The sequence below is a fragment of the Glycine soja genome, chromosome 13 (assembly GCF_004193775.1).
Source record: "Glycine soja cultivar W05 chromosome 13, ASM419377v2, whole genome shotgun sequence".
Taxonomy (NCBI): Eukaryota; Viridiplantae; Streptophyta; class Magnoliopsida; order Fabales; family Fabaceae; genus Glycine; species Glycine soja.
The window spans coordinates 26,985,052-27,057,140 of NC_041014.1; the positions used below are offsets into that span (position 1 = coordinate 26,985,052).

Genomic DNA, 72,089 nt, shown 5'->3' on the forward strand with positions numbered 1-72,089 from the left:
ATAATATTCTTCTATAAATAAATTGTTAAAAGCTTTAGTTTTATCATTTTTAATTAAATTTAATGACATAAACAAAGTAATTATATTTAGTAAAATAATTAACTTTAATATTTAAATTTTTTTCTAAAATAAATATATTATTATACAAAATTCAGATTTTGAAACAAATATTCAACCTAAAATATCTTAAATAAATTAAATAATGTAAAAAAATAATTAAATTCTATAATATCATTTTGTTAATAAAAAAATTAATTTAATCAATATTAAAAAAATTAGTAATTAAATAATTTTAAAAGTAATTAAAAATATTTTTATATAATATAATATTTAATTTTTAAAAAAAAAAACACACGTAAGAAAGTCAGGGTGTCCAAACTCGACTCCCCTATAGGAAGCAAAACAGGTGTAGTTTGAGAAATAATTCTCAAAATAGTGTATTTTGAGAATCTTCATGAGAGAGAAAGTGTACATTAGTAAAAAAAAAAAAAAACCTCCACCACCAGTACCTATATCTCTACTTAATTTTAGGTTTTTTTGGTAAATACATATTTTTTCTCCTATTTTTTTCTAATCTACATTACTTTGTAATTTAATTCCCAATATATACTACTTGAGACTTTCTCTCTCTATTTTTGTTTTTTATTAATTTAAAATATTATAAATTACAAATATTATATTATATAAATTTTTAATTGGTTTTAAAATTACTTATTTATTAAATTAAATTTTATAATTTTTTTTATTTTTTTAAAGAAAAAATATACAGATAAAGAAAAATAAAAAATTGGATAACATTAGAGTACAATCTTTTAGCTATACTTTTGTAGTTAAATTCATGTGTTGTTGATATTTTTTTTGTTATGTTCATTAATTAAAAGAATAAGAAAATTAGTTAGTAGTATTAAAATAAACTAAAAAACATAGTAAAATAATAATTGATACATCTATCTTATACAATAGACATAAAATTTTAAAGAGTAGTAACTGCTATATTGAAAATATCTTTAAAAATATTTATTTAGAGTTATTTTTTGTTTTAAGTGATAAGAATTGATATTTTTTATTATTTATGACTTACAGATATGAAAAAAAAAAGATTAAAATATCCAATACTTATAACGGCTAAGTATGAACTATTTTTTATAATAAAAATATATTAAAAATATCTTTAAAGATATTTAATTAACAGTATTTTTTGTTGTCGCCACCTGCCCGAATCCATGTGGCAAGAATATGAACGATCAGGGGGTGGAGAAAGAGGATGACAAAGGATTGTCCCGTATAGACGAAGAAGAAAATGAACGGAAAGTACATGGTAATAACAGAAACAATTGTCCTAACATATTCCATCTTAAATTTTTTCATAGTCAAGTGTAATTGTTTAAGTATTTTATTGATAATGCAATATAATATTTTTCTATAAATAAGTTGTTAAACAAAAAATCTTCTCATTTTTAATTAAATCTAATGACATAAACAAATTAATTATATTTAGTAATATAATTGTATTAAAAATAATTATATTAGAAAATTGAGATTTTAAATAAAAATATTCACCTAAAAAATATGTTAAGTAAATTAAATAATAATAAAAATAATTATATTTAATAATATCATTTTCTTTTAAAAAAATTAAAAAACAAAATTATAAAATTTAATTTAATAAATAACTAATTTTAAAACCAATTAAAAAATTATATAATATAATATTTATATTTTATAATATTTTAAATTAAAAAAATAAAAAGGAGTGAGAAAATCTCAAATAATATATATTAGAAATTAAATTACGTAGATTGAAAAAAAGCAGAAGAAAAAATATATATTTACGGAAAAAAACCTTAATTTCACATTACCCATTAATAACTTTGTTCTTTGATTTCACCCTTGGGTATTCGGTCAATTTTTCATTATCATGAAATTATTTGCTGACTAATATGAGAGGAACCATTCATTGGTATATTTATTTTGCAAGTATGTACGTGTGTCACTTATCCGGATATTCTCCCATTCCTTTGACCTTTGTTAATATAACTTAAGCTATTTGAATTTCTCACCTTTTTCTGCTCACGTTTTCCGAGAAATACACACTTTTCAAACTGAATTTTCAAAAACAATTTAGTTCGATCAAAGACAGCCTATTTATATATTTAACCATACTATATTATAATATTAACTTTAGTAAACACAAATTGCACTTTGTACATTAGTGTTTCTAAAACCAAACTGTTCATATTGAACCTCAAAATGATAGTTTAATTTTTGAACGGTAGCTGAACATGTGTTAGTAAAAAAATAGGAAAAGATAAATAATACAAAAATAATATAATATCATAATTTTACAATAATAAAAATTAAGAAAATAAAACATCATATTTATCGGTTCTTAAAATTAAAATGAATATATTACAATATTCAGGTACAAACTTCAACAATACAGAACATCATCACAAGTTCTTGTACAAAATTAAAAAAAATAACAATAATAAACAACTATTGTTTATTTTTATATTTTTTTAAAAAAATCAAAATAATATTGCATTAAATATTATTTATTGCCATGTTGTGAATAGATTTCTTTTTGTTTTTTTACAAAGAATATATTTCTTGTTAATTTTTATCTTTTGACCAGTTTCCTCTATTTTACTTTTTGATCGATTCTTCTTGTAGCTAGTTAATGTGATTTATTTATAAGTAACTGAAATCAATCTCTTGAAATAAATTAATGTTAACTTAAATATTTTTTTAATTTTAGATAAAATTTTGAGAATTCAAATTGTCGCAAATAAATAACTGAAATCAATCTCTTGAAATAAGTTAATGTCAATTTAAATATTTTTTTTTATTTTAGATGAAATTTTGAGAATTCAAATTGTGGCAACTTGTGACCTGAACTTAGGAATTAAAAGATATTAATTACATCAAATTAACCAATTTTCTATTAATATGGTGTTATGATCGTATCTTAATTGAATTAGAACAATAAATTTTATCTGGCAATTAAAATTAATGGTAATGGGTCAATATCCGCGAAACCCACACTATGTCACAACACAAAGTCATTACTACGGCGTTTGATCCTTCACCAACCATCGCATAAAAGTGGTCAAACGTCACTCTCTCTAACGCGGTAGAAATGGTCAATCACCACATAAAATTAATGGCAATTAAAATTAATATCAAGAAATCAAATACCTGTCAATATGCTTAGTAAATATAATTATTTATCAATTATGTTAAACCATTTGTCTTCAGTCTTGAGCCTGTTCATATTATTTGATATTTTTAACATAAATAGATAAATGAAAACTTCTAATACATAACAACAATAATATTAAAATAATAATAATAATAATAATAATAATAACTAAATAATGCATAATAAAAATATTTAAAAATACAATATTATAACTTTAAAACAATAATGATCTAAAAATAAAATACTATTTTATATTTATAAGTTTTTAATATTTAAATATGCACAAAAATCTTAATCAAATATATTGTACTGTTTAAGTATATGTGTCGGTCATACATTCAAAATAATGACTATTGAAAATAACAAGTGTTCACATTTAAAAACACCCTAGTGAGATGCCCGTGCTGATATTCCTAGTTGATTGAAAAGTTTGAATAATTAATATAGAACTACATGTACATGTAGTTAATAAAGTATGATTTTAAAATAACGTGTTAATATTATATATTATTTGATATTGTTCAAAATAAAAGAAATGATGTACAATGAATCAAACGATTACATGATTGGATAATATGTACCTCACTAAATTAAAGAAAATAATACACACAAAAATTACAAAGCATAAACTATTTGTCCACATTTAATCTACAATAAAAATTCATAAAACATTACATATAGTAACCAAAATAAGGCCACACAAAGAAAAGAATGGAGGTCTCAACAAAAAATACGGGAAAAAAATCAAGAACATTAAGTTATGAGACAATAAGAGACAGAAAAATAACTACATAATTGATCGGTTAACAAACAAATATTAAAAAAAACTATTACTGTTAGCCCGTGCCTTCAAATAACCTAAGTACAAATGGAAAAATATTAGCCAACGAAATAAGTTTATAATTAATCAGAACAAATCATAAATTGTTCAGTCAAAATTAAAAAAAAAATAGAAAAATTATTTAATACCCAAAGATATTCAACTTACAACATGAATTAAGATAGGAGAAGAAGGCACATAAAAAACCTTTGAGATGCACATAAGTAAAATAAAATATTAGTCAGATATAAGATATTAGTTACATATGACGACTTCGTCCTACCATAAAATCTATGATTAATTATATACTTCGTAACGAAATTTGTCAAATACTTCGGCGCCTGCAGTTCTTTTTTATCTTTGCTTGGTTCAATTACTTTGACAACTATTCTTTTGTTATAATATTCTACTTAATTGTTTTCAAAAGATTGACCATGGAAGATGAGTGTTTGAATTTTTGCATATAAATCAAAAAATCATATCGAGTCTAGTGTATAAAATCTCTCTTCCCTGCGTCTCCTAAGCTGCAAGGGTGTGTTTGGTGTTTAATTATTGTATAGAAAGTGCATTGTGCTGTTAGTGAGTTCAGTTTCCATGGGTTCGGTGCCCCTTTTTTCTTCTCCTAATGCTGGTTCAGTTACAACTGGTACCTATTTTTCTCCTTGAGTATTTGGTCAATTATTTGTTATAAAGTTATTTATTGCCTAATATGAGAGAAACCAATGGTAATTAATTGTAGGTGGAAATCTCTGGAGGAGTAAACATTCCACAAAGAATATTTACTATGCAAGTATGTGTCTCTCATCCTCTATTCCTTTATTCTAATTTGTTATCATTACGTTAACTATTTGAGTATGCCGCATTTTATCTGTTCATTTGCTGCGATAAACACAAAATGTTTCAAACTGAATTTTCCATTACAAGATCGCTCGATCAAGATAGCCTGTTTATTATATCTTTAATCATAAAATATTATAATAATAAATTAGAAAAACCATTTGTCATTTGTCAATATAAGAGCACAAGTTGGACTGCGTAAATATATGTTCGTAAATTTAAACTGTTCATTAAACTGCTCAAAGCAGTATAGTTTAAAGTTTAATGATAGAAAGTTGGTTACCAATACCAATAAAGTAAAATAAAAATTAAAGAAAACATAAATATATTAAGAAAACATAATTTCATAATTTTACAATACTATAAATTAAAAACTAAAACAACATATTTACTTGTTCTTAAACTTCAAAGTATACAGAAAAAATAAAATAAAAAATCAAATGAAGTATATTACAATATTTAGGTACTTCACAGATACAGAATAATGTCCATTATCACAACTTCATGTCGAAAATACAAAAAGTAATAAAACACCATTGGTTTACTTTTTTATTTTTTAAAGTGAAAACAATATCATATTAAATACTATGTATGGATACACTGGGAATCCATTTCTTGTTAATTTTTTCCGGATCTTTGACCGGTTCATATATATATATATATATATATATATATATATATATATATATATATATATATATATATATAAAAGAAATCAAATTATACATGTCTTCTTGAAAATTATTATATTATTTTATAATTTTATTTGAATAATATTTTCTTAATATTCAACAACATTTGATTGAAAGTTCTTTTCACATTAATTATATATATATAATTTTATATTAATTCAAAATTATTGTTACCTCGTTCATATAAATTAAAATTAACGTAATATAAATATTTTAAAATATACTAAAACATGAATAATTTAATTGTATTTTTATTGTTCAATTTTGATAAAATTTGGCATAGATGATGAGATATAATTCAACAGTTGAATTAATAAAAATCACAATCATATTATATATCAAGTTATAAAAATGATGTAATAGTGATCAAAGTTACATCGGTTTAGTTTGATTATTTCTCGTGTGTGTCTTTATATATATATATATATATATATATATATATATATATATATATATATATATATATATATATCTTACTTATCACATGAGAATGACCCTTTTAGAAGATGATGATAATAAGTTTCATTTGTTAGATTAAAATGAAAGATTAATATTAAAATATTTTAAATTCAAATTAAAATTTCATTTAACCATAAAATCTCTATTAGACCAAACAGAAAATTAAATATTTTAAAGATTTAATTTATGTAAAGATCGTCATCACAACTATTGTCACCATGATCATCGTCGTCACCATCAACATGACCATCATTGTCACGCTCGCCTTCATTGTCACTAATGGCAGTGCTAACAGTGACGATAATATTGATGACGACAACAATAATTATGATGACAATCAAAACAGTAGTGACAGTGACAATAATAACGATCATGTTGGTAATGATGGCGGTGATAATCATGATAATAGTGGTTGTAGCAATAGTAATGATTATGGTGATAATATTGATGTAAATTAAATATTTAAAATATTTTATTTTTTGTATGGTAATCTATAGAAATTTTATGATTAAATGAAATTTAAATTTAAATTTAAAATATTTAATTTTAATTTTTCATTTTAATCTAACAGATAAAAATAATCGTTCTCATTCTCACATAAAAGAATCATTTTCATATATATATATATATATATATATATATATATATGAATCTCATATTTTTTATCTCTTTACTTTAAATTTAAATATATTTTTTTTTCTTTTTTCTTCTCTCCTTCTCTCCCACCAAACAATTCGTTTGACCCAGCCTAATTAAATATAAGGTGTACATTGAAAATTTCCATACTGCTTGACTTGACCTAATTCCTCTTTCTTCACAATTTCCATGAAATGGAAATTAGCTAATTAGATGGCATTACACTATTTCGGCGGCATAGGTGTTATTTTTTTTTTTTCATGACTTTAGTGACTTTAGAATATTGTTCTTTATATCAATAAAGATTAATTCAATTTACAATAAACAGACACATATCTTAATTTTATTCTTATTTTTTATGTGGAAACTTTATTACATTATTAGTAAAAAAAATATAAATATTTTTATAAGTATTATATATATATATATATATATATAAATATATATATACCAAATATATATATATACACACACACCAAAGACAACTATATTATTGGGTTATGCTGAAATTATTTGTATACGGAAGGTGGACAATAAAAAAAATTTGTCGAGTCTAAGTCTATAATAAATTATAATATTTCATTCCTCTCGTCTCCACTATATATAGGGATTTGTGTTTCTTTATTTGTTCTATATATAGAGAGTGCTTTTTGTTGTTAGTGAGTTAAGTTTCCATGGATCGTGCGCTTGTTATGTCTTCTTCACCTAATGCCTGTTCAGTACGCACAAATGCTACCTATATATATGTCCTAGTTTGGTCCATTTTTCATTAGAAAATTATTTGCTAATATGAGGAACCATGATAGTTGTAGGTGGAAATCTCTGGCGCTGGAAACATTCCACTAACAACATTAACTATCCAAGTATGTCCCACATAGTCCCCATCCCTTCTTCTTCTTTTTTTATCAGTTCCCCCTATCCCTTTAAATAACATTGAGTCCTTGTTCTCATGGTTCACAAATTCTTTTTCTTTGAAGCATTGATTTAGATAGCCTTTCTTTTGGTTGATGATGCACCCTCAAGGGTTGCGATTTAGCTTGGTGTCTTCTGGCAACATTATGTGCTTTGTATTTAAACTTTTTTTAGCAATAATATTTCTGTCTTTCAAAAAAAAGAAAGAAACTTTCTTGAGTATCTCAATATTTAGCATTATTTCATTCATCTGGTATATTAGTAGAAAGAAACCACTTTTTCAAAGTTAAAGTTATAACCAAGTATTTTCAAAACTATGTGACATTAATTCTTCAAGCACCTAACGAAATATGGAAGTATTTTTTTCCAAAGGATAATTCTATTTATGTTAAAAAAAATCAATTTTCTTTTAACTATTCGTATTTTCAAAATTGTTAAGTTTGCATGATCAATTAGCGATATGTTTTTTTATAATAAACATCGCAACTTACTAATATGCTTTCATGTGTGTGAATGACTAATGAATCTGACTTTGTTTCTAAAAACCAAAATTTCCATATTAAGGGACTTTTTAATGTTTTTTTCTATAAAAAAACATCAATTTTGGTGATGACTTCTCTTATTTCAATTTTAAATTTGAATATTCTTTCTCGATTCATCATCTCACCATGATCAATTGGTTAAATCAATTTGAAAATAAGAATGAACTGTTTTGTTGTGTATGGCCACTAATACTACATCCATCATTTGGTGCTGTAGGTTTACAACACAAAAGGAAAACTCGAATAGAATATAATCTTTTGAGGTCCCAACAGTCTAGTTTGAATCATCAATACAAATGCAATGAAGGAGGGCCTACATATAAAGAAAGCAATATAAAATATGTTGTGAAAGCAGCCCCTGCACCTTCTGGTTCCGAATCTCTTGCTTCTAGCCCCAAAAATATTTTTGACTCTGTCAAAAATTTCTTGGTTATTTTGTACTATTTTTGCTATCCTTACTCAATGATTGCCCGAGTAAGTTCAAACTTTTCTAGTGTTATTCTCATAAATAATCCTCAAATATTATGGTTAATATTAACTAAATCTGTTCATTTGGATGATAGTAATATCATTAATGTTTTAAATGTCAATTTAATTTGTCTTTGGCCAGACATTGTGCACAATTTCCGCATCTTTCCTTGCGGTAGAGAAACTATCAGATATATCTCCATTATTCTTTGTTGGTTTGTTACAGGTCAGACTCAAAACATGTTTTTTCTTCTTTAAATAACTAATGGTAAACTATCCTTTAACTATTTTGAGTTTTTAAAATGTTTCAGGTTTTGGTAGCTCACTTTTTTATGGATCTTTATATTAATGGTGTGAATCAAGTGTTTGACCTTGAAATAGACAAGGTACGAAACTTACTACTAGTAATAAATAATTTGGATCAATAATCATTTACTTTTTTTCATGTCTTTTAGGCTTCTATATTGTTGCATAAAAAATAATAATATGATAGCAACAAAATTATTGTCTAGATTATCTAAAGTCAAATATTCTGAAACACATAAAGACTAGGTGTACAGTGGAGCATATTTGCTCATATGCAACAAGTTTAACACTATATATTTTTTATTACTTAAATCCTTTTTATAATTTCGTTTGTCAAGCCTCCCTAATTATTGTATCCTTTGACATAATGATTAGAACATGCAACCTATCATAGCTTACAAACTTTTAATTTGAAGTACGTAATCTATTGTTTGTCTTATTACTATTCTATGTTGTATGTTTTATTGCAGATAAACAAACCATATCTTCCATTGCCATCTGGCAAATTATCATTTACAAATGGTGTCTTTATTGTTGTATCATCTGCAGTTCTGGTACCAATATAGATCCATCCCTTTATACTATAATATTTTTCAAGATGAGCTTCATTGACAAACTAGACGGGGACTGATTATTTTATTCTTTTTTACAGAGTTTTTGGCTTAGCTCGATTATAGGTTCTCGACCATTGATTTGGAGTCTTATATTGTGCTTTTTGCCATGGACTGGCTATTCAGTCAATGTGAGTTCTTTTCAATTGCATATAACTTCTTTTTTCCCTTACAATGTTTTAAGGCATAAGTATCAAACAAATAAAGTATCGAGTCAACATCTACATGTGTCAATCTTTATCCTAAGTCTTAGGGTGTATTTGTTCCACGAATTATTTCTTTAATTTTAAAAAAAAATTTCTTGAAAATATAACATGAGAATGCTATTTTTAGTATTTTAAAGAAATGTGTTGTATATTTAATAATAATTATTTTATTATCTCACAATAAAAATGAAAATAAATATTCTGATCCTTATATTTTCGAGAAAATAAAAAATAATATATAAAATTAACGCTCCCTTAGGTTGCAATCTTTCGGATCTATCCCTCGTGGTCAGCCTAAGTTTATTTATTTTAATTACTTTATTTGTGAAATATTATTTTTTGGATATAAATAAGATAGGATGTGTAATTATCTAGAGCAGACATTTACCATTAAAATATTGGGAAATAAGATAGGTTGGACAATTATCTGGGTTGCAATGTTATGGGTTGTTGGGAAATTGAGAGGGTAAATACTAAAGAGATTTACACCAATGAACTATGAGAAATCATATAACTAAACCTGACACTACACCTTAACCTAAAACCTTAAGGTTCTAATTTATGGGTCATGTCTTCACTTATATGATACTCAACTTTTTCATTCCTATACAATGTGAAATTTTACCTCACACTTATACTTCGATAATCATACCAATTGTTTGTAACTAGAGGGATAAACGTCGAGGAGATTTATACCAATAAGTCATGAACAATCATATAAGTGAACCTAACCCCAAACTTTAACTAAAAACCTTAAGACTCATGTTTATGAGTCTTCCATTTCACTTATATGGTGCTCAACCTTTTTATTCCTACATGGTGTATGACTTCACCTCACACTTGTACTTCAACAATCTCCCCCTCAAGTGTGAGTCTCTTCCACATGGTAGTCTACCCTTCGAGTGAAAGTCATTTTCAATCCACGAGTATCCAATAGTGACCCGTAGAGCTTAACCGTGGCTACCCTAGCTCGTCTAGCCATTGTTGCCAACATGCTCTAGAGAACCTTGCACTGCTACAACACTACTGGGACCCACTACCTGACCTCCATGCATGGACTCACTTGCAAGAAAGACTTTCGATGCAAAGGATCACCATGTCCATGAATCCACCGTCGTCATCTTACTCGTTTGAGTCAGTCACCAAATCAAACATGACTCTGATACCAATTATTGAGAAACCAAGGGGGATAAACACCAGAGAGATTTACACCAATGGGTCATGAGCAACCATATAAGTGAACTTGACAACACCTTAACCCAAAACCTTAAAACTCGGCTTTATGGGTCTTGTCTTCACTTATTTGATGCTCAAACTTCTCATTCTTACACAATGTGATATTTTACTTCATACTTGTACTCCAACAATCTCCCCCTCAAGTGTGAGTCTCTTTAAGATGGTAGTCTCCCCCTCGAGCAAAAGTCATTATCATCCACAAGTATTCCATGGTGGCCATTAGAGCTCACATACTCTAGATACTTGTACCACCGCTCCATCCATGGAAGACGCCTCAAGCCTAGCATATATCATCGTTATCTTACTCGTCTAAGTCGGTCACCAAGTCGAACCATCGATTCTAATACCAATTGTTGTATAATCAAGGGGGTAAACGTCAGGGAGATTTATACCAATAGACCATGATCAACCATATAAGTGAATCTGTCACTATACCTTAATCCAAAACCTTAAGTTTCTTGTTTATGAGTTTTGTCTTCACTTATATGGTACTCAAACTTCTCATTCTTATACGATGTGAGACTTCATTTCACTAATATTCCAACGCGGATTTATCCCTTATTTTCGGCCTAAGTTTATTTATTTTAATTACTTTTATTTGTGAAATATTTTGTTTGGATATTTTTTAGCCAAAACATTTAAAATTCTTTTAAACAAACACATTTACCATTAAAATTCACTATATAAATACATAAACATATATGAATATTTTCTAACAAATAAACCAATCAAGCAAGACTCATTTGAAAAATAATTTGATTGATGATGATAACACTATTTATAAACTTTTCAGGTACCCATGCTGAGATGGAAGAGATATCCACTGATCGCAGCAATGTTGATGTTTTCTAGTTGGGCAATTATATTTCCAATTACGTTTTTCCTCCACATGCAGGTTTTGTCCTATACCTTTATTGTGCTTTTTATCCACCTTTAGTTCTGGATGAGCATGTACTAACTTATATGCACGTAAGAATAATAACAAATCTTTATCCCAAGTTTTTAGGGTTGACTTCATTTGATACAATATCACTTATTTGAATTCAGCCATCATAACTAAATCATGAGATGTTAATGAAAAAGTTCAAAGAAAATTTAATATGCAGATAAAAGAATGAGATTCACTTTCATTGCTCTAGTCTGATATGTATATTAATTGAAATCTAACTATGGTAGCTATAACTGTCTCACCTAAATAATGGGAATAGAGAGTCTATAACCGACTAACTGTCAATAAGTTACGAATAGTTACATTAAGTCGTGACTCGTGAGTTATCATTTGAGACCGCCCTCTTTATGTACTATTTTTTTTTTCAAATAGCCTTATGAATGGCATACTATTTAACAACCCTTTCATGTTATTAATTAAAGGAATCTATATATTTTTTTTATTAATTGCTAATTCATATATAACAATGTCCAGACGTTTGTGTTCAAGAGGCCAGCTATCTTTCCAAGATCGTTGATTGTTACCGTTGTATTCTTGAGTTTATACTCTATAGGTATAGCATTGTCCAAGGTAAAGGCTTCTATTTTCTTAGAACATTATTTTTTTCCAAAATCAAGCTTTTGGTTAATGTATGTTTACCTAATGTAAAACCTTTTATTGGATTTATATAGGATATACCTGATGTCGAAGGAGATAAAAAATTTGGCATCCATTCTTTTTCAGCACGTTTAGGTCAAAAACAGGTATTTTTTCAAATGCAACATCTTAGTAGAATTTGTTATGCCCTCATGTACAACTCTTGGTTGTTCCTAATTAATCTTTGTCAGGTATTTTGGATCTGTGTTTCCCTTTTTGAAATGGCTTTCGGAGTTGCCCTCCTAGCAGGAGTGACATCTTCTGCTTGCCTCTGGATGAAAATTGTCACGGTAATATGCTTATTACATCTATAGGTCCTACTTATAGGTGTGTTGAAATTATTTGTTTTGCACCTCAGAATGGGGGTTTGATGTAATTTGACTAACAAGTGTTACAATATAAAATAAATGTATTATAATATCTTTGTCTAGGGTTTATTAATTAATCTAGGGAGACTTAGGTTATCTTAGGATTGATTTTTTAAAAAAATATCACGAATTATTTCTTTATTATTCTCAATATAATAAAAAATAATTTTTTTTATCTTTTGTGACACAGCTTTCACATCAATATTAATATAACTTTTATTATTATAACTATTCTATTTATTTTTCCTTGCCATTTCTACAAGAAAATCTTTAGACTAGTGAGTTTGATAAGAATAATCACCATCCAACAAGTGAGATTGTATTTTTTGCCAAGAAAATAGGAGAAAATAGAAAGAAAGAAAAAATGACAATGCTCCCAACTAATTAAGGTCCTAGGTTCTAAGCTAGAAAATTGATAGACAGTACATATAATTTCTTTTTCGCTTTGAACCTGCCTATATATACACAAAGTTTACTAGAGTGTAGTAGACTCCATTTTGTTTAATATTACGAGCTTATGATATGCCATATATCTATAGTTAAATGAAGAAATATTTCCCTAGGAAAGTTATCTTTATTGCATAAATTATTTTAATTTTATAATCTTGATAGTAGTGTCAAGGGAAAAAATTGAGTTTTAAATAAGGCATTCTTTTTGGAGAAAGCATATATCAATTTTCTTACAAATCGCTGTAAATAAAAATAAACTTATTAAACTTTCCAACAATGTTTAAAATGTATTTGGTGCCAATGTTTTAGGGTCTAGGAAATGCTGTTCTTGCTTCAATTCTCTGGTACCAAACCCAGTATGTAGATTTAACAAGCCCAGCTTCCACTAGATCCTTCTATATGTTGATCTGGAAGGTAATTCTCTTGAAGTCCATTTACCATTTGAGTTTAATATCAAGACTATTATTTAAAAGAAATGGCTATCTAATAACTTTTTCAATGTTTTGATAAATAAGGTTGATTTTTATTAACTTTCAATTTCCAAATGAAATACAACACATAATCATATTGAATTTATTTTTTGTGAACATGAATTTCTATGGTTAAGATGATGCACTTAATCATATTTCAGTCTTATTTCATCTTCTAGTGAAAAATTCAACATCGTTCAGAGAACGGAACAACTGGCATGTGAATTATTTCCATATTATCTATATATTTATTTTCATTTTTTACTAATTATATTATGTTTTGTTTCATACAAATTAAATGGAACATTGCCAAGTAATGATGCCTTGTTTCTCTTTGCAGTTGTTGTATGCAGCGTACTTTCTCTTGGCTTTCATTAGATAAGGATATCACTGAAGGATAAAACAATGTTCACAACAGATACAGCAAATAAATAACATGGATCATCTAAAAATTATTAAAACAATAAAAACTCCAAAGATATGTGTTCCCTAAATTTAAATTTTTTATATTATTAAGGTCTTTCTTCAATTGTGTGAAGACTTAGTGTATCATGTTGAGGTTGATGATGCGCAAATATGTTCATTTAAGGACAAGGAACAATAGTTACAGTGAACCCAAGTTCGAATATAGTCCGAACATGAATATACTTTGCATCTTAAATTAATTAAATTAAAGATAATGGCCTTGCACTATTTACCCAATTTTCCCTAATTTATTTCCTTGTTGATCATATAGGAATCAAATTGATGAAAATGATAAATTGCACAAAGGCTGATTAAATATAATTAATTGGATTAGAAGATCACAAAACAAGTTTGATCATGCATTTTTTTTATAAACCGTAATATTTCATAGTTCTTCCCAAGCCTGAGTCTCTCTCTCAGTCACTAACTCTATCAGAAAATGCTACTTTCAAAATAGTAATAAGACATCTAACTCTCACTTCAATTCTCCTTTTCTATTTATAGACAACATTCTAATTTAGCGGCATAGAGTTTAGCACGAACGTGGTCCAAATTAGCACGGTTGCGCTAAAAAAAGACATATTTAAATTTAGCATGGTCATGCCAAATTTCATCATGGTCACACGAAATTAGCATCTCCTACTGAAAATTTAGCATGGTTGTGTGTTCAGTCCTAGGGACAATTGCGAAATTTTATCAGCAAGTGTATTGAGTCATACAGGTAGTATAAAACGGTAAAATCGAGTATCGTATCCACATGGAGTTTGTTTCGTTCGGAAAAACGTTCATTCAATAGACATTTGTATAATATCATGAAATGGAATTACAAACAGTATATAGTTGCAATTCTAGAGATAACTACCAAATTAACTAAGTAAATGCGAGACTAAGTAGATGATTAAAACGTTGGGCTTTTCTACTGAGTGACTTGATGCAATTAAGAGTTTTTCTCTATCTAATGTTGTTTCTGTGTTCTATGTTGAGGACAATTATCCCAAATACTGATGTCTCGCGTGAATGAGCTAATTCTAATTAAACTTCGTTTTCGGATCCCTCGTCGAACTTAGCCTAACCGAACAACATTAAGGTCACATCATATTAAAAACTAGAGTCCCTGCACTCTATTGTCCAAACAATACAGTTATCTAGCCCTGCTCTATCCAGTTCTAAGGATTCAAAACATTTCCCAATGCTAAAAATTCTAACTTTACACACAAATGGATGATAAGACCAAAAGCATGCAAGAATTAAGTGTAGATAGAAACAGTGAACACGTTAAAACAACATTAAATATATAATAAAAAGTATTTACATCAAGACTCAGCAGAAATTCCCAACAAAAGCTTTAGCCTTTCATGGCAAGTTATCACCTTTCAAGTACAATAGGAGGTTTTGGAAGCAAAGTCCAGATTACACAGTGGGGATGTCTCCTCCACCTCTAAGAACCTAAATATCGCTCTAAAACCTAGAATCCTCTTGAAAGTTGAGCTTTTTGGTGCTCTCTTGCCCTGTTACATCTATCACGTATATCTCTATCCTTTCACCAGCTAAAGACTCCCTTTTTTTACGCCAACTTCAGCTTTTAAGGGCTTTTTGTCCTCGAAGGCTCGCTTAGTGTCATTTTCGCGCTAAGCGCGAGTAAGTGATTTTCCACTGAGCGAGTTGGGCGCGCTTAGCACCAGAAGAGACAAACTACTCGCTAAGCGAGCTGATGGTGCGCTGAGCGCGTGCATGCATGGCAGAGGAGATTCTCTGCCAAATTCTCCTCACTCGCTAAGCGGGCTGATTGTCTCACATAGCAAATGATTCTCGCTAAGCGCACAAGCCTTGCTTAGCGAGACACCAGCCACAACAACCTTCTTATTCTTCATCTTTTCACCTGAAACTGAAGTTGAAAACACATTAATTCACATTAAAGGGAATATCTCTGCATAAAAATCAAACTAAACCTAAAAATATGTACAAACCTACAAAAAGAACTATAAATTGGGGAAAAGACATGATTTTCATAAAGCTTTTCAACACAAAAGCTAGTCATAAATGACAACTAACAACTCCCCTAAATTTACAGTTTTGTTTGTCCTCAAGCAAAGAAAGAACAGTTTACTTGTCCTCAAGTGACAAGCTCACAGTGGTTATTCAAAATTGTGTTTGTTTCCAAGCATTCAATCACATGCCACAAGTGGTATACAATGCTTCAACTAACAGCTTTTCACAAGATATGCAAATTTTCAAAGATAGGAACATGATTATTAAGCAACACAAGTGAAACAAGTTAGCAAGCAAGACAGATATCAAGGAAGGATCATCAAGCCAAAGCTTCACGATCACTGTTTCACTTAAGCACAAGAGTTTAGGCTATTTATCAATCAACAACCAACATAAGTCTTAACTTTTGCATTTCATCTCATGCCATACAGTCACAAACACACAAATTGAATCCGAAGGACTTTTCTTGGCTTGTAATGAGGCTAAGCTGCAAACAATTCATGGTTTTTCTAGGATGCAAAAGCTTAGGTTCTAGGAGAGCATTCATCCTTAGATCAACTCTTTTTCTCTTTTATTCCAGCTCTATTACTTGTCTTTCAATATTTAAGGCACTAAGCTTCAAATAACAGCCCACACAACCTTTATTCTTGAAATTTCTTCTTCTTCTTCTTTTTTAATTTTATTTTAGCAGCTTTTATTTGCTGTTTCTTTACACTTTTCAGTGTGGTTGTTATTTGTCTTACCACTCTTATCTTCACCCAATAATCTCCCCCAAATTTGGGACAAATTTTCTTTGAACCATAATGCTCTCCTACAACCTAAGACAAGGTAGATGGAGATATGACTTTACAAGCTCAGGATTCAAGTCAATCAATCAAAAACAAGCTCAACATGGGTGCAAGGGATTCATCATTCACCTAATTTGCTACAGATCCGCCCAACGAGTTCTTGCGCTTTCATCCTTGATCCATGCATTTAGCTGTTTCCTTGTTTAATCTTAATTAGCCATTTGATTTATTCTATTCCATTGAAAAATTTTAGTAGCTTCTTATTGATTATTGCACAAAAATTAAAGGAAGAGAGAGGATGTGACACACGATCAAATTTTGATTGTAGAAAAAATCATGCTGCAGAAATAGAAGAGTATCCAAACTCAGCTTCAACCAACCTCTTAGCTTCAGTTGTTAGACGAAATACCATGACCATTTAAAAGAAAAATGTCTTTCTTCACGTTTTTATATATTCTCTTTAAACTACTTATAAATGTCAGTTCAGTTGAAAGACCAAAAATGAAAAGGCTCAATTTAATAAATACGAAGGCGTACAAAAGGTGATGTGAAATAATTGGATTCTATTTCTTCTTCAATTTTTTCATTAACGTCTCTAACGAAAGTTCATACAACATATAGGTAGATATTTATCACACAGTGCTCTCATTCCTCTCCTTTGTGTCACTCTTCTATTTTTATTTTTATAATTTTAACCCGGTATCTTCAATTGAGAAAAGAATTAATTTCTCAAGATATCGAAATCTATTTAAAAAATTGATTTTTTCTCCAGTTTTTTTATATGCACCTTTTTACCTATATATATTTTACACAAGAACTTCACTACAGTATGTGCTCTCATACAAAATCACAAAGAGTTCAGAAAAAATTGAGGTGGAAGTTCATAATCACTTTGATTTGATGTATTATGCTTCCATCCTTCTAAAGACGAGCAATTCGCACGGAAATTGAAACCGTAACTGGTTACGTAATAATTCATACATGAGATGCTCTTTCTACAAATTAACAAAGATTTACCTGTAACCTCTTTATCACATGGCAGAACCTTGGGTAGAAAAACATTGTCCCAAATTGAAACATTTTATGCTCTATTGGTGAAAGGATTAATCTTGATAACTAGGCCAGGGAAAACATCATCAGGGTCATGGATATGTGGGTTCTCTTCAACAATATAAGGATCCCCACATTTTTCGCTGATTGTTTGTAGTGTCTCTCCCTCACGAACCACGTAAATCTCATCACACGCTTTGTTGTTGCTATTGCTGACACTTTCATGAAACATCATCTGAGTCGTGAAGTCACTTGTGTTTGACTCGCAGCTACTCAACACCAGCATAAGTGCCACAAATACAGCACAGTTCCATGAAATCTTCTCTGCCATTGCTGTTGATGAACACCCACAAGCCATGTCTGAATCGTCAACAATTTATGCACCCTTTTGTTGGTTTCTCAGCTTCTTGAAGGTTTTTATTTTTGAAAGAAAAAAAAGATATATCCCTCTTAAAATGCCAATGTAATAATATCTATAGTTTTAGAGGAATATATATAGATATAGATAAAATGAGATGGTTGTTGTTGGAGTGGGTATAGTTTTATGTGGGGGTTGAAATGGCTCCTTCAAGAAAGTAGGTTTATAAAATTGTCAAGTGCACAAAGGGTTGAGTGTATGATCCAAAATTTAAAATGGGAAAGAGTTGGTTTATCTGCATTATTAAATGGGAATGGTCTTGGTTTTGACTTTGCTTGTTTTAGGGCATGGCTTTCCTTTTCCCTTGTTGTGTGAGTGTCACGGGGGATTAAAATTTAAATTATAATTAAATTATTCCTCTGCCTTCGTTTCTAAGAAAAACTAATTAAAATCCCATTCATGGTACATGTGTCAGCAAAATATATAGGACGAGGAGCCTCTTTGATTTAAGAGAATTTAGAATATGAAGAGCACTACGGAATATATAACAAAAGGTTGATGCAGAACAACTTTGCAAAACATGATTAATATTTGGTTGAGCTAACTAAAATGGCTGATCATTAGGGATGATGCATGATCACAAATTATAATCATCCACCTGTCCTTCAAGCTTGTACAAATTTCATTCAAGAACAAGATACAGTCCTTAGGTATAAATAACACCAACAATTCTCGACCATAATTGTACATAAGATTGACTTGAAAAACCGAAAAGTCCTAAAAGCAATGAATTATACCTACTCCGCAACAGCCTATGGTTGACATCCTATAATTATTTTGAGTAAAATGTTTTCAATCTTCAAGCCAAGTGGAAGATAATAGTAGCCGACGTAACATACATTTAGTGATGTACAGTACATGAGGTACCTAAAAATAGAGTTTATATACAGTTATATTCCGTCAACTGAAGATTGATTTGATAATTTAAAATTCTATTTAGTTTTATTTCTCAAGGACAAAATTAAATACAATTTTATAGGTGCTTTTGATATTATTTTCCAGTCAAAATTGGAGTTTCACTAATTTGTATAAAGCACTTAATGTGTTATGAGAATTGCAGTGTGCTTAATTAGAGAACAGCAACAAAAGTAACTGCATCTAAGCTTTGTTATTTTTTAAAAATCTATCATTTAACAATTAGGGGTTAGTGGGTTACTGTGTGCCTAATTTATTATCTTTCGGTTTTGGTTTATTTTTGAATTTTACATTCTAATGTTGTTGATCGAGTTTTGCTAAGTTTTGGATAATTGGTTTTCCGCTCAAATTTTCAGTTTAGAATTTATTTAACAAAGTAGTCACTTTCAAAAATGCTATCTTCTGCAAGTTATCCGTTAAATAAATTCTGCTAACAGATAATCCTATGCATAGTAAGAATAATTAAGCTTAAGATTTCCATGTGCAATTGACTGTGACACGAAATCTTACCAAGAAGTAAAAGATAACAGAAAGAAGAATATGAATTTCAGTGAAGTAGTCAAATCCTTAATAATTATAAATAAGCATGAGAGCGGTTCACACGGTTGATATTGATGCAATGCCAAGGTAGGGAACTAATACTGAAGATGACCACTAAGGTGTTGGATCATTTTCTACTAATCAATTTACTATATATACAAACACTCAGGGGTCTTAATGGAAATTAAGGCCAATAGCCCGCGGTAGCTAATGTTGCTTGTATAGTACATCTTAGCAACTTGTGAAAGGTCAAACTCCTAATTATGATTTTTATGAAGAATTTAATTTTGATATTCTGTGATTATAAATTAATTAGAAATTACTTTAAAGGTGATCTTTAAAATAATTATTACAAAAATTAATGATTTTCAATTATATATTAATTCATCATTGGATCACTCTGCATGGAACATTAAAACTTCTATATATACTTCTAGCATATTCCAGTTAAACTCATGAAATAGACGCTGCACCTTTTTTTCACTGCAGCAAAATCTGAGGCAAACTCACCACGCAGATAATGGAATTTGCCTTGTGGTAAATTAGTTTGAGTACGCAGATATACCACCAGATCAAAGGGTTACGGCTAACTGGTGGAATAAGAAGGAAAATTTTGAGCATGTGTCAACCCCGGGCACGGGATAATTCTTTGTGAGTTATCAAATTATATCTCCTTTTTTTTAATTACTATGATTAGGGTTTTTGACTTCTCAATAAGAGGGTTTTTTACTTCTCAGTAGGATCTTAAGAAGCCTTACAGTATTTCCACAAGCTCTAGCCATTTGGATTCACTATGAAATTAATCATTGATCCAAAGTTTAATCATACTTAAAATTCATCATTTCTTCCCATAGATATATTCTACGAAAGTGGAACAATCTGACAAGTTGTAGGGTTGAATTCCTCGAGTGAGATAAATGTAAGTATCTCTATAAGTATTCTTTGAACCTAGCTAGAGGTTTTCCATACCTTGGATGAATACCTCATCCCCTTCCCTAAATTTTAATGATAACAAAAAAAGCATTAACAAGGAAAATAAGTTAAATATATGTTGTAAGTTCCATTACCATCGGGTGTAACCACTCGGTAAAATTATATCATTAATAACTTTTAAAAACATATTTACTGATCTAATTATATTGTTATAATTTGGAGATTGCATGAAGTGGGTTAAGATTAAGTTCACAAATTCTTATCTGATTCAATTTTTTACACTCAGTTCGTGCTTTTCATCCCGAAGCATGTCCGTGCAGGTGGGGAAATTTTAATTCGTTTTATGCAGTATAGTTATTTCGTTTTATGCAACAAATGAGTTGGTGTGTTGTTTTTTATGCCTTTGTTATTTGGGAACATTCAATAAACAAATCTGGAACAGGTACTACGGAACGACAAATCCGGAAGATTGCAAACATAGCTCCAGAATAAATTTTCTGGAAAACAACTTGGATTCCGGAAAACTTAAGCTGGAATTATGTTTTCACAATTCCGGACTAGCCCGGCGGTAAGGGGCACAAAATTTTTGTAAAGTATTTCAGGAAAAGTAATTGCATATATATTTCAGAATTCTATTTGCATCTAAATTAGAAAGTCGATCATAACAATAAATGACCCAGCCTACCCAACCAATGACTTTCTTAATATTGTCAGTACAAAAACATTTGATGAAGCCAAATCATTTTTCTTTCTTTATTTACGGTTTTCAGTTGCAAGACGATTCATATCAATCTTGATTCCCCTCATCTTGTTTTCGGCAACGCTTCTAAATTCAGACTCTTTCTCCAGTACATGGAATGCTCGGAAAACAGCCCAAAAAGACCGATGATCTCCCTAAAAGAACAATAGACAGGCACAAAATTTAGCAAGCTATGTTCCACACTAAATGGAAAATCAACTTGGGTGCGAGAGAGAGAGTAACAACAAGGAATGCATGAAAATAACAAGTTTGGCCATTAGGTCGAACGGCCCTCTTAACATTAGGTCAAACAAGTTTGACTGGGAAAAGGTGGGCTTTAGCTGGTCACTTGGGAAATTGAGGTTGATGTTTAGCATAGACTAACAGTACAAATGAGGGTCCTAGTTACAAACTTACAACATTATGATTTTCAACCAAAAAAAAATAAAGTTACAACATCATGAGACCATGACATGCATATTTAAATGTTTATCACGATCAAGGCTCAACATGTTTGGTTTACCACAGTCAAAGTTAATCGATGTTGTCAAATTCTATCATCTTACTCAAGAATCAAGGTAAAAAATAAACGCATCACTCCATTCAACAATTTGGTGCCAAGTTTGAAACAAATTTAGAGCATTTCTAGGCATTCAATTCATGTGGACTGATGAATGACAGATATGTATGCCATTTATGTTCACAGTGCAGAATTGCAAACAGGAATAACTGAATGATATATTACAAAATTCAATTACCTCCACCAAAGTGGTTCCTCCATTGCCGTGTAAACCATAAACACGGCATGCATCCTATGAATTTTTTAGGTTTGGCGAGCCAATGATATTCAAAGGTGTCTTCCCTTGATTACCCTTTGCACTACCAGATGCCTGGCCAGCAGAGCCCTTCCCATGTGCTGCCTCAGTTGCAGCCATTGATTTCTTTATCTGCCAAACCAAGATAAATGAAATCATAATAATCACCATCATCACATTAATAATAACAAAAATAGAACTATATATTTACCAAAAATAGGATAAGAAAATAAAAAACACACAGGCAAAGCAAGGCTACTGCAAAAAGTCTACCAACAAATCTTCATGCTAGCAGAAATGTGCAATCACAAGAAACACAACTAAGAACTAACATACAACATGACTACCATTATAAGAAGAGGAAGGGAGACCAAAACTTACAACTGCTAGACGCTCCTTGTGAATATCACTTGTAATCTGCAAAACCATCACAAATTACATACCAAGAATATGAAATTCAAAAGAGCATAAATCAATCAATAAAAACTTAACACAAAGATGCAACAAAGATTTTGATAATTCTTACCGGTCTTCTGTAGCTTTTAATCTCATCACCACCAAACCCAGGAAGAGTCATATTCCAATTTTTCTCTATAAGATGTCAATAGAGTTAGGCATCAAATCTGCTGACAATAAAATCTGGGCACAGAATCTTTTAAGTAACTAACCAAGATGGAGCAGTATGTCCTTTGATTCTAAAGTTGTTGATTTCCGATGCTTGGCTAGTGAACAACCAGACCTGGTTATCTATTTAAAAAAATAGATAAAATAATGGAGATTACTGAAAACAATCTTATTTGAGTATATAGAAGAAAAAAAATCAGGATAAGAGGATTATTTGAAAGAAGACCAAGAGCAGTAGTGAACATGTTCATCTCTAAACAAATTAATCATCATCACAAAATAAAATAGATCATAGGAAAGAGGAAACCATAAAACAAGCCAATGCCGATTAATTTTGGGGCTTAAATTTTATAGTTTTTTTATGATATTTTGGGGCTTAACTATCAACAAACAATTATAATCATTGATCATAATTAATCATCTTCATTACAAGCATGTCTTTTATTTTCTCTAAAAACATGTCTTTAAAAGCCAATACAAACTATAGTTTACATATAAAAACACAACAGAGATAGGAAGTCGCTTACACTAGGTGAACATCCATGTAATTCTGAAGACTTAAACCAACATCCAACGATTGATTTTACATTAACCTAAAAAAAACTTCGTACCCCATTGCCCAGAGGCTCTTCGCTATGCGAAGGTATGGGGGAGGGATGTTGTACGCAGCCTTACCCTTGCATATGCAAAGAGGCTGTTTCCGGATTCGAACCCATGACCAACAAGTCACCAAGGCACAACTTTACCGCTGCACCTAATGGCTCAAAATAATGTAATATAATGATAAGGGAGAATAGTGAACCTTAACATTAGGAGAGAGACTGGAGATATATAACTCCAATGAAAAGCAATATTTTTGTTATCAACTTTAATCATTAATTTTAAAAATAATGTTATTCAAACTATATGAAATTATAATGTTCATAAAAATTTGTAATTTTTCACACGTAAATGTAATTATTAAATTGCAAATATAATAAAATAGTTATGAATTCAATGATATTTTTGTTTAGTTGTAAATTGTAATTCATTAAAACTACAGCATTCTTAATTAAAAACAAAATATGGATATAGTAATAGTATACATCAAAGATGAGCATAGTATTTACTATTTAAATATAAAATAATAAATAACTTGAGCAAAAATATCCAAATAAACTTTGAATATATGTTGAGCTTAGGGTTGTTAAAATAATTTGAAAAAATTAATAGTATATTATTTTTAAAAATTAATGTTGAGAATGAATAAATCCTGCCTAGGGTAGCTTTGCTATTCTTAGCCGGTCCCAAGCCCGGATAAAAGGAGAGGGTTGTGTTAGGCTTTCGACAGCCAACGTTAAACTTTGTCGAATCTCTATGACATGGATCAATTACGTAATAATGTGAATGCTAGGTCGTTGCCCGGAAGCAACGCGCTGTATGGCTCGAGTACAGTGTCAAAAGAGCAAGGGCCGCTGCATCGCCGCCCGGATGTAGTGAAAAGTAAGCAAGGGTTCCCACATTTTCGTGAACGGGTGTGGGTAAAGAAGCTAGTTCATGACAGGAGGATTCGATTTGGTACATGGAATATAGGCACACTTACTGGAAAATCTATGGAAATAGTGGATGTTATGGTGAGGAGGAAGATCAATTTTATGTGCCTACAAGAAACTAAGTGGACAGGTGAAAAAGCGAAAGAATTAGACAAATCGGGATTTAAGCTGTGGTATACGGGAAAAATCAGATCAAGAAATGGGGTAGGGATTATTGTGGACAAGGAGTGGAAGAAGGATGTCGTGGATGTAAGAAGAGTAGGAGATCGTATCATAGTCTTAAAATTGGTAGTGGGACAGGACTCCTTTAATGTTATTAGTGGGTACGCACCTCAGGTTGGGTTAGCAGAACACTTTAAGGTAAAATTTTGGGAGGATCTAGAAGGGATACTTCAGGATATACCCCAAGGAGAGAAAGTTTTCCTAGGAGGGGATCTCAATGGACATGTAGGTAGCGTGGCTAGAGGTTTTGAGGGGGTGCATGGGGGTTTTGGCCTAGGGGAGATGAATGGGGAGGGTAAATCCATCTTGGAGTTTTCGGAGGCTTTGGATCTTTCTATAGCCAATACATGGTTTAAGAAAAGAGAGGAACATCTTATCACTTACAAAAGTGGAGAGACATGTTCTCAGATAGATTTCTTCCTTATCAGGAAGTCTGATAGGAAGTATTGCTTGAACTGTAAAGTTATCCCGGGAGAGAGCTTGACTACCCAACATAGAGTTTTGGTTATGGATGTAAGAATTAGAGATAGGGCAAAGAGAAGAAGTCCTCTGGTAGCACCAAGGATCAAATGGTGGCACTTGAAGGGTGAGAAACAAGGAATCTTCCAACAAAAGATATGGGAGGGTTGGTGTGGACAATTACAAGGAAGTGCAAATGATATGTGGAACAAGATGTCCCAAGAGATTATTAAAGTGGCTAAAGAGACGTTGGGTGAATCTAGAGGTCTTGGACCTAGGGGTAAAGAATCGTGGTGGTGGAATGAAAATGTTCAGAGCAAAGTTAGAGTAAAAAAGAGTGTTTCAAGGAGTGGTCTAGGTGTAGAAATTCTGAAACTTGGGATAAGTATAAGATAGCTAGAAATGAAACCAAAAAGGCGGTGAGTGAGGCAAGAGCCCAAGCTTTTGACGGACTATACCAAGCTCTAGGAACCAGGGACGGAGAAAGATCTATATATAGGCTTGCTAAGGGTAGAGAGAGGAAGACTAGAGATTTGGATCAAGTAAAGTGTGTTAAGGATGAAGAAGGCAAAGTCTTAGTGCATGAAAAAGATATCAAGGAAAGGTGGAAGGCGTATTTCCACAACTTATTTAATGATGGATATGGATATGACTCTAGCAGTCTAGACACAAGAGAAGAGGACCGGAACTATAAGTACTATCGTCGGATTCAGAAACAGGAAGTAAAGGAAGCGTTGAAAAGAATGAGTAATGGTAAGGCGGTGGGGCCAGACAACATACCTATTGAAGTGTGGAAAACTCTTGGAGATAGAGGTCTTGTGTGGCTCACCGAACTCTTTAACGAAATTATGAGGTCAAAACGCATGCCGGAGGAATGGAGGAGAAGCACGTTAGTGCCAATCTATAAGAACAAGGGGGATATACAAAATTGTGCAAATTATAGGAGAATCAAGCTCATGAGTCATACCATGAAATTATGGGAAAGAGTGATCGAACGGAGATTAAGAAAGGAGACTCAAGTTACTGAGAATCAATTTGGTTTCATGCCGGGAAGGTCGACCATGGAAGCGATTTATTTATTACGGCGGGTGATGGAGCAATATCGCATGGCCCAACAAGACTTGCACTTGATTTTTATTGACTTGGAGAAAGCGTATGATAGAGTGCCTAGAGAGATTTTGTGGAAAGCTCTAGAGAAGAAAGGGGTTAGGGTTGCATATATTCGAGCTATCCAAGATATGTATGATAGGGTATCGACTAGTGTTAGGACACAGGGTGGAGAGTCAAACGATTTTCCCATCACAATTGGTTTACATCAAGGGTCAACCCTTAGCCCCTACCTTTTTACCTTAATTCTGGATGTCCTCACGGAACAAATTCAAGAGATAGCACCGAGATGCATGCTTTTTGCAGATGACATAGTCCTCCTTGGAGAGTCGAGGGAGGAGCTGAATGAGAGGTTGGAAACTTGGAGACGAGCTCTAGAAACACATGGCTTTCGCCTAAGCAGAAGCAAATCGGAGTATATGGAATGTAAGTTCAACAAAAGAAGGAGGGTTTCTAACTCAGAGGTGAAAATAGGAGACCATATTATCCCTCAAGTCACACGGTTTAAATATCTTGGGTCTGTAATACAGGATGATGGGGAAATTGACGGGAATGTGAATCATCGCATTCAAGCAGGATGGATGAAATGGAGAAAAGCATCGGGGGTGTTATGTGATGCAAAGGTACCGATCAAGCTAAAGGGAAAGTTTTATCGGACTGCGGTAAGACCGGCGATTTTGTACGGAACAGAATGTTGGGCGGTCAAGAGCCAACATGAGAATAAAGTAGGTGTAGCGGAGATGAGGATGTTGCGGTGGATGTGTGGTAAGACTCGACAGGATAAAATTAGAAACGAAACTATTAGAGAGAGGGTTGGAGTAGCGCCTATTGTAGAGAAGATGGTGGAAAATAGACTTAGGTGGTTTGGGCATGTAGAGAGAAGACCGGTAGACTCTGTAGTGAGGAGAGTAGACCAGATGGAGAGAAGACAAACAATTCGAGGCAGAGGAAGACCCAAAAAGACTATAAGAGAGGTTATCAAAAAGGATCTCGAAATTAATGGTTTGGATAGAAGTATGGTACTTGATAGAACATTATGGCGGAAGTTGATCCATGTAGCCGACCCCACCTAGTGGGATAAGGCGTTGTTGTTGTTGTTGTAATGTTGAGAATGAATAATCAAAATCTCTTTATTAAAATTATATATGATTATTCTATCTACTTATTAATGTAATAAACTAATAATAAGAGTTCACTATTCTTTCTCTACTAAATTAGATGATTTAAAGCCAATAGATTAAAATCAATAGTAGATAGAGATTCAGATTACCATAACACATATATATGGCCATCTTCCAGTCAAAAGAAACCATTATATATATCAGGCTAAGTTCAGTCTGTGAAACCCATTGATTGAGATTCAGATTACCATAATATTAATTACTTCAACCCAGGAGAAAAAGAAAATAGTAAACTATACAAAATGCATATTCACAACAAGCCTTTATCTAATTATTATAAAACATAGCAGAAACAGACTGATTTTCAATTAATAACTAACTATTTCTGAATACTAGTATATGCAGTAATAATTTCTGATATAAAATATACAGAAATAATTAGAATCAAATAACAAGTACAAGCAATGGAAAAAGAATGTCCAACAATCAGGAAAACGGCAGAAGAAAAACTCTCAATGTTCTCTACTTTCAGATCCAACTTAGATGACAGGCTAAACAAAAACACGTCATAATAAACAAAACAAAAATGCATTACACAAATTAGGGAGGTATATTGAAAAACAAAATATTATGCTTAGAAATCATTAAATACATGGTTCAAAATAATGAGATTGTAAAAAACAACTTTGAGAACAAAAAAATATATATATCAACACAAATAATAGATAAATTTAATAAATTTTATCAACATGCAAAAAAGTGAACAATCCCATCAGCCTAGTGAACAAAATGAAACAACGAAAATACTCACAGACTCTAGAAAATTTTCTGCAATATCTACAAGAATGTCTGCAACTTCAGGCTCCAACTTCTCCAGTGGATCAACCTACATATAAAGCAAAATGTAAATATAGGACGATAAACAAACATATTTCACAAAACTAGGGCTGTTACAAGCTTGCAGAATCATGTCAAAAATATAAACTTTGAAATGCTTCATGCCATATTGCATTTGATAACCAAGGTCAAGATGTAAAAATGAAAGTAGAGCTGTATTTTTGCAGAAAAAAGTGATTAAGGAATCATCCATTGAGCAACAGAGGGGAACGGCAACTTTAAGAAGTTGAATAGTTTTAGCCACTGGGTATGATAACCATAAAATACAACCAAAAGAGAATCAATAAATAGCACACACCTATATAGTGGTGTGTTTTTTCAGCTTAATTTTTGGACAATAATTGGCTCTTTAAAGCTCAGTCTCAGAATTTTGCAAAATGAAATTATTTTCTCAAAATAAGCTACTCCAAACACACTAGGTTAGGCCAGTGACTTCAAAATAATCAACCTACATATATACTCTGTAAAACCAGTAATCCAAATCATTGAGTTATTTGCAGCTGGAAAACATTATTCAGTTATTGTTTTTACATTTTTCTCACAAATCTCAAACACTTAATTAGTAAGATTAGAAGTATTTATTGATGTTTGTGCATTCATTAAAAATATTTGAAAGATAATAATTTTATTTTAAGTGTGAGAGGAAGTGTACAAGAGCAGCTATAGCAATACTCTTTATGGTACCAATAGGTTCAAATTCTAATTGCCAGTAAAGCAGGAACAAACCCAGAAGCCCCAAAAAATGTATAAGCTTATGACATAATAATCTTGCCGGGGTATCATATCCATATTTCTATCATACAACATTACAGATAAAAACCAACCTTGTCAAAATCAAGATCCTGCCAAGGATTGGGAGGGGTGAAAGTAAATTGTGTGATTTTAACACAAATCATAAGATCCTACCAAAAACTAAAAGTAAAATTTAAAAGAGAACAGGACATAAAAAATTTCAGTCTAGTTTATATTTCATACTAATTACAACAAGAAAAAAAAAGACAGAAGAAAGAGAACAAGACATAAAATTTAGTCAAATTAGTTCAAAGATCTTGTATCTCAATTGATGGCCCAAAAATCTCAATTCATGGATTTCAACAACTAGAAATAAAAAAAAACAAAAAAAAATATAAAGAGGAGTTTCTTCAGCCTGCCATACCAACACAGACCTACAAGAAATGAGAGACACGAAATACCAACACAGACCAGACCACAAATATCAAGTCAGAAGCTTTGAAGGAAGAAACAGAGATGGCTGTAAAAAGACTGGAGATGGTCGATGGAGACAGAACTCACACACAAAAACCTTGAACTCCTCTCTGCAGAGTGCAAACAGGGAGGAGATGAGGGAGAGAGTGTGTGAATGAGGGAATGAGAAGGTGGGAGAGATTAGGGTTAATTTGGGTGAGTATTTGTAGGTTTTTCACAACACAGGTCTCAAAACCCAAACCACAAGCCTAGCAACAACAAATGTGTCCAGATTGGGAAAGATTGCATTGCAGATCCAGTATTGCGAGCATGATTGGTTTTTTCACTCTGATCACAATTGCAATCCAAGGTGGGATCCAACGCAGACAGGGCCAAGGAACTTGTACAATATAGTGATCCTATGAGTATGATCGCAACATTGATAACAATGGTAAAAACTAGCAAGCATTTACCATTAAAAAATTTAGAGAAGTGAGCAAACATTCTATAACAATTAATTACGTTAAATTCCATGTATTTAGTAGCACAACATCACATAAGTTTTTTTTCATTTTAAAAAAAAGTTGACGAGCACAACTTTCATTTGGATGGGTAAAAACAAATAGTATAGAAAGAGAACAGATCTTAACAAAACAGTTATTTACTAAGAAAATATAGCACCTGTGAATCTAAATTACTAGCTAAAGCCGTGGTTACACCCTTCCACAGTTCCATTTAGACTTCAATACATTATAATGGACTCAAACCTAAATGGTTCCAAGTCCCAATACAACTTCTACGAGACTTCAACATACCACAACTTCTAAGTAGCTATAAGCATTTGTAAGCCACCAACCAATTCCTTACTCATCTGATATAGAACCTGGGGTATCATAAAATTTCATAAATGGACCTCTGGGAGAAACAATGAAATTCTTTTGAATTTCAACAGGCAACCTAGAACGAGAACTAATCAAAATGATTAATTCAAGCCCTCTACATGTTAAATTGATTTTCTTTCATTAGGAAGTTCCTACAAGAGACCTTCAGCATTCCTACTAGGGCTTCAAAATCTAGAGACTTCCACATGTGTTTATCAACAATAGGTGCTGGAAAATAGAATATAAGCCCAGAAAATCTTCTATAGAACACAAGAAAATAGCATAGTTCACCTGATTGACTAGCTCATGGATACTTCTTTTGCTGAGAATACTATTAGAAGATTCATCGGTATCTGAGTTTGTTAATCTACTTTGAGTCCCTGGCTGCGCTGCACTAGATTGTGCCGCCACAAGAGATGAAGGTTTCTGATTTCCTGGCCCCTGTAACCTCGTAACCTGTGGCTGATGAGGCACGTGTAGAGGAGCCCTGGATGGCGGAACTTGTTGCCCGAAATGCTCCTGTGATTGATTAGACAGCAAAGGTTGTTGTTGCTGCTGCTGCGAGGATGTTGGTGTGGATTGCTGCATCGGAGGAATATGTGACCTTTGCTGCATGGATTGTGGGTTCAATTGCTGCCTATAAGCTGCGGATGGCAAAGGAGGCTTCCCTTGTGACCCAGATGACAACCATGGCTGATTAAGTGACTGCATGCTTTGTGATGAACTCGGAGATGGAGTAGCCGTTGATCCCACTGATGAGGGTCTCATAAGTCCATGCCCTTGGAAGCTCTGAAGAAAATGTAACAAATTACAAAATCACCTCGCTTTTTTCCCTCAAAATACGCATGTTGCATGCAAAGAACAAGCATTACAGCATAACACATAAAATTGAGCAAACCTCTCAAGTACAGGTAACAATTGAAATTAAGAAATGCTCAATATATTTACAATCTTACAAACATACAAATCACAATGGCACAATATGGATCACAATACTTGCTTAAATAAATAAATATATCAAAAATTTAACTTGTATATTCCTTCACCAGCCCTAAACTAGGGAGAACCCCCTTACTCATCGCAGAACCAAAACCTGTTATTTTTTAAGTGAGAAGTGCACTCAAGGGTCCCACATGGCCACATAAGAGCAGATATACAAATACAACTCCATCGTCTCAACCAGAAGAATTTTGATTTTACAGTCAAATGCAAAAGGCAAACCAGTAAAATTCCACCAATTTACAGAAAGCACCCAAACTATACTTCCAAGTTCCAAAGACATCCATCCCCAGCTTAAGTCTAGTGGCACCAAGGTTTTAAAATATGGTCCGCAACCATGATTTCAACCGCATCATCAAAGGTTTTTGGCTACAACATAATGCAATCACCATTGTGGTCACATCGCCGCATTTGCCCACAATTTTTTACATTGCAGTGAAACCGCAACTGCAAATTTAAAACCTTGAACAGCACAAACCCTCTAACTAGGCCAAGCATAAAAAAACAATAGATGCAGAAGCGAAAAGCACACAACAAGCAAAGTCATAACATTCGCACTGACTTGTGAACCAGCGGGTTGATTATTCGGGGCAGAGGTTGGAGGTCTAAGTGACGATTGCACAGACCTCTGTTGATGTGAACCGATTCCACTTGGCCTCATTTGAGACCCTAACATCCCCATTCCTTGCACCGGCGTTCTCACCTAAAATTTGTCACATTCATATATACAAATAATTGAACTAGTTAAAAAGCAAGAAAAAATGTAGTCACGTTCATATTTAAAATTCAAAATAATTTGCAATGCCAAAGATTACTTGAGAAGTGCTTGAATTGGATGTAGATTCAGCGACGTTGACTGCGGTGCGGCCCAGCCCTCCAAAATGTTGACCGAAGGAGGACGAAAACGGAGGGGAGGGGCTCTGGTGGTGCGCGGGCACACCGATCGCCATACCACCCCGCGGAGGCGGGGCGGCGCTGGGAGCTGAGGACGGCGGAGAGGGGGAGGAGAAGTGCGGGAACTGAGGCTGCGACGGAGGTGGTAAAGCGCGGTTGAAGGGCTGGGGAGGGCGGGGTTGGGGAGGCGTGGGAGTGGGAGTGGGGGGTTTGGGGCTCGGGGCTTGAATTGGGCCCGGGCCTGGGCCTGGGCCTGGGCTAGGGTTAGGGTTAGGGTTAGCGATTGGGGGAGGGTGTGGAGGGGTTGATGATGTGGAAGGTGGAGGGAGAGGGAGAGGAGGGGATGGTTTTGGTGGCTGAGGTTGAGATGGTTCCGCGGCGCTCCGAACGGTGGTGCCCGTCGCCGGAGCTTGAGGATCCATTGGGAATGCGGTTGGAAAACTTTGAAACGGAGGAATGTCACTCACTGAACGTGGGTGTAACTTGGGGCTCTGCTTATGCTATGAGATAAGGCTTGAAATTTTTACAGGAAATTCGGTAATTCGTTGGTTGGGAAAGCGTTTGATTTATGGTACTAGACAGTACCGTTATTTTAACCAACCAAACCGAAGAAAATGGTCGTGAAGGGGAAAAAAATAAAAGAGAGAATTAGTAAAAGAAAACTTAATAATATTGATTTAAATATAATCCTCCTATTTTATTTAATCCGTATTTTTAGTTGTTAAGTTTTAAGTAGAGATATTCAGTTTTTTATTTTAAAAAATTTATAATATTAATTCTCTATTTTAAAATAGAGATATTTAGCCCTCATATTTTTTTAAAAAAATCATCTTTAGTCAAATTATCAATTTTTTATGTTTTATTTTTTTATTTTGATTCAATTGAATCCTTGATCTAACATGTTCATTTTAAGTGTTATCAAAAAATGATTTAACTAATTGTAATATAAGAAATAAAACGTAGATAAAATTAAAGATTGGACTAAAATTATGGATTTTTTTTAAATATGGGGATCAAAATTATAAATTTTTTAAAATAAAATGATCAAATGTCTCTATTTTAAAATATGAAAATTAAAATCCCAGATTTTTTTAACATAGGAACCAAATGTCTTTATTTTAAAATAAAATGATCAAAATTATGGATTGAACAAAATATGGAGATAAAAATTATATTTAAGCCAATAATTTTCTATTTGTCAAGTTAAAAAATAAAATTTAAATGACTATTTTGGTCTTTTATCTTTTTTTTCAATTTGGGCATTTATATATTAAAAATTTTACTTTGATCCTTAATTTTATTTATTTCAAAATGATCATTTATTTTTTTTAAAAGTTTATTTTCATCATTTATCTTATTTAAAATATTCAAAATGATCTCTCAACTATTTAAATATATTCAAAATGATCTTTTATCTTAGTGTTATTCAAAGGATAAAGTTGAATATATTTAAATAGTTAAAGGGTCATTTTGAACCTCTTAAATAAGATAAGGTATCAAAATAAGTTTTTTAAAAGATAAATAACCATTTTCAACATTTTAAAAAAGATAAAGGATCAAAGTAAAAATTTTAAAATATAAAGGATTGTTTTGAACAAAAAAAATATGATAAAGAACTAAAATGATCATTTAACAAAAAATAAGGGAAAAAACATAAAAGTAATGGGTAAATGGCCACTAGGAGCAAGGTTGTGTTTTTTTTTTTTTGTCCAAACCCTGTGTGTTTTTAAATGGAAACAAATTTGTTTGAGTCGGGTATGTCAGAAACATCTTGTTAACATTATTAACTTCAGTTGATACATTTGTTTCATTTATCATTTTTTCATTAATCTATAATGTCTAAGGACCAATTTAACAATAAGTTGTAACATACTATTTGACGCAGGACATTAAAGTTAATGTTTCACACTTAACAATAGGTTTTTGTTAACTTTAATTTATACATTAAATACATATGTTTTGTTGGTCATTCTATCATTATGTTGTAATGTTCAACGTTAAGTTGTAATTTTTTAGAACAAATTTGACATGTTGTAAAGGACTATTTGACGCACAATGTTAAAGTTAACATTTCGCACTTAATGACAAGAAGTTTTTTTACTCATTTTTTATACTTTTAGAGATTAGTTTATGAATTTTGTTCTTTTTAGGGACTAAAATGTTATCACTTTACACAAAATACTTATTGTAGACCTACAAAGTGGGAGTATTGACCTAGAAAGGTGAAAATACTTGGTTTAGACCTATAAATGTGAGAATATTGGGTGATGCATCCTATAGAGGCACTAGAAAGGTTTGAGAAGAACATTGTGTAACCTATAAAGGCAAGAGAAGAATATTGTACAACTTACAAAGGCTTGAGAAGAATATTGGTGGTCAAAACCTATAAAGGCTCAAGGAAAAAGTATTTTTGGTGTTATTTCCGTCAAATATCCTATAAGAGGTCGTGGTTAGGCGTAGCTTAAGTTAAGGGGTGAACTAGTGAATAAAAAAGGTATGTGCAATATTCTTTTCTTTTAGCTCTTCATTATAGTTTGCTATGATTTACGGTTTATTGACTTAAGCAAAAACCTAATTTTAAATTGAAGGACTATTAAAACTACTAAGAAAGGTTTTAGAACTATTTCATACTTCAAAAGCAACAATATAAAATGTTGTAATAGTGTTACCTCTGTTATGTAAAATTTGATTAAGCTATGGAAATCAAATTTTGATATGCTTGGCTCAACATAAGTAAGAAAGTCCCTTCAAAAGCGATTGGAATATGGGCAAAAAGTTTGAGAAACGGAACTGTGTAATCAAAGGGAATAATTTGGATTGATACTGATGATTTCAATAATTTCATTCATGCACGTATCATTGGTAAGTGATGGACAGTAGAGTATTTTTTGACAAATCGAAGTACTAGTTGGCGTGGTTGCAAAGAAGTTATGTAAAGACAGTTACTAGTATCAGATCAATGTATTTAGAAGTATCTTTGTATATGTATCAAAATCATATAATTTGACCATTAGTATTAGAAGACTATAAATAAAACTATTCACTGTCAATTTTCGGGGATTGAAACACAATCACTTAATTCCTCAAACACCAACAATGTCTACCATCAAAAATTGGCTAAAGGTTTAGCAAGTCATCATGTATGTATTCAATTCTCATTTTTTATGAATTCATATATGTTTATTTTACTACACATTTCTAAATCTTTTACTCTTTTCAATCTCTATTTTTTCTCAAAACTTTACTTTTTCAATCCCTACTTATTATTATCAAAATCATTTAAAAACTAATCATTAAAGCAAAAACACTTTTATAAAAATTTCCTTATTACTAATCTTATGAACTATTATACTATTTTAACAAAAATGGATATATTTATTGAAATTATAATCATAACTTGCATCAAATATTAGACAATTCTCTTATAAGTTGAAAATTATGAACTTGCTTGTTTAACCAAAAAAAAAATCATAATCGAAAAATGGATTTTATGTATCATCTTTAAATATTTATTTGTTAATAAGATCATTTAGTAAAAATTTCTTTGCTATCTTAAAAATGTTTTTCTTTTGAGGAATAGATATAATTTTCACGATTAACAAATTGGCATGTTCAATGGGACTAGTTTGCAAAAAAAATTGATCTTAAGAATAAGTCTTAATGAGAATTGTATGTTGTTAAGAAGTGGTAGAATGACAAACAATAGTCAAAGAAAGCATAGTAATAACAACAATAGTAATAATAATGTTGCAAACACTTCTACCAATATTAGTGGCAACAATGAACAAAATCAAACAAATTTACCTTCTACGATGAATAATGAAATGGTTGTGGGTATTAGTCATGCGAACAATGACCCTATAAATGTAAGTGGCGAAGACATGATTTGCTCACAAGTTCAGACAAGCACCGTCGAAACTTCGTTGTCACAAATAATGTAATCTCAACTACAAACACCCACCATTTTCTACCACAAGACCATGGGGTATGCCACCAGTGTCTAACGACATGAACATACCACAACTAAGTCTGCCTATGCCTCAAAGTCAAAAGTAAATACCATCTATTATGGTCAATAGACGAACTAACAGGCTTTTAGAACTTGGGGGCAATGGTCACTCTTATGATGACGACTAGTTAAGAAATACAAGAGTTCCTATCGATGATAGAATAATGAGAGATAGCAGCATGATCTCTACAGGTGTTTCTAATGAAACATTAGTAGTTTTTAGACAACAAATAGACCATAGTAATCATGAAATGGTTAACATTTTAACAAATCACATGGTCTTGATCTTAAATCCTATGTTAAGAACTACCAACGAAACCAGAAGATGAATGGTATCTTAACTTGAATAGGAGATGCTTTGGCCATTCCTAGAAACCAACCTGGGAATAGATGTGTAATTCAGGAATTATCAATACAAGAAGGGCATATTAATAATAATAATCCTAAAAATGATGTTGATATCCCAGCTCGAATAATGAATGGTAGAGAACAACCAAATCTTCTTTTGGTTAATAGAAATCAGAATGCAGATGAAGTCTTAGCCAATATGCAACAAAATCAAATGCTTCAAGGACAAAATGGTCCAAATAGAGGTTTAGGGCTCGAAGCAATTAAAAATTCTCAGAGTAATCAAATGATTGAACATGCTTTGAATAACCATGGCTTTGAAGTAGGAAATGCACAACCACCTTACTTTGTTTCTGTCTTCCTTGATTATATTTTACAATCTGAGTTGCCAAGAGGTTATAAGGTGCCTAAGTTTTTGAAATTTGCAGGAGAATTAGAAGAATCTATTGTAGAACATGTAGTCTATTTTCAAATAGCATGTGGTGATCTAGCCATTGTTGAATTCCTGAAAATGAAATATTTTCCTAGTTCTTTAACGAAAAATGCTTTCACTTGGTTCACCACATTGCCACCAAATTCGATTATAGACTTGGGCACAACTCGAAAAAGTGTTCCATGAACATTTCTTCAGAGGAGAGACTAAGGTTAGTCCGTAGATCTGACAACCACTAAACACTTTAATAGTGAAACAATTGAAGATTATTTAAATAGATTTCGAGAGATGAAGGCTCGATATTATACTCAAATTTCTTAATATGAACTAGTCAGGATAATTGTTGTAGGTTCAGATTTTTAAATTTGAAAGAAGTTGGAGAATCAACAGGTTAGAGATATGGCACAATTAGCAGAATAAGTAAGGAGAATTGAGCAAATAAAATATGAAAAAGAAAAGTATAAAAGATTTGACAAAATTGGAAGGGAGCAAATTGCATATTCAGAACATATAAAGATAATGATAATTCAATAAATTATCAAGATTTAGATGTTAATCAAGATGAAGATGAAATATGTGTGGCAGAATTACAACCTAGACCTCCTTATACTTGTCAAATGTTAAAATTGGATGAAAAATAGAAATTTCCTAACTTGAAATATAGTTTGGATATTACTAAGGAAGATAAAATATTTGATGTGTTGTTGAAAGACAAAAAAATTGCCTTAGTGATGATCATAAAATTCCTACTTTCAAACAAAGAAAAGAAAAAAGATATTGCAAATTTCATAATATTTTTGGACATTGGACTAATACTTGTTTACGTTTCAGAGACCTGGTCCAAAAGGCTATTGATGAAGGGAGATTGAAGTTCAAGGAAAAACCAACGAAAGTGGACACCAACCCATTTCACATTCAAGCTAAATATGTCGAGCCCATGCAAATTATGATGATTGGGGTCTCGATTAGGACATCGAAAGTGAGCACTCCATGTTTGAAGAGGAGATCAACCAAGCCCTAAAAGAGTTTGAGAAAGAGGAAGGGTCAATTTTTTTACTTGCAGGATAGTCATTGGTTGATTTTCTATCGAAAAAAATGATGAAAGATCCACTATTTTTTCAGCCTGAAAGGTAAAAAGCTAGGATTTATCCCTTAGTATTCCATTTGAAAAATATGTCTCAAGAAACTCTTTAGATCGAGATCTTGTGAAATAAATTTTCTTCAAAGTTTCTTAGAATACCTTTTGCTTTGTTGTAGCGGAAAAGGTGGCTTTGAAAGAGCAATATCCTCATCAAAATCATTCAATCCTTTCGAGACTTTGGTCTTTGATGGTTTTGAGGTGGTTCCAGTAAATATGATATCCCAAGTGAGAAAGTTACTCCAGATTTCAACTAATTCAGCTTGTTGGCCAGAAGTGTCACAAGGGAACCTTAAGTTCAACCACTAGGGGCCTACCAGATTTGCAGTCGAAAGTGAGGCCAAAGTGTTGTCAAAGTGATCGAAATTAAGAAAGGCCTTGATGTATTTGGTGTAGCATTCATATGTACAAAATTCCTTGCTTGGGGTCAAGTAAGTCAGTTGAGCCCCTTCAATTTTAAGTTTAAAGGGTGTTGGAATGTCTCTTTCAAGGGTTATGTGATTGGCTAAAATGGCATTCAACCATAATTGCACAATCCACAAAGGTCCAGCTATAGGCTTCATTTTGCCTAAGGTGTCTATAATTTCAACAACTTCTATAAATAAAACTGTTGAGTGTCAATTTTTGGGGGGTTGAAACACAATCACTTAATTTCTCAAACACCAACCATGCCTACCATCGAATATTGGCTAAAAGTTCAATAGGTCATCGTATATGTATTCAATTGTCATCTTTTATGAATTTTGTTGAGTCTGGTTATGTCCAAGTCACATTGGACTATACCAAACAATTAAATTCCTAAGGTTTTGATGTTAACAAAGGAAAAATTTTATGTACTGACCTCTCATGCTTAACCACAGGTTTATTTATCTCTATGAGATACAAGCAGAAAAGCATGAACAGAAAGAGTCTAGACGATAGACAAAGTATCGATCACTGGACGATACTGCTTCTGCATCCAACCCTGAGAAGACAAGTGTTTTTGCACTTGGCTCGCAATACAAAAGCAATGGAACAATTACTCGATCCTCAAGAACTAAAAATAATCATAAGAAAGTAACGTCCATAGGCTTTGTAAGAAACTTGTGCCATAGCACACAAAAGGAAAGATTTAAATTGTCTTGTCTTGACATTCTTAATTTCTTTTGTCTTATGTTGCTAATGTTTCCTTCCATTCATACGATGAAAGTCAGTTCTAAGCACTAGGCAACACTACAAATTGTACTTCTCTAAAGATATGTTGCAGAAAGCATTTACGATCCCCACTCTCTCTCTCTGCACAGTAGCATACTCGTGTCAAACACCAAAGCTATTAGTCAACGACTAGCTAGGATCTCTCAATGGATCCAAGCTCTGAAGTCTATATAAAGCTTGAAGATGTTCATTTTAAGGTTTTCGAATTATAAGAGAACATTTTTAGACAAAACGAACAAGTGTTGTAACGTTGTTAGTCCACTCGACAAAGGAAACTTGAGAAAATTGAGTGAATCTTAGCTTTACTAAGTTAGTGAGTTTCATTGTATTCGAGCTTACTATGTAAACACTCTTTGGGTGATTAGAATACATTTTCTATCAAACATATATTGTTTGTGAAAACCAGGAGTGACTTAGTGACAAAGAATACTTGAGTATTAATCTCAAGGGGAGATTAAGAGTAGTGTTAGGAATGACCTAGAGAGTACTCGTTGTAGTCAAAAGTAACATAGAGAATATTTGGTTGTAATCAAAGATTTGATTTGTGAAACCCTTCAAGGTTTAAAAGAGAATTGGACGTAGTCCAAGAGTTGAGGTGAACCAATATAAAACCTTTGTATTTTCATTACTATTTTTGTATAACTTTTTCTTTTCTTTAAGTCACTTCTACACTATCGTATCCAAGTTTTGTGAACTGGTTTTCTAAGCACAAAGTAATTTCAAACCCCTTAGACAAAACCCTTAGTCCATTGATATTTATTTGAGAAAAGTTTTTAATAGTTTTCGAAACACTAAGTTTTATCCTTTACATTATTCAACCCCTCTTCTAATGTCTTACAAATACTTCAAATTCATGTCTGTCTATTTTACTGCATATTTTTAAATCATTTATACTTTTCAATTTTCATTTCTTCTCAAAACTTTACTTTTTCAATCTCTATTTATTATTATCAAAACTAATCATTAAATAAAAAACACTTTTATCAAAATTCCCTTATTACTAATCTTATGAACTATTATACAATTGTAACAAAAATGAATATATTTATCGAAATTAAAATCGTAGTTTGCATTAAATATTAAACAATTTTCAGATAAGTTGAAAACTATAAACTTGCTTGTTTAACAAAAAAGAACTCATAATCAAAAATGGATTTTATATATCATCTTTAAACATTTATTTGTTAATATGACCATTTAATAAAAATTCTTTTATTATCTTAAAAATATTTTTCTTTCGAAGAAGAATAGATACAACTTTTATGATTAACAAATATAAAACAAGTTTCTAATATTTATAAGAAGTTGGCTTTTTAGTAAACGACTTTCTTGAGGTTGCTTCTCCTCACATATAACCTACTCCAATTACTTGCATTTAATTATCATTCAAGTGTGAGCAAGTTTTACTTGTTCCTAACCAATTTCTGATTCAAACTTGAGCATAAAATAAAAAAGATTTTATGTGTTGTGTAGAAAAGGTAATATTGTTAAGAGTCAATATTTAACCTTGTTTTTAGTGACTTTCTAATAAGCTTTTCAGTTCACTTGCACATTGTACGGAATTGGGTGGATTGCTTTTTTATTTGGGTTCCACTCTTTCTGTTCTTTGCCTTTTTGTGAATGTTTACGTGTGGATTTTTTTTTTATCATTTTTTATTCCTTCCCCGATCCTTTCCTCAATTTTCTTTGGTACCAAATACAGTGTTAGTGTCAACTTTTGCCTTGTAATATTAGCTTTGAGCCTACCTACAGGTGTCATTTTTACAATGATATAGTGGTCTTAACGATGAATTAACTTATATTACAATAAATTTGTCCAATAATATTTCATGTGTACAATTTTTGTAAGTGTTTATTTAGCACTTGACTTAGGATTATAATTTAAAATTGTAACTTCAATTCCAATTTCATTAGAAATATATTTGGTTCATGCACATGTAACTAATCACGCTAACTACATTTATGATAAAAAAAACATTCATTTAGTTTTTCACTATTAGAAGAATAGCATACGTGAAATATGGGCTCAAATGCTCAATACTACACATTATTCAATCGAGACAAATGGCTATCATAGAAACATAGCTTTATCCAAGAATCATGCTTATTGATATTTATATTTAATATCATTTTATACAATTATCAATTAATTAATATAAAAATAATTAATATAAAGAAAATTCTTTTTGTAGGGGAAAAGTGTGATGGGCCTATCACAGTATAGATGACAGGGTACAGCGAAGTGAAGGATGTTGCTAGGTGCACCAACATTTTTACTTGTGCATTCAACAATTTAATTTAATTTTGAAAATACCCTTATGGTTTTTTTCTTCCTTTTAAGTGACTTTTCTTATACTAACACACTCCTTCCTTTGTGTTTTCGGTTTCCTCTTGATTTTTTTTACTGGTGTGAGAGGTGCATTGTGTCACTTCGGTCGAGGTGAATGTATTACAGAGGTACATCAGTAGTGGTTGTTGCGGTAGTTGGTTTGGTTGTTAGCGGAAATATGTCGAAGGTACGTCAGCGTAATTTTTTTTGTTTGCATAACATACGAATTAAACAATCCGTAAGTTGTATAAAACTTACGAATTGATTAATTCGTAAGTTTTATTTTAACTTATGGATTACGTAATTTGTATTATTTATACGAATTAGTTAATTCATATAAGTCATACAAATTAACTAATCAGTATGATATATATGGATTACTTAATCTGTATAAATCATATGGATTATGTAATTCACATGACTTATACGGATTACCTAATCCGTATAACTCATACAGATTATGTAATCCGTATGATTTTTACAATTTTTTTTAAAATTAAAAGAAATATTAAATTTTTATTTTTTAACTTATAAATATGTTAGTATGATAGTTAAAATATTAAATTAATGTGTTAAAAAATTAATTTGTTTATTTTTTCATTTGAAATAGAATTCATATTATTGTTATAAATATTTTTAAATAAGTGTAGATTGATAATTAATTTGTAATTACTTATTTTCGTATTTTGGAAATGGTATTAATTGTAAGATAATTTACACTTATAATTTATGGATAATTTATTTGAGTTATTGTAGTCTAAAATTGATTGTTTTGTGTGGTCATAATTTCATGAATTAGAATTATGTTGAATAAAATAATTTATTTTAGTACATATGGTTCGGTTATAATTTTTTATGTAATATGGTTAAGAATTGTGAGTAGAAAAAGTTGATGTTATTGGTTTTTAATTTATAGGGTTGTCAATTTTAATGTTTTATAATATTATATGCAGTAAAAAAATAACGTAGGATTTTGTGTGATATTATATGTATGGTGTGGTTAGGGGTTGCTAGTTTGTGATGCTGAAATTTTTTAATGTCTTGTTAAGATGGATGGAGATCAATGGATGTATGACAATATAATGTTTGAAGAAGTTGATATGAATGAACAAAATGAAGACGAAACTAGTGTGAATGAAGAACGTGTTGATTGTTCTGATGTGTTTAATACTTCTCAGGTAATAATGTGATTTATTATTATTAAATTAATAAAATGAATGTCCCTTTGAAGACTAAACTTGTGTGAATTGCATTGTAGGTGTTTGTTACCCAAGATGATATTTTGCAGTGGGCTTGATCAGTTGCTTATGAAATTAGATTTGTCACGGTGATTATGAGGTCAGACACAAACACTGGTATGAGAGGAAAAACTTCATTTGCGTTAATTGGTTGTGAAAGGAGTGGTCAGTATAGGTCTAGGAAGAAAGATTTTGTCTTTGTCAGAAGAGATATTGGCAGTAGGAAATGTGGGTGTCCTTTTAAGCTTCATGGAAAACCAGTGGTTGGAGGCCAATGATGGATGGTGAAGTTAATGTGTGGGAGTCACAATCATGAAATGACAAAGTCATTAGTTGGACATCCATACAGTAGTTGATTGACTAAGGATGAAAAGATAATTATTGCTGATATGACAAAGTCAATGGAGAAACCAAGAAATATTCTGCTAACGCTAAAGGAACACAATGTCAATAGTTGTACAACAATCAAATAAATATACAATGCAAGAAGTGCATATCGTTCTTTCATAAGAGGCATTGATACTGAAATGTAACATCTAATGAAACTTCTTAAACGAGATCAGTATATTCATTGACATAGATTAAAGGATGAAGATGATGTGCGTGATATCTTCTAGTGTCATCCTAATGCAGTGAAATTATGCAATGCTTGTAATTTGGTATTTTTGATAGATAGTACCTACAAAACAAACAGGTACAGACTCCCGTTACTTGACTTTGTTGGTGTGACACCAACATGGATGACATTCTCTACTGATTTTGCCTATTAGGAGATAATATTGAATTCACTATCTTTTCCCCTTTTTCAAATTGTATCACACTAAAATTGTTTAATGAGGTGACAATTTATAACCATAGAGAGTAACAACCCCTTATTTGGACACCAAATGAAGACTTGATCCATCATGAGCACACTCCATGATAAGTCAAAATAACTAATATCCATCCGTTAAATACCATATATTTTTATTTACATTATTAATATTAATAATTTAAAATTAATCCAACAATTAAATAATATTAATCCACACAATTCTAAGATGAGTCATTCATACTACATCATGTTGTTCAAAAAAGGTCTACTAGGATATATTGAGTTATCAACTCAACATTTGAATGTGTGTTTAGATGAATGTTGATAAAATTAATTTTGAATAAAATTAATTTTAAAAAATTATTTTGATTAAAATTAATTTTAAAATAATATGATTTTTATTTGAATGTTTATATTATAAAATTAAGTTGTGAGTAAATTCAGTGCAAATTTGGTATTCAACTTAAATATTACTCAAAATTGTTTCAATCTGAATTAATTTTAAATTCAAAATCAATTCTAAATTTTTCTCAAACATAAAATCAAATATATTAAAAATATATTAAAAATTAATTTTAAACTCACAATTAATCTTTGGACGATCAGTTTACCTTAGTGGATTCATTTGTTCATTAACTAAAACCACAGTGCTTCCAGCTAGGTACACAACATCGGTTTCCACAACACAACAACGTGCTTGTAGTGTCCATTCCACCACTAGCCCAAATATTTGCCAACACAATATCCCAAATTAAGTCATAGCTATCTATCTATCCAAATATCTGTTGGCACAATACTTCACTATTTCTTTTCTTTTTTCATTGTCACTCTCAACTCCACTTTCAAGTTAGCCCCAACTTGAAGCCACGCGTTAGACACGGATTCGGCACAAATGTCACCCCCTTTGTTTTTTTTATTCAAGTGGAGTGTTTGTGATAAGAATGTATTATTACTATTTCGTAATGAATTGATTTTTCTGATGCTGTTTACATAATTTATGTTAATATTTAATTTTATAATTCAATTTAAAATTGTATGATTTTTAAGGGAAACACGGGACAGCTGAGAAAGTGCAGTAGTAAAGTCAGATCCATTTAGTATACTTATAATCTCTTATTTCACTCATTTCAACAGAATTTAATTTATTTATATTTATCAAATATTTGCCAAAGACAATTTTAGCCAAAGGAAAAAAAATATCAGTTTATGAATTTTTCTATTAGAATTTAATTAAATTAATGCTAATCTTGGCTTTAATACTTTTAGAATACGTTTGAGAAGCTGTTTTACGTCAGGTAATTTTTCTAGATAATAAATTGAAGAGCTTGTAAGAAAAAAAAGGAGAAAAGATACATATTGAAGACTGAGTTGTGAGGACCTTACGAAGAGAGACTGTATCATTTTTTTTTTAGAAGTAGGAGAGAATGTATGGTATACAGCAAAATAAAAAAGAAGAGAGAGATACATTAAAATAATATCGTATTAATAAATTAGTCCTAGTATTGCTTATTATCATATATCATCTTTTTATTTATTTAAAAATTTAGCCCCTAGTTAATATAGAAAACTACTTAATTATAATTCAACAGGATATAATATAAAATAGTATAATTTTGTTTAAAGAATGCGAGAAAACGTAGTGGGGGACAAGGTGTTTGATTGACATTAATTTAATATTTTTAGCAGGTATTCTAAAAATAATTGATCGTTATTTCATTATAAGTTAGTTCAAATTTTTTATGGATTACTACTTTATTACTATTGGATATTAATTCCATATAAAAACGAGTTGGAATTATTCTATTTTTTAAAAATGGAAATTATCCAATTCTTCGGATCATGATTATTTTTTATTATGTTAATTTAATTGTCAATAAACCTTATAAAAAGAATTGAAGAAAATATTTAAAGATAAAAACAGTACAAAATATTTAAAGATAACACAAAATTTATGGCCAGAAACATGATTTGGTATAATTTAATAGACAGATTTGTCCAGCACTTATGTTTTCAACGAATGCTCTCCTAAATTCTAAAAAGATGCTGAACTTAAAAAGTGGCTACCAAATCCATATTCAGCACCTCCACAGCCAGCTTGTCCCTTTCACTCGATATAATAATAATATCAAGCTTTTAATGATTTGTAATAAGAAAACATAATGCATTTTTTTTTATCGCCTGTCTTTTAAATTTAAATTTAGGTATGGAATTATATTAAATATTTTTAATGTTATTTATAGAAATTGCTCTGATAAAGCATGATAAAGGAAGGAGTGAAGTATGCACCTGTCCTGTATCAATTTTATATTGGTTAATTACTCCGCGGGTTTCCAAGTTTTTATTAAATTTTTAATTAAGCCTATATTTTTTTAATTGTGTCCTTGAGCTTTTATTTATAATTGGATTTTTGATTCATTTTTGAAAAAAAATCTAAATTAATCAAAATATATTGGTCCGTGTTTTTTTGGGTTAAATTTAAATCAGACTAACTTGATTAATAAAAGCAAGGTTTGATTTAGATTGGTTCATGGGATTTGATTTTTTTTATAAAAAAATAATAGAGAAGGGGTTCTGTTGAATCGGTTCTAATAACTAATAGGGTTTTTCTAGTTTAATTCGTTTTGTACGCTAAACAAATAAATCAAATCAAACTACTTTGACTCAAATTTTTAGATTTATTTATTTGGTTTAAATCAATAGAAATTCCTAAATCATTGTATTAAATAAATAAAATATATTATCGGAAGTGATAAGGTGCTTTAGTGGTTTGGGGAAGCAACATAAGAATTGGAGTGAAGTATAGGTTCAAATCTCTCCATTTACATAATATATTTGTAATTGTTAACATTTGACAATAAAAAAATTATAGTTTGTAGTATATCCAAAGCTCATTCCAACTATCTTAACTTATAGTACTTTCTCTAAAAAACACTTATATTACTATTTTTTACTCATATTATTTGTCATTTAGATAATGCATATTTCTTAAAAAATTTCTTATTATGAGAAAATAATTTTTAACAAAAATATCCTTATTAAAAAATTAAAAGGGAATTATGAATTTATTAAATATTTAAGTGTGATATTAATAAACAAGAGTATTACTTGAAAAATAATTAATACTTTCTTAATGTTTTTAAGTGACAATTTTTAAAAATAATTTTGAAAGCTCAAAGTAAACAAATAAAATGGAGTTATTATAAATTAGATTAGATAGCTCAAAGTGAACAAATAAAATAACTAAACGAGATGGATAAAATAATAGACTAAATTGATGATAAAATAAAATCACTCTCAGCATGATAATGTCTTCATTTTGAAGTTTATTCCTTCCTAAAAGATGGAGTTATTATATTAAGATATTTATTACTCCTTTCGTTCCAGAATACATCATGTTTAAGTTTTTTTTTTTCATAAATGTTAAAAAATATAATTAATTTGTTGAGTTTTAAAGAAAATATTAAATAAATTTTTAATATATCAAATTATTTAATTTATCTAATTAATGATTCATTTATTCTTTTTATGTATTACTCTCATTAGATATTTATCAAGGATATCTTTTAAAAAATATTTAATATGATATTAGTTTTTGTAAAATAATATATTTTAGAATATATATTTTTTCTCTAAAACATCATATATTTTAAAATAAAAAATATTTAAAATTCCTGCTAAAAAATACAGATATAGATTTCCTTCACTTGTTCACTCCATTTAACCCCGTAGTGAACAAATTTTAGAATTGAAATTTTTGAAAGCTCACAAGTCATAATAATAAATTAACATTATTCAATTTTGCTAAAAATTTGAATTCTTCATTTGTTGACTCCATCATGAATTGATCAAATTTTAGAAGAGTAAGAGTTGAAATTTATAAAGCTCACAACTCACAGCAATAAATACAAATCATATGTTTTTGGATTGAGAATTTAAAATGCAAAGTAATTTAAATGAAGGAAATCAGATTTCATTCAATTCCAAATAATTTCTTTGGAATATTAATTTAAGTTGGATCATCTAGTTAATATTTACTTGTCATCCTTTCAAAACTCAACTTATTGGTCTCTAATGTATTCTTCTACTTGAGAAACTTTTTCAATAGTGATATCCAAGATTTTAATTACTATAATATTCTCATTAATAGACCCAAGACTAAACATTAGCCAGCCACTTGAAACTTTGCAACACCAATAGCATTGAGAGCGAGGAGACACGGTATATGTCACCATGTTGAGGGATCCGTCTTGACTTAGTTGATAGTGGTGGTGAGAATATCATAACTTGTACATCGACAAAATATACCTACTAACAAGTGTTGTATCATGTCTATTAGAGTCCCGCTGCGAATGATACTTATAAATCTTTAATTTAACAAAAGACCCAAAATTTGAAGAATTTATAAAATTTTAAAAGTAAATATCCAAATGAAATACCCTAGAAAATTAGGACATCTTTCTTAAAACTATCCAAATGCACGATAAAGACGTTCAAATTAGTTAAAAATTGGAAGTGAGTCTCAAAGATCTATCATTCTCATCTCATCAACTACTATTTGTTTTGTGGTTACACTTTTTTTACATCAACTACTATTTGTATATTATAGGAGTTTTTATTTATTTGTTTAAAGTATAAAAAATATTAATAAAATCGAAAATAATTGTTTCTTCCTTTTTCTCTCTCATTTCCTTTCTAACTCTGTTAAACAATCCTTCCCCGTTAAGATTGTTCTCACCATCGTTCTTATTATCCCCTCTTCCCTCTTCTCATTCCAAACCTCAACAAGGTACTATTCCCTTCTAATTCTCTCTTTTCTTAATTCAATTTAATTTTATTTTATTAATTCATAAAAATTTTCGTTCCAGCAACTAATTTCGCCTATTTATAACCCCAGCTTGTTCAATTTCGCAACCTGTATTTTTTCGTTTCTCAATTTTCCACTTATTTTCGTTCCAGCCAGAGCCAGCTTTTCCATTTTCCCTTTATTTTTTCTCGGAATCCAAACGGAACCGTAATCGTGTATTCCTTTTTTTTTTCTCTCTCTCTCTCCCCCCGGCAGGTTCAGATACTTTTCCGATTCCGTCGCGAATTTCCGATTCATTGAAGAAGAAGAGAAAACCTAAATCGCAGATCCGAACGCAGTAAAAAAACCATGGCGGAAGAACACCGATGCGAAACTCCCGAAGGTCACCTACTCTGCGCCAACAACTGCGGCTTCTTCGGTAGCACCGCCACGATGAACCTGTGCTCGAAATGCTACGGCGCGATCCGCTTGAAGGAGCAAGAAGAAGCGTCGATGAAATCTACAATCGAAACCGCGCTCTCTTCTTCCTCGTTGAAACCGTCGTTCTCCACGTCACCTCCAACGTTGGTGGATGTCCTCATCGAATCGCCGCCGCCGTCTTTGGCGGAGGTTGCGGTCACGGTGGCGGTGGAGGCGTCGAGTTCTATTTCCACAAGCTCAGGTTCGGTTGCGCAACCGAACCGGTGTGCCACGTGTCGGAAGCGCGTGGGGCTGACCGGGTTCAAGTGCAGGTGCGGATTGACGTTCTGCGGGGCCCACAGGTACTCGGAGAAGCACGCGTGCGGGTTCGATTTTAAGACGGTGGGGAGAGAGGAGATTGCACGTGCCAACCCCGTGATCAAAGCGGAGAAGCTGCGGAGGATTTGATGATTCGTTCTCGGCCGTTCGATGGGACCGGATTTGGTGATTTGATCTCGACCGTCCACGTGTACTGCGAAAGATAGAGAGAGAAAATGTCGTTATTATCTAAAATTATGATTATGATGATCTGTCTTTTAATTAAGATTAAGATGAAAGCTTGAATAGTCGGTTTGTCTGGTCTAGTAGGGCATGAAAATGAAATAAATGAGTAATTTATTTTGGCTTTGTAAAAGCGAGAAAAAAAGAAAAGAAAAAACAACGTTGGATTAAAAAATTTCTAGGTCCACCGATGGGGGTGGTTGAAACTTGAAATGATTTGTGATAAGAGTCTCCGGGCAACGACGCAGTGCGGTGGAGCGTTTTATTGTGCTTTCGGTAATGAATGTGAAAGTGAAATTATTGTACTCGCTGCGTCAATCTATTTATTCTTCCTTTACTCACCAAGATGTCCATCCTCCTTGATGATTTATTTATGAATACGAGATTAATAGATTTAATCATTGTCTTTCTAATCTTGGCATTAAATTTATATTGGAAATTAGTTAGATGATGTTTTTAGTTTAAAATAATTATAATAAAATTATCATTAATAAATTACAGTATAATTTAAATTTATAAAAAAAATTATTAGTTTAATGTAAAAAAATACTACATTCAGATCTGTATATAAAAACAAATATTTAATTCATATGGTTTAATTAATTACTTTCAGTATAAATTTAAAATTTATTTTAAAAAACTTAAAAAGTTAATTAGGTTAAGAAATGTCTTTTTCAAATATTTAATTCTTATAGTTAATTGGTTAGATATAATAACGCAATTTATAATATAAGGAATGTCTTTTTCAAAAGGTAAATGAGTTATATTTCTAATAATTTATTAAATGCATCAATTTTCAAGAAAAATGAGTGATATTTAATTAATAGATTTCATAATAAATTAAGGATATAAAAAAATAACAATTAGTACATTTAAAAGTAGGGGAAGAGACTTTAATTAATTCGGTGGTGCTGATCATTCCAAGTTACATCATGGGTTGTTTTTAATTACCACAATTCTTGTGTAATGACATCGAGCATATGATAGCACAACTTTAACTGATTTGTTTGATCCAAATTCCAACTAGTGGGATGAAGGAAATATTAATGATTTATTCCCAGAATGGATTTGTGGAAAATTTCTAACAATACCAGTTCGAATCATAGCTGATAATGATCGGAGGTCTGGAGATTCACAAGAGATGGAAACTATATGGTAAATTCGAGATATAAACTAGCGAAGAGTAAGGATGTTGGTATCCATGGATGGATGAGTACAACTTCAGGAGATTTGAGGTCACACATATCAAACGTAGATACTTTGCAATGTTGAAATTTTGACGATCCTTATAAAATGTTAATAATCACCAAGAATACATTAAGCAGTAGAATCTGAATTTGTAGGTGATTTTTGATCTATGCGCTTTTCTTATGATTTGTTATGGAATGTTCTAGAGACAACAGATAACCGGCTAACAGCATAACCGGTGGTTTTATGATTCTTCCGCAGTCGGAACATCTTTATTTTTCAATAGGACCTTCTTATAACGTGTTAACCTAATAAGGTTCCTATTATCCCCTAATGGGTCAACAACACCGACATCTGCTCATTTAAGTCCATATCATCTGATTTAGAAGTCTAATGGACTCACTTAATTTGATAACATAGAATAAAACCCACTAATAATAAATAACTAATATAATTGTCTTATAATATTAGTCCACATTAATTATTGAAATAGAAAATTCTAACAATCTCCCACTTGGGCTACATATTGTAACAATTATATAAAAAAATTTTAAGCGCACATTTGTACGCTATTTGCTTTTAGACTTCCACCTTAACAACTTGGTCCATCTCATGTATCAATAATGGAATCACTATGGTTTTCGTCACTATAATAAATGTAACTAAATCCTAATGACCACCACATCAATACACTCAATGACATAGGTCAATATGGATAAGCAGCATGAAAGTTACATGCAATGTGATCTCAGTCATGCCAATTTCCAATTGGACCAAACTTTATTCTTTATATAGATCAATTCAAACACAATATAGATATTGCAAACAAAATAAACTTATAATGAAATGATAAACTTGAATTTTATTTCTGCAGAAAATCCAAATAACAAAATGTTTGTAAACCATAAGATATAGAACATAAGTAAGACTTCCACTAAACTAAGATAATATTAGAAATTACACACATGTGAGCAGTGTGCTCATGAAAAAATTTTAAGTGTCAGACTTTTAGTAAGTGGATTAGCTAGAGTGGAATGAGTCCCTATATGTTCTATACAGATCTGTATTTTCTGAATTCTTTATTTAACAACCAAATGTTTTATGTCAACAAACTTTTACTTGGTCGAATCCTTATTAAGACCGCTATGATATTGTCTCAATAAACATCCAATGACTACTTAATATTGGCAATAACAGGCAAGTCAGTTACAATAATTTAGCAATCATAAATTCTAATATGATGTTTCATAGCAAAATATTAACTCCACCAACATGGTTAAATGTGGATCTTTATGTGGAGTGATTGCTATTAAGACATTTCCTACAAATCGGAGTCAAAATACTTAATGATCTCTAAACTTATAGACTTTCAATACGAAAACATGTAGATTCTTGTTCTCTTCAATTAGCGCATAATGCACTTTACTACTTTCTAGTATTGCATACCAAGATTACTCATATATCATCCTAGGACTCCCACTAAAAATTATTTCAGAACAATAAAAAACAAACTTAAGAATACATGATAAATTGCAATATAATTGTTTTGCAACAAAAAACCGTATGATGCTAGTAGGATGTCATCAACATATAATATCAAAATAATAAATATACTCCCACTGAACTTTTAGTATATTCAATCATCAATTAAATTTACCTCAACACCATAAGAAGTAATCTTAATGAATTTTGTAATACCATAGATGAGAAACTTGTTTAAAAGCATAAATATATTTCTTTAGTTTGCATATCATAGACTTTAGATAATCTTAAACAAGGTTTTTTGGTTGCATCATATAAATTGTTTCATTAATGTCTCCAGTTAGAAATGCAATATTTACATCCATTTATGCAAAACAGTTATAAGACCGATTTACAATGTCATTATAGTCCTAAGAAAGTCTTTCTAAGAAATTAGAGAGAAAGTCTCTTGGTGATCAATGTCTTCCTTCTTGTAAAACTTTTGGCAACAAGACAAACTTTATATATCTCAATATTACCCATTGAATCCCTTTTGATTATAAATATTTATCTACAACTGATGGGTTTTACACTTTCAAGCAATTTGACGATATCTCAAATGTCATGTTCAACCATCGGTTTTATTACATCATTTATGACATCAATCCACTTGAGAGTTAGAGCACAACATGACTTGACTAAAGTCAATTAGACCTTCTCAATCAACCTAATGTCATATTCACGCTCTTAAAGAAATATGATATAATCATATCAAATTACATTTTCCCTTTCTTTAGTGGATCTTTTTAATGACACTTCTTGAGGTTATTGAGTTTGAACTTTAGGTAGTGCTTGAGAGGGAATCTTAGTGTTGTCATGTCTTTTAATAATGTCAGGAGTAACATCATTATTTAATTATCATATCCATTTCTTGAACAATGGTAAGTACAAAGACTTATCTATTGTCAATAATATGTTATTCTTTAAAGACAACACTCTTTATGTTTCCTTCCCCTCCAAACTCAATTTCCTCAAGGAGTCTTGCATTCCATTGTCATACATGATCTTAAAGTGAGATTGTAAAACTTATACATGCGAGAGCTTTAAATGTAACAAAAAATAATTGTAACTAATTATCTTTAAATCCAACTTACCTTCATGAAGCTTATAAGGCATTGCTTCGATTAATTGGACATCCCCAAATGTGCAAATGCCTTATGTTGGGATTTCCTTGGCTCACACCTAATAGGGATTCTTAGTGACTACTTTAATTGGTATCCTAAAAAGATATAAATTGCATTCTTTAATGTCTTTCCCTAAAGCGACTTTGGTAGAGAAGAATTAAACTTCTTATCATATTTGTACAAGTCTAGTTTCATCATTCTGTAACTTTGTTCATGCTAGGTTTCTCTAACATTACATGTTGTAAAAAAAATTCACAATTATTGAATAAAAACACACGGGGACTCCAAACGTTGTACCTTATGTCATATATATCATAGTATTCTCCACAGTCACATTTAACAACCTTAATTTTTTTCCTTTTTCTTAATTGAAGTTCAACTTCAGCTTTGAAAGACTAAATGTCTAGAGGCCAAAACTTCTCATAATTTAAATAAAGAGGAATCATCTATGAAGATAATAAAATACATTTGTTTATTCCATGAATCCATAAGGAATAAAACACAAATATATGTATGTATTAGTTCTAAGACATGCTTAGTTCTTTCAGCACTTGAATTCCTTTTTGTTTGTTTATTTTTCCTTTATATACTCAATGTAGACTATAAGGTCCAACCAATATAAAGGATCCAAAATTTCCTATAACACAAGCATCCAAATTCTCTATTAAGAGATATGACTTAAGCGTTTATGTTATAAAGCGACAAAATTCTCATTTAATTTTAAGTTTTGTACCACCCAAAATTGTCTACAATAGAAACACTCAAATATCCATAAAAGAACTCATAACTTGCAACATTTGAATCACAAGAGAGACTAACTTTATTATTTCTAATTGAACAAGAATAACTAAATTTGTCCAAATCAAAAATAAAATTTGGTCTAATAAACAACTCAATATATGTCTCAACCAAATTCAAATGAAATTGAGTATTTTAAAGCAACATAAAAGTTCCCATAGCTTCCACTGTAACTTTATGTCATCGCCCACATACATGAATATTTCATTATCACTTGACAGATGACTCCATAGGTAGCATCATATAGACATGCTTATGTAAGTATAACCAAAATCTACCCACTAACGTCTTTCTGTACAAAACTAAATTAACTTTAAAATAAATAAAAATGAGAAGTTTACCATTTTCACACACTAAATAGTGTAAATGAGACTTCCTTTTTTTTTATATGTCTCATCTTACAAAAGCAACAAGAAATTTTTTTATCTTGTTCTCTAGTTTCTTCTCTAGAAAAAAATTATGCAATATCTTCAACTCTCAACTGACTCCTTTTAAACTCTAAATTTTATACATGTAACTTTGGGATTCAAATACTATGTGTATTTTAAATCATAGTAATAGCAACAACAATTAAAGAAGAGAAAATAAACATACAATGTAAAAATAATCTTTATGGTAAATTTTAAGACCCAAACAAGATACCTAACACACCATTAATCCTCAATTTTTGGATTAAAAAAGACTAACTGCAAGTGGTACTTTCAACACATTGATCAAACATTGATGATAAGTCCTATCAAACAAAGGTTGTTTTTGGACACTCCATTGCTCACATGGAAAACTTATATGATGATTACTCTTGTCAAATAATGATTGTCTTTGAACATTTCATTATTCACATGGAAAATCACACTTTATAATCGCCACATGTTTACCAACGCAAACATATAATTATTCTGCCAAATTGTGTCTTCCTTTAGGCTGAGCACAATTCACATGAATAATTTCTTGTAATATCTATGTAAACTCAATCAAATCAACTTACGCAATAGAGGTTACTATGACAACATGTTGTTTCAATCAATTTAATCAAAAAATACAAGACAATTTAATATAATAAATTGGAGGTCTTAAAATCACACAACTTTCACATATAATTAAGTTATATAAAAATATATATAACATAACATGTAAATATTTTGCATAACATACCTATCAAAAGATACCTAGTACAACATTAATTCTTAGTCTTTGGACAGAGAAATTAATTTGTCATTGGTATTCTCAACACAATAATCAAATATTGACAATAAATTCTATCAAATAATAGTTTTTCTTTGGACTGATTATTATTCACATGAAAATACCTTATAATTGTCACATTTATCATCACATGTATGATACTATTTGGCCAAATTGCGTCTTCCTTTGGGCCGAACATAATTCGCATAAATAATTTCATACAAAATCTATGTAATTTTAATCAAATCAATTTTTACAATAGGGATCACTTTGACAATATATTGTGTCAATCAATTTAATTAAAAAAATTACTAGACATGCAAATAAATGAGAATGATCTGTTACGGCTAAATTTACACTCAATCATGATAGCATAAAAATATAAAATATTAATTACGACAAGTAAATATTATATCCTTAAATTATATTTAATGCTATAATTAATTTACTTAAAAAAAAAGCTATATCACATCCATAAATAAAACTATCACAAATTCATGAAAGAAATTAAAAAAAAATCAAACACAAACAATACAATAAACCTAGACATTTCAAAAATATCGTGTCAGTGCTTCTAATCTTTATAGTTTGTTCCACCATACCAATGCAAACAAAAGAATGAAAATTAATGCCATGTACACCATGTGATAATGGCATCCAAAGTATTCACAAATTGCACAAAATAACTTTATTAAAGTCATAATCCATGTGGCTTTGAATTCAACGTAAAAAGGTTTCGAAAACCCAAAAAAAGTGCAGAGCTTCCTCAAATATATATGGCAAGCCATGTGAACAAAAGTTATGCATAAAACCCAAAAAGGATGTCGAAAAAACAATAGAATCAAATTCAAACCAAATATGTAACATTGCAATATTTGAATTTACCGACAATTAATATATATTGTTAAAAAAAATAGGATTCATATAACCAAAGCAATTAAGATATAATTAGAATCAAATAACTTTAAATTCCAATAATCTAACAGTAATGGTGGCTCTGATACCACTTGTTGAAATTTTAGGAGATCCTTATAAAATACTAATAACCACCAGGAACACATTATGTTAGGTTATCAAAAAGAGTTTTAGGAATACCTAGATCCATAATGATTGATCAAACAAATGAAGTGGAATTTGAATCTGTAGGTGATTATGATTTGTGCGCTCTTCTTATGATCTGTTACGGAATGTTGTAGAGACAACGGATAACCGGTTAACAATATTACAGGTGGCTTCATGGTTCTTCCTCAACCGGAACATCTTTATTCCTCAATAGGATCTTCGTAACTCTTTAGATGGGGAGAAAAGAAACTATGTGTGACGGTTTGGTATATTGGGGACCATAGCCTTCTTATAACGTGTTAACCTAATAAGGTTTCCATTATTCTCTAATGGGCCAATACTGACATCTACTTATTTAAGTCTATATCATCTGATTTAATTGTTTAACGAACTCACTTAATTTGATCACATAAAATAAAACCCACCAATGATAAATAACTAATATAACTCTCTTATAATATTAGTCCATGTTAATTATTGGAGAGCATGCAAAAACATTCTCCTAGTGAGAGACAATATTCTAAGAAGGGGGTACAAGATTGGATCCATCCTACTCCTTTTGTGATAGGTTCTATGAGATTTATGCTATACTAATCCTAAATTCTACACTAAAAGAGCTAAGAGACATAAACATAAAATTAATCTTCTTCATTCATAATTTCTTACACAATGCATATCCTGTTTAATAGGAGATTTACAAAGAATATCAAGCATACAAATGACACAATCTAATATTTTTAGAAAATATAAAATAAGACTAAATAATATCTAAATCTTCTAATCTATTTGGGACTTTCTAGGCCCATTCCTATATATCATTGCTATTGCCTTCAGTGAGAACCTTGTCCTCAAGGTTCAAAAGAAAATTGAAGCACACCATAAGTAAGCTTTGACGCGGTGAGCCAGATGACTTGTTGGGCTTTTCTTGTAGGTTTGTTATGTGTGGATTATTGGGTTGTTGGAGGAGGGGCATGGACGTTGAAAGGAGGGGTGTTGCTAGGTGCACCTAGCACTATTGCTGATGTACCCATCATATTTCGTTAATGGCAAAAATGCCCTTACACATTTTTATGGCTTTTTTGGCTAACTGATGCTCTAGTAGATTTGATTTTTTTCCACATACGGATGAAGTGAATCCGTAAGATGTATAGGGATAAAGTAGATATGTAAGTACAAGGTAAAACATACGGATGCAGTTCATCCGTATGGTTTATACGGATGAACTACATCCGTATGCTTTAGTTGGTACTTACGGATATACTTCATCTGTATAAACCATATGGATTTACTACATCCGTATAAACCATACGGATGTAGTTCATCTGTGTGGATTTTTTTTAATTAGCTAAATTTTTATTTATTTTAATTATTAATATGTTAAATTAGTGATTTGGTCCCCTTATAGTTTGATAGTTTTTTTTAGTCCCTATAGTGTAATTTTTTTGGAAATTATGAATTATTTAGTTATTACAAATTATATATAGTATAAGTATATAATTTAATTATTTAGGTTGAAATTAGTTATAAATTATAAATTTATTTGTATTACTTGCTAATATATATATAGTTAATTTATTTTGATGATATTTATCAAATTTTGATGGTAAGGTCTAAAATGAAATTAAAATATAAAGTATATGGAATGACTAATATAGGTTTTTGTTTATTGATATATATGACTATGAATTTTAGTTTTGATAATATGGTGTGCACTAAAAGATTAGGTAGACTTGTGTATGATGTATAAATTTTTGATTTGTTGTTAATATGGATGAAGATCAATGGATGTATGACAGTATAATGTTTGAATAAGTTGATATGGATTATCAAAATGAACAAGAATGTGGTGTGAATGAACCACATGTTGATTGTTCGGATGCTTTTAATACTTCTCAGGTAATAATGTTCATTATTGTGAGTGATTTGATGAAATGTATGTCATGTAGAAAACTTAAATTGTTTGGATTGTGTTGTAGGTCTTTGGTACCTAAGATGATGTTTTGCAATAGGCTCGATCAGTTGCTCATAAAAATGGATTTGTTGCAGTCATTATGAGGTCTAACACAGACTAGTAGCAGAGGAAGGAGTTCATTTGTATTAATTGGTTGTGAAAGGAGTGGTCAGTATAGGTGTAGGAAGAAAGATTTTGTTAGAAGAGATACTGAGAGTAGGAAATGTGAGTGTCCCTTCAAGCTTCGTGGGAAAGCAGTCATTGGAGGGTAATGATGGATGGTGAAGTTGATGTGTGAGATTCATAATCATGAATTGGTCAAGTCATTAGTTGGACATCCATACGCTGGACGATTGACTAAGGATGAGAAGACAATTATTGCTGATATGACCAAGTTAATGGTGAAACCAAGAAACATTCTGCTAACGTTGAAGGAGCACAATGCCAATAGCTGTACAACAATCAAATAGATATACAATGCAAGAAGTGCATACCGTTCTTTCATTAGTGGAAGTAATACTGAAATGCAACATCTAATGAAACTAAACCCTAACCACTACATATCTACAATTTGTAAAACTATCAATAACATACCACCATATATATTAAACCATAAGCCCTAAACTAAACCCTAAGCTAAAACCTTAACCCTAAACTAAACCCTAACCACTACATATCTACAATTTGTAAAACTACCAATAGCATACCACCATATATATTAAACCCTAAGCCCTAAGCTAAACCCTAAGTCCTCAACTAAACCCTAATCACTAAACCCTAACGACTACATATCTACAATTTGTAAAACTACTAATATCATACCACCATATATATTAAACCCTAAGCCCTAAACCAAACCCTAAACTAAACCCTAATCACTATTTTCATTCAAATATATTAAACATAAAAAACAAAAAACATACCTATTATTTACTATTAAAGTTTAAAATTTATTTCATACCACCATGCAATCATACATATTTTTTTAATAAACACAAAACATACCTATTTTTAATACAAAAAAAACAAATACAAATCAATTTTTCAAAAAATAAATACAAAATTTGCCAAAAAAAAATAAAATTAAAACCTTCATACGGATGAATTTCATCCGTATGACTCATATGGATGAAGTTACATTTACAGATGAACTTCATCCGTATGAATCATACGGATAAACTTCATCTGTATGAACATTACGGAATCAATATAAAATACGGATGAAGTACATCCGTATGAAGAAAACCTAATTCCTATTCCTAATCTTCATAATACGGATGAACTACATCCGTAACACTAAACTCAATCCTCTACCCTACATCTGTAACCAAACAAAACCAGCAAAGCAAACACCATTAACGGGGAGAAAGAAGAAACTTACCTCAACAGCGGAGCAACACCAAAATGCAGGTCCTCAATGCCACCCAAAGGAGGAGAAGAAGAAGAACACAACGACGTCGAGGAGAAGAAGAACGCAGCCAAGAAGAAGCGTAACCTATTGCGCGTTCAATTTTATTTTTAAATTTAAGCCATGGGCATTTTTGCCCATTCAAGTAAAATGCTCGGTGCACCAGCAATAGTGCTGGGTGCACCTAGCAACACCCTGAAAGGAGTGATGAAGTTGGCTTGAAAAATATGACAATTAGTGGATGAGGGAATTAAGGTTGTTTTGGTAGGGGAAATGGACCAAACAAAATGATAGACCTTTTTTTGTGTAGAAGTTTAGGGAGAAAGGAGAGTTGGACGAATCTCATGGGCTAGCATATGTTGTTGCATGTGAGAATAGAAAAGGTTGGTGAATGGGTTGACATACATTAATAGAAAGAAAAGAAACCATGCAAAAGGCATATGGGCTCCAACATCAATGGATGGTAATTATTGGAAGCCTAATGATAGTGGAAAATTCAAGAGTGACGTGTGCCATAGGGAATCAGTAGTAATTAAGGTACAACTATCGTTGGAAAAGTTGGGGCAGACTGTAACCACAAAACATGGTTGCAAGGTTGTGAGAAATACACAATGGAAAACCAAAAGTATAGCAAATGGGTGAGTGTAGACACAATAGAGAGAATGAGTCGAATGAGATTCCCTTCCTTTCTCGCTCTTTTTTTAATGTGTGCACACATGGAAACATACAAGATACGTGAGAAGATCCAACGAAGGATAATGCTTAACAATTCAACATCAGGAGCTTTTTTTATTTAAATTAAAAAAAGGGTTTTCCTGTTAAGTGAAAATGAGTAATGGAAGTGAGAGAGAGAGAGATACCTCACGAATGGTTGCAAGATGCTTAGTTTCTTCTTCAACACGACCAAGCTGAAGCTGAACCTTTTCTTTGACCCTCTCTCTTTTTTTGCTTTCTTTGCTTTGTGTTGGCCTTGAAATGATGAGGCTACAGTGCTCTGCTTCCTTCCCCTATTGTGAGTGCGCTTCTTATGTTATCTGGGTTGGGTTTCCCCTTTTCTAGCGTCAAACCCCTCTTTGCCTTTATGGACCAAACACATTTACTTTCTATTCCAAAATTAATAATCAAATACCACCAACGTTCAAATAAAAACAAACAAATTTAATTTCTATAACAATCCCTCTCTGCCTCGCAACCACAACAACGCATCGTACGGCATCCCCGAAAAAGGTCTCTGGAAAAAAAATTAGGAAGAAGCTACAAGGCAGCAAAACCATCACCAGATAGGAAGAGCAAGTCTGAAGGGCTACCTACACCATGCACCGCCACCGCGACGTCTCAGTCCTCAGCGGAAATGGTTTTGCCGCCTGGTACTGTTTGTTGCCACCGTTGTCGGGTGGAAATGGTAATGGCTGGCGCAAAGGAATCACAGATTAAATATTAATTAAAAAATAACGAAAAGGAGAGGAGTCGAAAAGGAGAGAGTCGAAACCCTAGAGAGGAGTCGAAGAGGAGAGGGGGAGACTGAGACTCAGAGAGAGAAAAGGAGGAGTGGAAGAGTCGCAGATTAAATATTAATTAAAAAAACAGCGAAAAGTCTTCTAAGGCGGTTTTTTCAAAACCATCTTAGAATGACAACCTTCTAAGGCGATTTTCGTAAAATCGTCTTCGTTAAAAATACCTTATTTACAAAATTGTCACCGCCTTATATACTAAGGCGGTTCTTTAGCAACTGATGTCGTTTCGCTGTCGTAGAAAGTGCATTTTATAATAGTGAATTCTTTTACAAAATATTTTAAAAACCTTAAAAGATTCATGTTTATATGCAAGTATATCCATGTAAAGAAAAACATATTAAAATATTATAGATTATAGACTTGATATATGCACAAGGTACAAATTATAATTCTAGTTTTATATAATTAAAACAATATTTAAGGATCATACAAAAATTTATTATTCTCACGAGAGTTTTCGTTATATATTATCATTTATTACTCAATTTGTAAATCTTCAATTATTTTCATATGAGTGAAGTGCCCACTTCACTGGTATGAAATGATGAGAGTGGAGCAAAAAGAATAATATATCAAATTAATATATTTTTTCTTGAAAAAAACATTTATTAAAAATATCCTCTCCTACTTATATTTTTTTTCTTAATAAAACCTTTATTAAAAAAAATATGCTATCCTACTTTTGTCTTTTTTTAAAAAACTTAATTTCTTAAAAATATTAAGTGCTGCGGTGCTTTTGGATGCATGCATGCGCACCGTAAGATAACGGTTCCTGCATATTCATATTCATCTTGGTGTGTTTGCGAAAAATTTACTTCCATAATTCAAGTTCCATACATTTCAATACTGATCTTTGTTTCTTTTTTTTTTTAACAAGTTCAGAGAAAATGTTAAATTACAATTTTGAGTCCGGTTAATTCCTCAAATCCATGATTTTGAAGTTCCTAATTTTTAATTGTAACATTTGATCTCTTAATTTAAAAAATTGATAATTTTGATTCATTGGTTAGATTATTAACTAATAATTGTGATGGGTAGAGTTAATATGTTAGTTATAAACTATTTTTTTCAAAATTAATTATGAATGAATTAAAAAATATTAATTATTAAATACTGAATTTGGAAAATTAAGGGACTAAAATTATAAATTATTTTGTAGTTTAAATTAGTTAGATGATTTTTTTTTCCAATAAATTTACAATCTAATCAAAACATAACTAATTGGTTGAATTTTATTATAATAATAATTATTATTATAATCAAAACATAACTAATTGGTTGAACTTTATTATAATTATTATTATTATTGAACTTAGTTGACTTGAAATCCAACCTTATATTATACTCATCCACAAATTTATGATATAAGTTAATTAATGATTAAATAATATTACTAGTGTAAAATCTCTTTATATTGCCATAATCTTTCTCTTTATCTCTTTTTTAAGAGTAGTATAACGTGTTTCGATAATCAGCGTCCCAAAATTAAAAGAAAAAAAATTATTGTAAAAATTATAGGAAAAGGCAACAAAAATTATGAATAACACAATTTTACACCACTTAATCAAAATCTTTCTACTTTAAGTGTTTTAACACTAGTTAGCATTTGCCTACTAATTAACAACACACTACTTTCTGATCTTAAATATAAGAAAAAAAAACATTTTTGTTTTAAATATAAAAAAAATTAATTAACTTTACCTTATTTAATATTATTATCTCTAGAATATTATTCATTTAATTGAAATTTTAATTTCAATAATTCTTTTTTTATTCTCGATACTAAGTTTTAAAGAATGACAAGTTAAGAGAAATATTAGTTTTTAGTTGAGATTGATGCTATTAATTATGGTTCATTAACTTTTAACATAAATATTTTTTCTTATATTTTGACACATGAGGAAGTATGTTTTAACAAGTACTTAATTACAATGAATATTTTATTCGAGTCTAGAAATTAGAAAATAGACCGAACTAGTTTTTCATTCGAGTCTTGTGTGACCCTCTCCGTGTCTTCACCACACAGCCCAACGACAAATTAAACCGCACTCATAATCATTGAATTCTTTGTTTAAAAAATCTCCATATTCCAAGCTTTGGCCACGTCTTTCTCCTTCCTCTTACTATAAAAAGCCAAAATCCATCAATCATCATCATCATATACAATTATACATCTTCACTTCTCTCCCCGCTCATTCTAGCACATTAATTCTTTCCCTCAACAGATTAAGCTTATAATCATTTCTTGAGCTTTTCTTTCCACCCTCCTTTTAACAATTTCACTTGAAATAGCTCATTCCATAGCAATTCATGATGGACTCGCACAAGCAACTATTTTTCCTCTCATTTCTTCCCCTACTACTTCTACTTCTCTCAGGTATGATTAATTACGATTATATACAAATAACATATCTTAAATATGCTCCTCTATCTTGTTAAGAAAAAACCATATAAAATTAATCTTTGATCATATATATGTAACTATCACTTAATGATTTTCCTTAACCAGTTAGAGCATGTTCTTGTATCCATTTCAAACGAAGCATTGATACCAAAAGGACGCGTTTGTGCAAAAGGACCTACACTCACTTCCTTTTGCGTTCAATTAATTGCGTTGAACCGTTGGATTTGTCTTAGAATTTACGCCGCAACAAGTTGAACGGAAAACCAGACATAAACTTAATCAAAAGCCGAAACCTTAAATAATCGAGCTAGCTATATTGTTTGTTCATTATTATTATTACAGGGCATATGGGGCTGCAATTAACTGAGGCTCACTTGCAACGCCATGAGATGAATTATCCCCCGAAAATGTTGTTGGTTTTTGGGGACTCGTATGTTGATACCGGGAACACGAGAATAGATCAAGCTGGATCGTGGAAAAACCCTTATGGTGTAACTTTTCCCGGAAAACCAGCCGGTAGATTCTCCGATGGTAGAGTTCTAACCGACTTCATTGGTACGTGTCCCTCTCTCTCTCTGTATGGAACACTGAGAAAGTGCATTTTTCTTCTCTTTCTCAAGAAAAGCTATATATGCGTTTCAAATTCAGATGCTTTGATCAATTCCTATGTATAATGAATAAAGGAAAATAATTAAGTATATGCTTTCGTGACACCTCCGCAGGTGTAAATTGCTTTCGGAGAGATAACAAACAAGAGATAGAAATTAATAAATATAAGAAATAAAAAATACACATATTGTGATGAGAGTATAAAAGTTGAATGTAAGAAATTAAAATCAGAATTGATGATGAATAATTACAACAATATGTGACCCTACTGATCATAGTTTTTGCATGGGTGGGGTTCATTTCTTCGCTGGCTTTCCCACTTTATCTTTCTTGTGCAATATATTATCTATAAGATTTGCGGATATGTGTCTGACTTTAGTCACGTTATTCGGAGCCAGTGAATTGCTACATTATTGAGTGGGATAAGAGAACATAAAAAAAGTTACATTATTGTGCTTGTGCTGTCTTATTTTTAAGACAATGTTCATTATTACAGTCATGTTTCCCGTTAAGACGACTATACATACCCATGTTGCATACTTCGCATTTTTTTGAGTAAAAAAAACTGTTTCTTACACATTTTTAGTTACTAAATTCTAATTTTGGAATTCTAACAGAAATCACGTACATGATAAGGATCTCCCTCCCTCTTTTTCTTTTTTATTACACATAGATAACTCATTTTGATCACATGGAAATACTGCTAGAGCATTCTTTACTTTTTCAACTCACGTTTAGTCAGCCAGATACACTTTCGTCTTTATACAACCTGTAACTCATGATTTGAAGTTAAATTTAAGACAACCTATGAGTAAGTAATTTTTTTATAGAAAAATTTTAATTGTTAATATTTTTAGTTTTTGTTATCAGCAAGATTCGAACTCATAGCTGTTTTCTCTTTCATTCTCCCTTTACCCCTAGACTAATCTCTACCTGTGAGTAAGTAATTAATATATAATTTCATAATAAATCTTCTCTAAAATGTATAGCTAGTATATATTTTTCAATCTTACATTTGAACAAGTCTTCTCCTAAACTTTTTCCTATAAAAATAAACAAGTCCTTCGGCTTTAACGTATGGATATTTTTCTTTCCTTGGAGCTTTTATCACCACTAGTCCTGTTCTAGCTGGACCGCTACAGCTTTCTCCGTAAAAGCACCTTTGGACCGTTATGCTATGTATCATTTATTTATTGATTTGAAAAATGTTACTAAATGATATGAACTGACTAAACTAAATGTGAAGATAAATGAAAATAATATTATATTTTATCAGTTTTTGTTACTAGCAATTTTTTGGTTTGTACTAAAATATCATAGCAGATAGCTTTAATACAAGGATGTTTCAGCCAATTAATTACTAAATTCTTATTCATAAAGTTATATTATTCTTAACTAATTTTAAAAATCCTATTTTTTTTCATGGCATCAACTAATCAACCAATTTATCTCACACGTTTTCTCTTTGTTATATAAAAATTCACATAAAGATATTGTACAAATACATTTTTTTTAATTCATAAGTTTTTTTTTGTCTTTCTGATCCATCTTGCAACACCTAATTAATTATGAAACTATATACTGGTGCAGCTAAGTATTTGGGAATCAAATCGCCAGTTCCGTACAAATTCAGGAAACTGATGCTGAAACAATTGAAATCTGGGATGAATTTTGCATATGGTGGCACTGGTGTGTTTGACACGTCCTCCAAAAACCCAAACATGACAATCCAAATCGATTTTTTGAAGCAATTGATAAAAGAACATGTGTACACGACCTCAGATCTGAACAACTCAGTGGCCTATGTTTCCGTAGCTGGAAATGATTACAATTTCTACTTGGCCACAAATGGATCTATTGAGGTAAATTAACTCGAATAGTTTTATACTAGTTGCCTGTTGTTTTCTCCATGGGTGTGAATAAACATTTGCAAACTAGGGTTTTTTATGCTTTTTATTTTGTAAAATTAAATTTGAAATTAAGTAATTCATATTTTTATATTTTATTTACAAAAATATATCGTCTCAAAAAAACTATAATGAAAAATAATGTAAATTTTAACCTTGGGTGCAAGTTACATAGAAGCTGCAACTAGTCACGTTTACAAGTACTTTATGTCTTTAAAAAGAATGCTAACATCCTATGCTTATTCACTGATCACAGCTAATACACAAAAGAGGATCGAGTATTACCAATATAATTTTTAATACATTTCTTATAGCATACTTTTTCATAGTTAAAATTTATTTAAAACTGTTAAATTATTTATAAGTAGAGTTCATTAAATAAAGATGAGATTTACACAATTTTATAGTTTCGCAGCTTCGCGACTAGGGGGACCTGTCATAGAAGCTTTGTCCTTTGTACAGAGATTATTATGAACTTACTAAATGACTAGCGGAACACTAGCTAAGCTAAAAAAGAGTATTAATTACCTTCAATCAAATCAATAGTCAATAATAAAGATTGTTATCAAAAGGATGTATTAAAAAATGTGTTGTTATTTTTTTTAATTCATCTATAGGAATCCAAAATAGATTTAGGAGTTTTACACTATGCTCAACCAATTGATTAGCTAGACTTCTCCTTTTAGTGTTGCTACTATTTTAATTATTCATATTCATTTTACTTACTAAATTTTCACTTTTCCCCCATTGAATGTATATAGGGTTTCCCGTCTTTCATCGCCTCAGTGGTTAACCAAACTGCCACTAACTTGCTTCACATCCAAAGGTTGGGAGTGAGAAAAATTGTTGTGGGTGGTCTACAACCCCTTGGATGTCTTCCTTCCTCCACAGCCTTATCTTCATTCCAACAATGTAATAGCACATTCAACGACCTCATAGGTCTCCACAACAAACTATTGAACCAAGCCGTGACCAAGTTGAACCAAAAAAGCAAGGATAACTCCACCTTCATAGTTCTTGACCTTTTCGACACTTTCATGTCAGTGTTAAACCACCCATCTACCAATAACATTAAGGACCCTCTCAAGCCTTGCTGCGTAGGGTTAAGTAGCCAAGATTTTTGTGGGAGCGTGGACGAGAGAAATGTTAAGCAATATAAGGTTTGTGACAGTCCCAAATCAGCTTTCTTTTGGGATCTCTTGCACCCAACTCAAGCAGGTTGGCATGCTGTGTATAATAAGTTGCAAACGACGACGAGTGCTCTTCGTCGACTTCGATACTAAAGAGTAGAGAGTTATGCATCATAGCTATTTCTAGGCCTTTTGTTTGTTGTATTTTAATAATGCACCCTCTTTTCGTTTGTTGATTTATCCTCAAATTCTGATTTGTTTGTATTTATCCCAAATGGTTTCTCTTTTATGGGTGCAATGTTTAAACAGATAGTTCTTTTTGTGAGAGAAATAAATCTGTAAGTTAGTGAATCTGTTTTGAAATTATTGTTATTTAATGATAATTTATCGAAACAAAATTGAAAATGATTCGGTTAAATTTATAGCATACTAATAATGGTTAGTCATAATGAAGTGAAATTTAAAGACCAAACAAATTTTAATTGCAAATACGTAATCAAATCTTGGAGTTGATATTCTGAGGAAAGAATTTACTACTGAAAAAAGTTTCGGGAAAACATGTATTTAAACAATTGAACTAAATTCTTTGGTTAATTAGGTGTAAAATAGGAATTATATATTATAAGATTTTAAAAAAATATTAAAGATAATTTTTAATTGGTTGATAATATAAAATTACTGTGTATATCAAAATTAAATTCTTAAAAGTATGTGTTGAATATTTTTCCTTTTAATATTTTTTTCTTTCTATGAATATCAATTAGATGTGACTTTTTGTTTTTAAAGATTGAACTTGAACAACACCAAACAAGTGAATAAATTGATGTGGAGTTGTTTAAGTTTAAAGATCTTAAGTTGGAGTCTGAATATGTAACTATTACGTATTTAAAGAAAATATTTTATTATAATGATTTTATTTAATTTGAACATGATTGTTGAAGGATAAATGTAGTTTTAAAAAAACAATCACACTTCACCTTTCAGGAAAACAATAGCTTGGTTCTCAAATCTAGTAAAGGCGGTAATATATTTTATCTATCAAGGGATTATATCGTCCATTTTCACGTATACTTTAAAATTGATTAAAAAACACAAATGGGCCTCTATAAAAACCTCAAGCTGATCACAAGCTAGGCGAAAAAGAAAAAAACAAACAAACAAAACCTATATATCTAAAAAATAACAAAACAGACATGTGGCCTATGAGGTTTCTTGAATACAAAGCCCGCCCAGAAAAACAGAGAAAATAGAAACAAATCTCAATTGGAACAAATAAAAAAAAAAGAGCCCAATTGGACTCTAGGGGGAGTGTTGAAAAATTAGAATCCCACACTGGTTGGAATAAGACAAAAGCAAACAGTTTATAAGTTGGGTGGTTGTGTCTAAATGTAGTCTAGAATATTTTTGGACCTACTCCAACTTATTGATCAAATTGGACCTGATATAAAATTCAATAAATTACTAGCAATTGTTTCCTGCACCTTCCATCACCTCCCAAAAATTCTTAAATAGTAAAAAATATCTCTAATCTTAACACCTCTTGCGTGCTGTCCCTCCTTAAATAGTACAGTGACAGCTTGAAAAGGAATAACAGAGAAGTCAGATCTTCCAAGCGCCCCCTCTTCCCTGCCAATTCTTGCATCGTCGTCCTCTTTTACCAAAAAGGTTCGATCCTCCATCGTGAGAGAGGTTGTTGAGTTCAAATTTCACATTAGAATTGTGATTTGGTTCTTGCAACGATTGTGTTTGCATTTGCATCTAATTATGATCTTCTCCCTTTGGTTCGCCCTTGCATTGTATCCTACATTGTTTCTACCATGTTTGTTGTCACACACGAAGTGTGGCCAATAATGCCATCGACATGCATGATGTCATCAACAGATGAAACATGCTTCACATAGGCATGACAAAATAAACACAAATCCTATAATACTCGCAAAAGTATCCGTAAGTCAGAGGATGATTACTCACTTATTAGAGTTAGGGATAGGTGTGGATATGAGTACAGTAGTACCTGTTCCGTTCCGCACATGTCATATATATGTATGTGTAAATAATTTATATTATACATATACTTTTATGTAAAGAAAAATTACATTTTTCTAATTCAGTTGATATTCTAAAGTCATGGTTTATGTTTTCCAATTCAAGTGTTGGTGTTGTAATTAAGGTTATTAGACTAAGATCTATCATATTGATTTTGGTTTGTAAATTTCATATTAACACTTTTAAGTTAAGACCAATATTATCCATATGCTTCCAAATAACATTTTGGTTTTGAATTGACTTATAAATCTCAAACATTATTTTGTGCAGCATGATGGTATTATATTTAACATATATTATATTATATTTGATTCATTCTATTTAAGAATAAATTTATATATGTATATCGTCATCACATAATATTCAAGTTTAATTATAGATTTTGTTAAGCAATTAAAAATCAATTTGTTGAATTGGTTATATTTGTAATGTTGTTTATTTATGACTTAAATTTGAATCAATCAATGTTATGTTTGTTTGTTTCTAATATTATGTGAGGTTGCTTAGATTATATAAGAGTGAATTTTTAATTTATTTTAGTAATTTTTAATTAATATATTTTTTATTTATTAAATTTATATATAATAAAGTGAGTTACGAGTGTGAATATGAACATATAGATACCTAACAAGTACGTGATAAAGATTAAAGTTGTTACCTGTACTAATATGAGACTAGGTATGGGTATTTTTTTAAACGTGGATATACGGATAAGTACTATAGAACCTTATCCATTATCATCCCTAACTTCAAAGGCAAAAGCTCCAATGAGATCTGCTTCTCCACATCGATGTTTCTCCAAGGTTCCACCATCACTTTGGAATTTTCTTCATAGATCGGAGAATCGTGGGAAGGGGTTTAACTTTGATGCAAACAATTGAAAATTCTTGGTGGTTTCTATGACAGGACTACTTGAGGTTGGGGATTTTGTCCACAGGACTACTTGAGTCTTTTGGGAGGTGAAAAAATAAATTGGAGGTGAAAGAGACAAATGCCTAAGTTGCTGCTATGGATATGTCAACATTGTCATAGACACTTATGTACACATCTCAATTTTACTAAGCACACCTCCTGTCCCTTCTCTTTATTTTTTAATTACCCTTTTTATCCTAAACCGTTATACCCCTTGGACCCCCTTTTTATCTTCCATAAACCTGTCTCTTGTTCGCACTCACGCTCTACAGTGTCGTCCATCTCAATTTCGTCTTGTCTTTGTCTTCTGTAACTCCATCACGTACAGGTCATCCTAAACCCTCTCTTCTTTCGCAGCTATTCTTTCCAGAAACATAAAGTGTAGACAATTGCCACTTGGGAATTGGGATATTCTCAGTTAGTCTTGGGATGTTCATGAACCCATTTAATCCAATGAAAACCGAAAAAACCAACACAAGAAACTGAAAATCTAATAAACCAAAAATCAAACGGATAACAAAATTGAAAACAGAAATTTTATATTAGATTTGATCGGATTTCAGATTTAATATTCAAAATGGATCATATCTTAACCAAATTTATATATATATATATATATATATATATATATATATATATATATTCATAATTTGATGATATCACTTTATGTTTATATTTTTATTTCTTATATATTTGTCACATTCTCATATAACTTATACCTATTTGTAAAAGATATATTTAATTAAAGATAATTTTTTATTAATTATTTTAGTTAAGATGCTAAATATAGTTATATAATGACATAAAAATAAAATATTTGATATTTTAAATAAATTTTTATTAAATTTGTAATATATCATTATTTATTTAATCTTTTCTCAAAAAATTAAAAATATGATTAAAACTAAAAATTGATCTGATCTAGACCGCATCAAAATAGATAGAATAAAATTAAAGTTTTGATCAAAATTGATTGAATAATAAATTAAAGTAATTATTTTCTTTATAACCAATTCAATCCAATCGGTCAATATCCTAGTTAGTAGGGAATACCCTAGTTAGCCTAGTATGTGATTGTGATGGGTTAAAAGCACTGTTTGACACTTTAACCCAACTTATTTTAGCACTAGGATCACCATGTAGATTTAACAATTGTGTTATCCCCAAGCACAGACCAACCAATATAGGGGGTGACACTTAGGGATGGATATGAGTCGAGCCGTTTGTCAACGGCTTATGGCTCAATCTATTTAAGGCTCGGCTTGACTTGTTTACTATAAAGGTTAAGTTCAAGCTTTTTAAAAAAAATTAGATAAAAAGGCCAAAGCCAAACTATAAAAAAAGCTTGTTAAGCTTGATAAGCCGACTTGTTTAAATAATAATAATAATAACTATTATCTATACCATTTTCATAGAATTACGAATAACAGGGTGAAGTGACATAAAGTGCTTAGAGAGTTCACTTGCATGTGAAAAATTTTCAAAAAGAAAAAAGACTCAAGTTAAAAGCATAATGCAACCAGATTAATACTTCCAAAGAAAAGAATATTTTGTAAAGACATTTTTAGACAATTTAAATACTTTTATTTGGCTATATTAGTATAAATCATCTCTAATCCATACATTTTTTAATATTATGCTCTCTTTTTTCATTTTCTTTTTATATACTTTGTGTTTAAATAAGTTGAATTTA

The 72,089-nt window shown here is 31.0% G+C and overlaps 5 protein-coding genes across 6 annotated transcripts; 3 read left to right on the forward strand and 2 right to left on the reverse strand.

Annotated features, from left to right (window-relative positions):
* Positions 1-4,510: 4,510 nt before the first annotated feature.
* Positions 4,511-14,497, forward strand: LOC114380950 (glycinol 4-dimethylallyltransferase-like). Of its 2 annotated transcripts, XM_028340090.1 has the most exons (14): positions 4,511-4,668; positions 4,762-4,812; positions 7,453-7,509; positions 8,318-8,574; positions 8,711-8,794; positions 8,880-8,954; positions 9,345-9,428; positions 9,527-9,616; positions 11,721-11,822; positions 12,351-12,446; positions 12,548-12,619; positions 12,704-12,802; positions 13,640-13,744; positions 14,141-14,497. In XM_028340090.1, exons 1-14 carry the CDS (start codon positions 4,617-4,619, stop codon positions 14,180-14,182), a joined length of 1,266 nt encoding a protein of 421 aa, XP_028195891.1. In that variant the 5' UTR covers positions 4,511-4,616; the 3' UTR covers positions 14,183-14,497. The 2 variants fall into 2 exon arrangements, with proteins under 2 accessions (XP_028195891.1, XP_028195892.1); XM_028340091.1 differs by lacking the exon at positions 7,453-7,509.
* Positions 14,498-17,922: 3,425 nt separating this feature from the next.
* Positions 17,923-18,579, reverse strand: LOC114380952. Its single transcript, XM_028340092.1, has one exon. The coding sequence runs from the start codon at positions 18,448-18,450 to the stop codon at positions 18,124-18,126; it is 327 nt and encodes a 108-aa protein (XP_028195893.1). The 5' UTR covers positions 18,451-18,579; the 3' UTR covers positions 17,923-18,123.
* Positions 18,580-21,481: 2,902 nt separating this feature from the next.
* Positions 21,482-32,941, reverse strand: LOC114382443 (transcription initiation factor TFIID subunit 12-like). Its single transcript, XM_028341863.1, has 9 exons — positions 32,295-32,941; positions 32,042-32,182; positions 30,772-31,269; positions 28,329-28,403; positions 23,121-23,199; positions 22,979-23,043; positions 22,834-22,869; positions 22,396-22,584; positions 21,482-21,792 (listed from the first exon to the last, which is right to left on the reverse strand). The coding sequence occupies exons 1-8, from the start codon at positions 32,793-32,795 to the stop codon at positions 22,450-22,452; spliced, it is 1,530 nt and encodes a 509-aa protein (XP_028197664.1). The 5' UTR covers positions 32,796-32,941; the 3' UTR covers positions 21,482-21,792; positions 22,396-22,449.
* A 15,589-nt stretch (positions 32,942-48,530) lies between these two features.
* On the forward strand, positions 48,531-49,981 carry LOC114382568 (zinc finger A20 and AN1 domain-containing stress-associated protein 4-like). Its single transcript, XM_028342080.1, has 2 exons — positions 48,531-48,662; positions 48,936-49,981. Exon 2 carries the CDS (start codon positions 49,029-49,031, stop codon positions 49,545-49,547), a length of 519 nt encoding a protein of 172 aa, XP_028197881.1. The 5' UTR covers positions 48,531-48,662; positions 48,936-49,028; the 3' UTR covers positions 49,548-49,981.
* Positions 49,982-63,541: 13,560 nt separating this feature from the next.
* Positions 63,542-67,801, forward strand: LOC114381421 (GDSL esterase/lipase At5g03610-like). The gene is made up of 4 exons (XM_028340670.1): positions 63,542-63,765; positions 64,135-64,347; positions 65,992-66,263; positions 67,070-67,801. Exons 1-4 carry the CDS (start codon positions 63,699-63,701, stop codon positions 67,589-67,591), a joined length of 1,074 nt encoding a protein of 357 aa, XP_028196471.1. The 5' UTR covers positions 63,542-63,698; the 3' UTR covers positions 67,592-67,801.
* Positions 67,802-72,089: the final 4,288 nt, after the last annotated feature.

Bases quoted from the DNA above. Each gene is read 5' to 3' on its own strand.
- LOC114380952 (XM_028340092.1), bottom strand. From the start codon at position 18,450: ATGGCTTGTGGGTGTTCATCAACAGCAATGGCAGAGAAGATTTCATGG.
- LOC114382568 (XM_028342080.1), top strand. From the start codon at position 49,029: ATGGCGGAAGAACACCGATGCGAAACTCCCGAAGGTCACCTACTCTGC.
- LOC114380950 (XM_028340090.1), top strand. From the start codon at position 4,617: ATGGGTTCGGTGCCCCTTTTTTCTTCTCCTAATGCTGGTTCAGTTACA. The intron at 8,795-8,879 runs GTCAGACTCAAA...AAAATGTTTCAG, and splicing joins TCTTTGTTGGTTTGTTACAG to GTTTTGGTAGCTCACTTTTT. The intron at 12,620-12,703 runs GTATTTTTTCAA...AATCTTTGTCAG, and splicing joins CACGTTTAGGTCAAAAACAG to GTATTTTGGATCTGTGTTTC.
- LOC114382443 (XM_028341863.1), bottom strand. From the start codon at position 32,795: ATGGATCCTCAAGCTCCGGCGACGGGCACCACCGTTCGGAGCGCCGCG. The intron at 23,044-23,120 runs GTTAGTTACTTA...GACATCTTATAG, and splicing joins GGACATACTGCTCCATCTTG to AGAAAAATTGGAATATGACT. The intron at 22,870-22,978 runs GTAAGAATTATC...ATGGTTTTGCAG, and splicing joins TTAAAAGCTACAGAAGACCG to ATTACAAGTGATATTCACAA.
- LOC114381421 (XM_028340670.1), top strand. From the start codon at position 63,699: ATGATGGACTCGCACAAGCAACTATTTTTCCTCTCATTTCTTCCCCTA. The intron at 63,766-64,134 runs GTATGATTAATT...TTATTATTACAG, and splicing joins ACTACTTCTACTTCTCTCAG to GGCATATGGGGCTGCAATTA. The intron at 66,264-67,069 runs GTAAATTAACTC...GAATGTATATAG, and splicing joins CCACAAATGGATCTATTGAG to GGTTTCCCGTCTTTCATCGC.